The following is a 71,824-nucleotide window of genomic DNA, read 5'->3' on the forward strand; positions in this document are numbered from 1 at the left end:
CTGAATGTTATATGCAGTCTTGTTTACACATTAAACATATTGTATGTTCATCTATGTTTACTAAGCTGACATTTTGTTGTTTGACCAGAAAAAACTTTATAAATCCTTTATTTGGCATGCTTGTTGTCATGTAGGTAAATGGCTTTTCTGTTTGTTCAGGCATGATGGCAGCTCTTGCTGGCAGTTTTGAGATTGCATGCAAAGGAGTGATACAGATTGTATTTGACTAAAAACAGGAACATATTTAGAATTTTTCACCTCTACTTTTCATAATGAAATCCAGTAATAACCACACCTGTGTGAAGGTGTGAAAATACCGCATACAGCACTTGTTTCATGGCATGAGTCAGTCATTACTCAGCCTTCGGGGGTTTCCCCTCTGTGGCTGTCTTAGGCCATCATCAGAAATGACCCCCGCAAAGGAAAATCAGATTTTTTTTTTTTTCTCCATCGATAATGTTTTTATCTGTGAAACAGTTTTGTTATTTTGTGCCTACAGCCTCTGGTATAACCTTGCGACCTTTATTTCCAGTTAACTGTTGCTCCTCGTGATGTTACGGGCATTTGTTGCATATCTTGCTCTGAATTTTTCCATTGGTACCTTTGCTCCTTTTCTTTGTTATTCAGAACCAGGCAGTTTAAAATTTGTAATAGAGTTGAGCATAGTAAGATTGTAATCAAATAAAATAACTATATATTGATTTGTAATTTTATTTCAGTAGGTATAGTAAGAAAATATTAGATTTTTAATGAAGCCCTAATATCATTTCCTCTATTTATACTTTTGCTGTCAAATCTGGCAAAGAGCAAAAGCATTTGTGGAAAGTTATGGCGATAGGGTATTTTGACAGTTTATTACTATGACATTTATTAAAGTCCCAACCCAGGCGATGTCAAACCACAGCTCGTATTTTCAGCATTTCCATCAGCACATACACATCGTTCTGAAACCTGTTCCCATGTAAGAGAAATGTCACTCACAGTTCTATCGAAACGCCAAAGCAGAGACCGCTGCCGAGACACAGAAGCCGAGTTGAGGTAACATGTTCCCAACAGGGACACATCACACTAGACCACATCCGTTATTATTCACATGCTTACTAAGAGGAAACTCTAAATACGAGCCATCATCGGAGTCCCGTCTTCATATTTGTGATCATAGGTGTCAAAGTCCCCACATCTGTGGTGTTAGCAGTGATAACTTTTGTTTTCCCGAGAAGTGGACTGAATATCGCTGATGACTGGCTCACTGCAAGAAGAGCTCAACCTTGGCAGTAAAAACTCAACTATTACAAGTGTTCACACAAAAACGGGACACGAGGAGATATCTTTGTATCAAGTCATTCATTTCTATATTTATTAAATATGTTTTGACATCTACTTAATAACATTAACAAAAAAGAAATATTAAGTTTTGAGTTTTATGTGGGATTTGTTCAGCATTGTTCAACCCTTCATTGTGTTCATACAGTTAATCAATTGACTTTTATTTATATAAATTCACAACAACAATTGGCTCACATCAGTTTATATTGTAAGAAAATTTTTAAGTTTAAAGTTTGCTCTTTTTTTTTTAGTTTTATAAAATAATTCTTTGTAAGGGGGAATAAATAACAGAAAACTCAGTGAAAAGTGTTGGTATCCACCATACCATTGTTATAAACGTAAGCCCGGGATTTGACAGACATTGCAGTCTAATAATTAAGTCACTCACGCAGTAAGGTAGTGCGTTATTTACTTTGCACTCATCCTCTCCCACATGTGAAGTTTTGCACTAGCTTCTCATGGGAGTAGCAGTGGAGTTTAAGATCTGTAGTGAATACTTTTGGGCTTCTGATCCCATCTTTCCTCAGACCTGTCAGTTGTTACCACCATTACTGTGAGATTTCATTATGAGTTAATCCTGGACTGCTGCATAGCAGAGACAAAACCTGATCAAATGAGGGGTCGAACGTCCACACACAGAGGCCCAGATCAAGGATGCTTCATTTTTATTTTTTTATTCTTATCCAAATCAACTAATACTGATTGGATTTTGCATTACATAATGCGTTTTTGGAACAAAGATTCTACAATAATGTACAATAATGAAAAGTTAAGCGAGCTAACAGCAGATTGGAATATTTTAAACATAAATGCAACAAAGGGAAGTCAAGTCATCCACTTTTTTCACTGCCATAATCACTTGTTTTGTTTACACAGATGCAGCAGATGGTGAATTCAGATTCTCGGTTTACCAGCAGCCAACAGCCAATCGAAGCAGCGCTTGGGCCCAAGAGCCAATCGGGCATGAGCCAGCAAAACCAGTTGTCCACCATCAACCAATCCCAGCTGGGACTGAGTGGGAACTCTGCTACCCATAATTCCCCTTCACCTCCTGGAAGTAAATCTGCCACTCCATCTCCCTCCAGTTCAGCACACGAGGACGACAATGATGATGGACTCAGGGTAACAACACACAGACACATGGACGCAGCATCTTCTGTTCAAATGACTCACATCTTGCTGGGCTGTAACACCCAGTTTTCTTTTGTGAGTGCATAGATACTAGAGAGCTATTTTAATAATGTTATGTGTCATCATGGAGGCATTCTCCATGCATATCAACTAGACAGAAATCAGCTCTCTCGTTGTTGGCTGTCTCACACCGCTCCAAACTAACTGCTCATTTTCTGGGGAAATGAAACTATTACTGTGTTGCTGAATAATATTTACCAACTTTGTCACACACTATAGATAGGAAACAGTATAAGCCACTGTGCAGGTAATTTTTTTCTTCAGGAGTGGAAGGGTGGAAAATAAAAGAGCAAAAATGAGTCTGATACTCATACACATCATAACAGGGGCCCCCCTTTATTGAGCCGCATGCAAGCTCAGGAAAACCCAGCGTGCTTATTAGACAATGCAGATTAATTTATCTGGCAGCTTTTACTCACAGATGGTTTAGAGTGCTTTAAGGAAGAAAAATTATTCATAAGAGCAATATTAAAGGCATTAATTTACCATGATAAAGAAAGTGCAGTTGTGGTGCAGCATTACAGGCGAAATATGACCTTCTTCATAATCCAAGTGAAGGATCCTGCATGAGGACACAATTTTCAACCAAAGATTTTGGTTATGCCATTGGCCAGATGGTGATGTTACGTGAATCAGATAACAGCAGGAGGATTTTTTTCCCTATGATGTAAGGCTGCAGACAGATGAATTTGATTAAAGCACATACCGTGCTGATGAAGCAGCTTAGATGAGTTTGTTTTGGTTAAGTGAAAATGTATTTCTCTATAGAAAATCACTGCAACAGCTAGCAGCCATCAAATCATAGAGAAAGCAGCACAACTGATACCACTTTAATATAATTTGTAGACACAATAATGTTGCTCAAGGGTCATTATTGCAGCTTGACCAATCGTATCATTATGATGTCATAACTTTGCACCCTGGGTCCAGTACTTTCCTTCATGACACTGAAGTTTGTGTGTAGTATTATTTTCAGACTTGCTGTTTTCAGTCAAACATTAATTACTTAATTATGTTTGAACGCCCTTTCTCAACATTTCTTTATATCATTTATATTGAGCACTAGTTTTCTAGCTTTCTGAATGTCTTTCAAAGTTATGGTTTGGACATTGGCTGCTTTTTCACTCATTTTCAGAGAATTGTTCACTAAGCCACTTAATAACACTGACCTCAAGTGATGAACTGGTGTTGTGTTTAAACATATTAGATAACATAGCAATGACACAACTCTAAATTGTACCTCTAGGCACATCGTTACTAGCAGCCTGTTGCAAAAACATATGACTACATACTACTTCTTTAGGTAAATCCATGAAAATTGTCAAAGATGACACAATTTTACAGGCATTTTTGCACTAACAAGGTGGTTTCCAAATAGCTATTAGCCAATAACTTGACGCATCTCAGCATGGTATGCAGTGTGCCCTTTAAAAATGTGAGCAAACTGCACATCAGCCCCCTACTTCATGTGCACCTCAAGCACACGTTATTCAAGGATTTCTTTAACAGTATAGAAAATTCTTCTTCCTCAGCTGGGCTTATGATGTTATGACATAAAGTATATGATCCGAACACTGTTAAATGATAATCAGTAATCAGTGAAAGTTTCTCAGAAGAATAACTTAGAACCATATAGACAATAACGTTTGTGCAGATGTGCTGCTTTTGCTGAGGTATTATGGCGACTTCACCCATTTAGCGCAGCAATGACTGTAACCACTCTACTGAGAGGCTCTTCTGCTGGTGGGGACTTTCCCTAAGACCATCTCTGCGGTTCACTTATAGCTTAACATCAAAGATTAGCTGAGGACATGTTTTAAAAACAGTTTTGGTGGGAATTGTTCAAATGCAAACTTGCTAACAGCAGAAAGAAAATCACTCACTCTACAGTTTTGAATGATATATTTAATTTACATTCTAACATTTTATGCTTTACGTGTTATATACAAATTTCTCTTTGTCAGTCTATATCGGGGGTATCCAAGTAAAATTTAGGGAGGTCCAGTTAGAGAAAATATCCTCAAACATTGGTCCAGAAAATCATAAAGTTCCACATAATTATATATATTTAAAATATAATACGTTTTCAAGTAGACTGACAGTTGTAAAAGAAAGTACGATTTAACAGTATATTAAAGTTTGTAATTAATTTTTACAATGGACTGGCAGGTACTCTAACAATAAAATAATAATGAAATGTTCTTTTCTCATTTCAAGTAAAACAGGATTTGGCTTTTTTTTTTTTTAAAAAGGTGTCTTCAAATAAAATGTTTAATTTTGAGAAATGAAAAGGTTTCATTTAAGTTTCCTTTTTTCTTATTTTTCCTTAACTACACTTCACATGCAAACCATCTCGGCGTTAACACTCCTTTTCCCTCTGTCTGTTTCTCTGAATTACTGTTTTCACATGCGCTCTGAAAAAACGATTTGATTGGCTGAGATTGTTCTGTGTTTTTCCTTAATAATTAATTACAATGACAACTGTAAAGACAAAGGAGGTTAAAATAACCTTACCGTTAAACATAAGAAAAGCTGAAAAATAAAAACAGTCTGTCAAAATCTAGTAATAGTCGCAGTCCACCTATTGGTGACCTAGGATCTATATATTCATCCATTCACATTTTCTCTATATACAGTGTTAACCTTTATTCTGTTTCGGCAGGGAGAGAAGAGGCCAGCAGCAGCGGACATCTCCAAGAAACCGAAAACGCCAAAGAAAAAGAAACGAAAGGACCCCAATGAACCAGTGAAGCCAGTGTCTGCCTACGCTTTGTTCTTCAGGGACACCCAGGCTAATATCAAGGCACAGAACCCCAATGCCACCTTTGGGGAGGTGTCAAAAATTGTGGCCTCCATGTGGGATGGTCTGGCAGAAGAAGAGAAACAGGTAAGGAGAGGGAAGGCTGTACTAAAGTAGGAATAAGGGATAATAAATAGGAAAAGACAAATTTCACTGTATCTCAGTAGTTCAGTTTTTTGTGACATCTCCCTTCATATGTGAAACATTTCCAAAAATGTCATTAGCACCACCCCCATGACTCATATTGATTCCGCTGAGTGTCACTGCTTATATTTGGTGGTTTGCTGCACAAAATTGCAACCAAACTGATAGTAATTCTGCAAAGTTCTAGTTAAAACTGATCCTGTGAAGGCAGGCTCTTCACCTTTATAGAGCTCATTTTGAAACAAAATGATTAACACGGCCCAAAGCAAGCACATCAGAAAATCAAATACTGCAAAGAACATAAGCATAACACACACTAAAAATCATTAAGCAGAGAGAGAAAACATATTAAAACAGATCAAAATCAAATCAGAAAAGGCTTACCGATAAGTTAGTCTTCGTTGGTCTGTGAGTGACCGACTTAACCTGAATACTCAGGCAGTTCATCCCACAGCTTAGGGCTCTGACAGCAAATGTCTGCCAGCTGCAGTTTTAACAGATGTCCTCTGTTCAAAGAGCTCAGGCTCTATCGAAGCTCATGTCTGACTAGCAGGTCATATAGAGGACGGATGCCACGAAGATCCTTAAAAATCAGCAGTAGCATTTTAAAAGCTGAGTACCAACAGTGAAATGAAGCTAAAGCAGGTGTACTTGTTTTTTCTGGTACTTGCATAATATACAGAACTGATTCTCATTCCTCTGATCTGTGTTTTGTATTTGGTATCAGTTTACATCCACAATTAGGATGCAAAATTGAGGTTGGGATGATGGCAAATGCTATTTTTATATTTGTGAGAGAATGTCGGCATTAGTGATTTGTTTATATCACCACTGTCTAAATAAATCAAATCACTTTTATTGTCACATCACATGTGCAGGTACACTGGTACAGTACATGCGAGTGAAATTCTTGTGTGCGAGCTTCACAAACAACAGGTGTGCAAAAAAAAAAATACAATAACATAAAACAAGCAAAATATAAGAATGGTTAAATCTGAGAGTAATAAATATATGTACAATATAATAGTATATGCATTACTGGATGTGTATACTAAATATGTTTTTCTACGTGTGTGTGTGTGTGTGTGTGTATACATATTTTACAAATTAAATAAAGTAAACAATAAAATATATAAAATATACAGAGGTTGGTAGTTGAACATGTGCAAAACAAGTGGCATTTATATCCAGTGTGGAGTGCAGATATAGCTTCAGAGAAGCACTAGCATTACTGCACTCTTGCCCTTGAGGCATATCATGCTCATTTTATTCTGTGACATAAAGGAAGCAAATGCAGAGTGCGTGAAAAAGGCGATAAGTGTCAGCATCATGTTTGTGACAGGAATCAACCGTTTATTAGGGGAATGTGAGTCATTAACAGTCATTAATGTGAACCTAACAGTTATACAAGTGGCATGTCAGCTGGACTGATCGCTGCTGGGCTTCAGAGAGTATCGGCACATGCTTTGGGAATTGATAAATTTGGCATTAGCTCAGCGTTAGAGTGATATTATTATTATTATTATTATTATTATTATTGTTCTGATTAAATCCAACCTAATTTTTGTAGTCGTGCCTTTTGTTTATCAAATGCTGTGATGAAGGTTCACACTTTCAGAGTTAAATGTTTGCGTTTCAGGTGTACAAGAAGAAGACTGAGACGGCTAAGAAGGAGTATCTCAAACAGCTGGCTGCCTACAGAGCCAGTCTGGTTTCACAGGTGCGCTACACACACTGATACACGCCAAGTTAAGTTACGGATTATAAGAGTGAAGGGTCAGAAAATTCCTGATTTTCTGTTTTCCTTTTTCTTCTTCTACAGAGTTACAATGACCCATCTGATATGAAGCAACCCCACTCTTCCTCCTCATCTTCCCCCTCTTCTACCTCCATGATTACACCCAAACATTCAGTGTACCCTGGTCACCCAGGCCAGCACCCTTCCTCCAGCCCACTCAGCCACCCTCTCCCTCCTCATCACCATCAAGGCATGTACATGCCCTACCCTCACCCCTCACACCCTTCCCACACCTCGAGCCCTGGCCTCAGCCCCCATCTTCCCCCTCCCCACCCTCAGATACATCCCCAGCTCCAGGCTCTGTCCTCCAGAGGGACGGTGCCACGAGCCAGCGTCCCCCATCAGGGAGCCATGTCCCTTGGCACTGTAGCGGCCGCATCCACCCCTCCTCTCCAGATCAGCCCTCCGCTCCACAGCCAGGCACACCTGGGAGGGCTGCACAATCCACACCATCAGCACCAGCAGCTCAGTGGCCACTCAATGGGAATGGCACACTCCCCTGCTATCACACAGGTCAGTTGCACTTTAAAAATCTTACTATGATGATAATGATACATGCATGTGTAGGGACATGTCTGCAGGGACAAGTCGCTGCCCTGTTTCCATCAGATGTGAGTCATTTATGTGTGTGTTGGACCGTAATGGTGACGCAGCATTTGATTCAGTTTACTAAAAGATTTTGTTCACTTAGAATGATTCCATGTCTTAATTATATGTATCTGTTTTAGCATAAATCTTAAATAAGTGTGGACAACTCCAAGAACCCGCTGAGCAACCGTTGTGTTTGTGCGTTTGATATCGGTTTGATGTGGAAGTAGGAAAAAAGTGCAATGCACCAACCACATTTGCTGCATAATCAGTCATTTTTGCTAGTAATACTTTGAGATGGTGTGAGGACAGCTACAACACACAGATGCTGCTGTTTAACTACATGTAAGAACACGTAGTTACCCATCACTGATGGTGTTGCTGGCAGGTGTTTGAAGTCTTTTGGCACAGATACCATGGCTTTCTCCATCACTGATGTGGATTTGCCTGAATGTTAGTGACTAAATGTCTAAATGGCAGAATGTTGTCACTTTAAGATTAGTTAAACTGACAATGTTACACAGCTGAAAAAGGACTTACCTCGACTGTAACAGAGTCAATCAGTCTGTCAGTCAGCCTCTCTGCCTTTACTGTCAGTGTTAGCTGCTCATTTAGTATTTCTGCGAACAGAGGGGAAAAAGAAAAGATGAACAGCTATGATATGAATTCATGGAAGACTGTCTCCTCCAGAATAGTTAAAATCAGAAGATTACCACTGAGCCTCACTTCCCATTTGATCCCCCTTCCTTTTTATGGTACACTTTTTAATCCCCAACTCCCATAATCCCTTTCTCTCCTCCATTTTGCATATTTTTAGAAAAAGAGAGAACCGAAAACATAGAAAAGTAAAAGAGAAGGCAAAAATGAGAGGACACAGCTACAGAGCGCTAAAAGTTTTATTTTGTTTTTACTGAGTCAAGAGTGAGAACTGATGGGGGAAGGGAGAGAGGGGAGAGAGAGAGACAAAAGAGGCAGATGGGGTCTTTGTGAAGGAGTGAAGGAGAAGAATTTGCTCAACAATAGATGAATAGGTGAGGTAGAGGAGGAGGGGGAGAGGAGAGCGGGGGGAACCAAACCACCTGCTGTCCTCCTCTTTCTCCTCTTTCACTCACAACACTCAGATTAACTTCCCTTTCAGTCCCCCCTCCCCCACATACACACTTTTGTCATTTTACACACTCATTTTTCCATCTCTCCTCCCTCGAGTATCCTATGGTTAGAGACATGCTTGCTGATGTTTTTCCCCTCTTTTCCTCTTCCTCCCAACTTTACATTTTCACTTTTTTCCCCTCCCTCCTCCTGGGAGATAGAATCAGAAAAGCTCTCAAAATTCTGTAATTACTGCTCATGAACCTGCGACCCATCCCTCTCCTTTTCATGTGAGTTTCATTCAGAACTTCATCTCTATCTCTGTTCATCTGAAACCATTCTGCCAAAGATGTGCTAATAGCTGGCTTTCAGAACCCATCAGCTGTCCATGGACTAATTCAGGTTGAAGGAGGAAATAAACAGTATACCATTAAAACTTTCCTTAATGACACTTTAATGCAAGAAAAAAAGATTTTACTTTTTACCTGCTTTTTTCAAGTACTGTGACTAAATTTTCACTAAAGTTATGTTTGGCACAGTGAACCCTCTCAGACTATTCAGGACAACTTCTCCTTTAAACCTTTCATTTTTATTTTCACTTTTATTGCTATTGTCTGAATGCATCTAGTGTAACAAAAGAGAGACCCCAGAATTTATCTTCAATGCTACCATCTCTGTCTCACCATCAACAATGAGCAGCTGTGACATGGACTCGTTCTATGACACAAAGTCTACATAAGGACAAAAACACTTTATTATTATTTTACTATCAGCAATATTAGCAGGCAAGCAAGTCACAGTGCATTTGTGACCTAAGTGGGGAAATAGGTGAAATAAGCAGGAACTGTTTTGTGTTACAGGTTGTTAAAATAATATTTATTTATTTATTTTTTAGGTATTTAATTGTCATCCTATTGTTGTTGCTGTGCATGTTAGGAATCATAAATGCATGGCATCGCTACATAAGTGTAAAAATGTACTGTATGGTTGTCGCACTGGGTCTCGAGCGGTTTGTTAGCACTAGCAGGTAAGCTAACTTTTTGCCAGATAAAAACTAATTTTATCTATGAAATCAAACCATCTCATCAACCAGTATAGAAAGCACCAGTATTGTATTTAACTATCGGTCATCAGCAGGGAATTTGAAACGTGGGGCTTGGGTTTAAGAAGTTTAAGTTTGGGTTTAACACAAACTTTTGGCTGGTGTTAACGCTACCATCTTTGCTAACATGCTAACGGCGGTCTGGCGAGGAAGGCGCGGCTAGTAGGTTCAGCGGGCATGTGGTGTGGAGGTTAGCCTAACTCGGAGGCGAGTCAGTTAAATAGAACAAAAGACCTTTAGTTGGTTATATTAACAGAACAAGACTATACAAGCTAGGTGTCCACGGCTCTACTCTATTCGTGCATGCATGTGCCGGGGGTAGGTAGTCGCCAGCGCCAGCCCATTACAGTGGTACGGTCCCTCTAAACAGATGCTCGGCTGTAATGACTGCCTCTGCACTCACACTAGGAGACTCTCAAACTACTACAATAATAGGACGACACTCCCTAGTGGTGCTATATCATAATAAGGGTTGTTACAATGGACAAACTACAAACAATCTCTTAAAATAAAATTTCATTTAACAGTGCATACTTACGCAGCCCCTCTGATGACATGGTCCAAAAAATAAATAAATTGTGGCCACAAAATATACAAAATGGGTATAACGTGCCCACGAAATACTTATTTGTATTTATAACGTGCGCACGAAATGCTAATTTGTAGCCATGAAACACTTGACCGATAACTGTGATCCTTCCCAGGCCCTTGCAGTTGGTTGACAATAAAATCGATCCCGGCGTCCAGGTCGTACTTACGTCTGTAAAGCAACTGGGCTCTCAATATCCTGTTTAAATGTCTCTCCGTAATAATGGTTCCTTGCATTGCCAGGCTTTTCAAAATGCATTTGTAGCTCATTCCCAGCCTAAAATAAAAATCAATCATACTGTCTCTGTCCATGGTTTATAGGTTTAGCCTACTCTTATGCACATCAATATGATGTGCGCACATTATCTATTTCGTGGCCACAAATGCGTAATTCGTTGCCACGTTATACCCAATTCGCGCCTACAAATTAGCATTTCGTGCGCACGTTATACCTATTTTGTGGTCACAATTTATTTATTTTTTGGACCATGTCATCAGAGAGGCTCCGTACATACTAACCTTCTTGCTAACATTATTGCTTTCATCTAAGTGGAAATACTAGTTGGCTAGCTTGCTAAATTATTTCACCAGCTAATGTGATCTGACACATACATTTATCTCTGGGGCCACAATATGTTGCTGTTTTAGAACCCTCCACTGCGGCGCGCACAAATCCTGTCCTGTTACAAGCTTTGAAAGTGGCCACTCAGAAGAAAGTGGGCTTGTAATTATGATTGCGTTAAAGAATGAATATTTTCAAGGTCTCCTTTTTTGTCAAATGCATATTTGAAATCACCAACTTATTGTTAAAGGTGCTCCCTCTTGAATTTTTTTTTTAAATAACTTATAATCGTTTTGTTTGTTTACACCTTGAGGCAGTTGTTTTTGTTGTGATTTGGCACTATATAAATAGAATTTGAATTTAATTGTTTGGGTTTGTTTGTTTATTTGTTTGTTTGTTTAGGGCTACCTTCCCTCCCTCCAATCTGACTACCAGCCAATAGGTGGAGGTATCATGAACAGTGGAGCAGTGATGTCATCATCAGTGGATTACCACCAGATGGGTCGGCATACCCCGAATCAACACCCCTCTCTGGACTGGAGCACTGATTACCATGGCAACGGGTGTGTACTAACACTGCACTGGATTGCAGGTGTTTAAAAAGAAACCCAAAACTCAACAGACGTGTTGTTGTCTGCAGTGATGTTAGATGATGTGGTTACAGGTGGCAGTGGCCACATCCGATCAAGAAAACATGGTTCATGGAGGGGAAAAAAAGTAACATCAAAGATACATTTCAAGAGCACCAACAACCCCTTTCTGACTACACCTTTCCTGTGTGGAAGTCTGTGACATGTTATTATAATCCTGGATAACAAAACTTTTAAAAGTAACTTGTAACATAGCAGTATTAGTACCATTTAAAAAGTTGGCATGTAACATTATATTCCATACTATAAGAAGAGTGATTGTTAGTCAAAGTTTGCATTTAACTTTCACTTTTGCATTTAGCATCTCTACCACCACATAACCAGCAAAAAGCTTGGTAATTTCTATTGAATTAACAGCTTTAGCCAAAGTAAAAGTTAGCGAACTGTGATTTCAGGGCTGTCCCGCCCAGTGAGCCTAACCACTAGTGTTGTGGAGCTGTAGTTAGCATTAAGGTAACTCTTCCAAATGCAAAGCAGAGCTCCTTAGCAGCTGATAGACACTTATCATTGGCTGACACAAAATAATGCAAATACTTTCACCATGAAACAACCAGCCTGTCTGTCATTGCTGATTCAACTGCACTATTATTAGATGGGTTTCTATCTAGGTGCAGCATATATTTAAACAAAATAACAGAAAGAAAATGTTACCAGTCCAGATGGTGCTGCTAAACTGTTAAAGGATAAGAGAATACAGTGAGACGATGTCAATGAAAGACAAAGGAAAGATAGTGTTGAAAACATGATGGGAATGTGGTTTTTCTATTAGTCTTTCATATGTAATAATGTGAGGAACATTTACCCACTGCTCTTGATAGCCATCCAGTGGAGCAGAAGCTTTTCTATCTTAGCTAAATATAAAAACCTTTTAGCAGTAGTTCTCAGTTTCCATATGAATGCAGAAAAAGGCCTAAAAGCAGATGCGTGGGATTACACCTATTAAAATGAAATACAACTGCATTACCTGTAATATTAACCAATGTGTACTCTGCAGTCTACATTAATCACTTTAAATGCATATCACCTCGGCATACAAAAGATTTGGATTAACGTAAATTAATCTAGAGTAGAAATGACCAAAACCAGTTCATATAATCTTATAACAGACTTGATTTTTCTTGAGGCTCGTTAGGAAACTAAAGGGGAAAAACTCGTGGTCATCATTGAAACAATGAAGCGTGTCAAACATGTCCTTATTGATTCTCCTCTCTGCTTCCAGGGCTCTCCAGAGAGACAAACCTCTGTATCTGAGCTAATCTCAGGACCAAATGGCATCAACCTTCTGCCAAGCCCTTCTACTGCCACACCACAGAACCTCCAGCTTGTTCTCTCCATCCTTAAACACAGCGAGAGCCAAAAATCAGACTCACAGTGGATCGTCTAAATCCGGAATAAATTAGTTTATCTCTTAAAATAATAGTTCCAGCAACAGAAGAATCAAACATTTCTCGAGAATGCTGACAAAACATCTGCATTTGGCGCTTTCTACTGTCTATTTACTGCATTGTACGACCATTGAACTGAAAATGTGTACACCAGCATGGAGAGGTATATTGGTGTATATACTCCAACCTTTGTCTGATTTCCCATCTGCCCCAGTTCCTCTTTTGCAAGGATGGTGTTTACAATTAGTTGCTGTAAATTGCTGTAACATAATCTTTTCAGTTGTCCATATAAGGACAATTACTCGTTTCTTTTTTCTTTAACTCATACTTGCGGTCTCCTTCTATAGCCAAAGTCAGAGGAACGGCAAAAAAAACAAAATGTTATTAACCAAATACGACACAAATTGTGTTTGATAACTGGTTCTTTAATCACATGAACGTTAGCCCTCAGTTTGATGCCATCTGGTCTGAAGTCCCACTCGGTGTCTGCAGAGACAGAGAACATATGGTTACTGTGAGTGTGGAACACTGCGATAATGACTGAAATCTCACCGCTTCGTTCGGCTCAAGACAAATTGGAAAAAGATCTGGAAGAGCACCTGAAGCTGTTTGTTTAACCAGGCACCGACTGTGAATAATTGTGTACGATTAAAGAACGTTTGTTGTGCTCTTGATGAAATCCACTGTATTTTAGTCCATGAAATAATAAAATGTCAAACAATTGTCTGCTGAAAAAAAACATCCCTTTGTATGATGACAGCTCCTCCTCCTGGCATATGTCTGTTGATAATATTGATTTGGATCCAAACTGTGTGAGTGTGTGAAGTGTTAATGAGAACGCACAAGTGGGTTGCATGGTCGCCTTTGTCATCTCTATCTCTCTGTTCACAGAGGCTATTTAAGAAACTTTAACTGTTGCTGGGTTGGCTGTGTTTAAATTTGTTTTTGTTTTGTTTTTTAAATCAGCTTTTGTTCTAGTGTTAATGATAATGAGACATATCGCTCTCGTTCTGTATCTCTTTGTATTAATGTGTTTTTTGTTTGGTTTTGTTGGCAGATGAAAGCACTCTGGGCAACAGCACCCATTATGGTTTCCTTATTTTTAGATTCTAATAATGTGTTTGAGAATAAAGTCAACGCTGCATTGACATGCAGTCATTACTCCAAACCTGCCTCTTTCATGTTATTTCTGAGTGCTTTGTGACAGCTGTTTTAATTAACTGCACATAATAGCACACCCCTTTACAACTCCTTTGACACAATACACCTTTGTCTGTATCCTGCCCCTTCATTTATTTAAAGTAGTTTGCAAGTGCAAAACAAATACCTTTGAAGTCTCGCAAAATAAGTATTTTTTACCTTTATTAGGTCAAACAGAAAATCCTACTTTAGTGTTTCTTTTCTTTTGTAGCCACACAGCTTTGGTTTCTTAGATGGAGACGTCAGTGAAAATGGTCATTTTTTGTAAATGGTCTAATACGTTGGCTTGTTACATTGTGTTTAGTATTGAATTTAGTATTGAATTGCATTGAATTGAATTTGGATGGCATTAATATATGATTTATAGGGTTAAAAATAAAACCAGCACTGATGAGCCAAAAACTAATGGACTCTTGAGGCTGATTCCAAAAGCCACCCCATACAGAGTCTATATGTGAAAGATGGACATATCCACTATGATGTCACCAATTAGTTTTCAAGTCCAGCATGTTGTTGGTGGTGTTTGGAGCCAAGAATTGTTCACGGTGGTGCACCAGAATGAAGGGCTAAGTGCAAGCGTGTTTAGCAAACTGTATGAGAGCAAATTCATAATTAGCATAAACATGGATAAGTGCAATTAGTGCTCATCAAAACTGAAGTATAAAAGCTTTTTTTTTTTGTTCTGTAGGAATCCAGTTATTTGACTTTAATTGAGGTGTGGGCTTTAACATTAAGCCACAGGAAAATCTACATTTTAACCCTAAAGCACATTTTGTACCAGGTTGTAAACAGGCTTTTTAATGCTATAAAGTTATGGGAGTATGACTCACACATGGTGCCAGCCTCATGTGGCCAGATGAGGAACTGCAGTTTTTGGCACTTCATGGTGTCCTGGTTTCTACATCCATCTTTTTCTATCTACTCTTTAATGATAAAGCTAAAATAGATGTAGAGGAAAGATTTAAACCATGCAAAGTGGAGGCTGATTGGCTTAAAAAAGGCAGGTGAGAAAATGATTGGACTAGAGCAGGGGTCTGCAACCTTTAACACCCAAAGAGCCACTTGGACCCGGTTTCCACGCACAAGAAAACACTGGGAGCCGCAAATACTTTTTGAAATCTAAAATGAAGATAACACTGTATATATTGTTTTTTACTTTTATGCTTTGTGTGAACAACTAAAGTAAGTAAGTAAAGTTTATTTATTAAGCGCTTTTCACAGACAGGCAGTCACAAAGCGCTGTACATAAATATTAAAATAAACAATACAATCAATAGACATACACAATGTAAAAGATCAAATGTAAATAATGTAAAGAATATAAAATACGTAGATCAACAAAAGGCTTGTTTGAACAGAAAAGTTTGTAACTGCTTTTTAAAAGAATCCAGAGAGCAACTAAGGTGTGTTGCTTATGAAATCCATGAAGTGCTACAGAGAAAATTACATTTTATTTATGTAATTAACACATTTTGAACTCTTAAAGAAATATAACAAAAGGAAAGACACCCAGCTGAACTAAAATGATCCAGCGAACAAAAACTGTTGTGAGCTGCCCCCCTTATATCGCCTTTGGGCTTTTGGAGCCTTGACCTGACTTTTAAAAAGTAATTGGAAAAAAGCGCTATGCTGCTGAAAAAAAAAAATAGATATTTGCACAATTCTGCCTAAATATGTATTTTACCTGGTTAATGTGTGTGGCGGGGCGTGGTCTGCAGTGCCGCTGCAGGGAGGCGGACGCACCTGAGCGGCACCTGCAATCACGCCTCGCCACCTTAAAGTCTGTGCAAACATCTCTGCTGTTGTGTTGGTGTGTGTCGGGCTGTGAGCTGAAAAGCTACAGCCGGCTGTATGCGTACAGCAACCGTGTGTGAAAAGTGGTCAGTAAAGAGATGCTGAAAAGCGTGTTCATGCAAACATCGTCGGGTCTGCCGTGATATGTTTACAATAAGACGTATGGTCCCTAACCTCTGCGCACAGCGTCTGCAGATCGGGGCTTTCATCTTTACGCAGGACTGTAAGCTGTCATCTGTGAGGCGTGAGCGGTGTTTGTTTTAACATAGTTCACAGTGGAGAACAGCTGCTGACATAATGTGGATCCGAAGATCCATAACTGGCCTACCTGGGGTTGAAAGTCTCGATAAATGCACGGCGTTTCTGCGGGTATACCGGCTTCCGCGAGTGTGACGCTTATTTTGAGCAATGAAAAAATAATAGAATATAATTTTATTTTTATATTTCAATATCACAATAATCTTCCAATTTAGAACAAGTTAAAAAAAGAACTAAACACAAATAAAATACACTTCAGCTAAATACTTCTAATTTATTTTCCCAAACCACCCGGAGCCGCAGTATAAGGACAAAAGAGCCGCATGCGGCTCCAGAGCCGCAGGTTGCCGACCCCTGGACTAGAGTTATGATGTCAGCATTGAGATGAACAGTGTGGTAAAGCAGTAGTCATGTAAAGAACAGGAAAGCAGGAAGATGAGTGATTGCAGATCTTTCTTACTGAACTTACCATAAGCTTCATATTTTATTTATTTTGTGCTATTTTTGTTAAACTATTTCTATACATGTCCATTTTTCAGAAGAAAAAACATCTATCATGGGCGTGGGAAGAGTCAGAGCCATAACAGAGCCCACTAGACATTACTTCTCTTGCATTCAACATTTGCATTTCATGTAGATGCTTGCAGACACAGTTACATTTGTACCAAGGTGTACAAGGTGGCAGCACAGGGTGAAGTTACTGCACTAGTCTTATCTTACTCTTTTTGGATTGCTCATATGTAATAAGAATATTACGGTTTTCTTGTCCGTCTGCATTGACATACCTTTTCTACCTATTTCTCCACCATCTGCTTTCTTTCCTTCTCCTCTGTTGGTGTGGGTGCGGATGAGTTTGGTGTTACTCTGTGTGTTTCAGAGGTGAGGTCTTGCTAGCTCGCCTTCCTTCCTTGTTGGCGCACCTGCAAACAGTTTGGTAGTTACCCACCTATGTGCAATCTAATCAATAATTACCTGCTACTTAAGGCTAAAATAAAATCCCTTGTTGTTGCTAAATTGTTGGACTGATGTTCAGGTTCCTTGGCTCCTGATTAGAGCTGTTTTTGCTGTGGACTTGTTTTTGTCATGACCTGGATCTGACTGTGGTTTTGAGCCTTTTAGGTTGTATTCTTTTTTTAGTGTTCATAATTTTATTATATTCATGTTACTAAATATTTGGAGTCCTTAATTCCTGTTATAATTTAGTCACACTTCTAGAGTTTGTCTTGTTCCCTCAGTATTTTTGACACATTCTTTTGTGTCAACATTTTTATATTCATTTATGTGTCTGCATTTAGTTATGGTTCTCACTTCCTGTTTTATTTTGATATATTCTTGTCTTTAATGTCTTAAGATTAGTTTTATTTCTTCGCCTGTCTCATTGTCTTTTTTTTTTTTAAATTATTATCGCTTGCATCCAGTTTCCCTGCTCTGCCTACCTCCCCCAAGTGCCTGTCCATATGTATGTCTGCAGCACCGTCACCAGGCTTTGTTGTAGGTTGTCTCAACAAAAATATCTCTTCTGTCACCTAAAGTCTTCCCTAGTGGACAAATATCTAGACATTCTCACCTAAAGCTGTCTTGTGTCTAGATTCAATTCAATTCAATTCAATTCAATTCAATTCAATTCAATTCAATTCATATAGCTCCAAATCACAACAAAAGTCGCCTCAAGGCGCTTCATAGATACAGAGAAAAACCCAACAATCATATGACCCCCTATGAGCAAGCACTTTGGCGACAGTGGGAAGGAAAAACTCCCTTTTAACAGGAAGAAACCTCCGGCAGAACCAGGCTCAGGGAGGGGCGGGGCCATCTGCTGCGACCGGTTGGGGAGAGAGAAGGAAGACAGGATAAAAGACATGCTGTGGAAGAGAGACAGAGATTAATAACAGATATATCATTCAATACAGAGAGGTCTATTAATACATAGTGAGTGAGAAAGGTGACTGGAAAGGAAAAACTCAGTGCATCATGGGAATCCCCCGGCAGCCTACGTCTATTGCAGCATAACTAAGGGAGGATTCAGGGTCACCTGGTCCAGCCCTAACTATATGCTTTAGCAAAAAGGAAAGTTTTAAGCCTAATCTTAAAAGTAGAGATAGTGTCTGTCTCCCGAATCCAAACTGGAAGCTGGTTCCACAGAAGAGGGGCCTGAAAACTGAAGGCTCGGCCTCCCATTCTACTTTTAAATACTCTAGGAACAACAAGTAGGCCTGCAGAGCGAGAGCGAAGTGCTCTAATAGGGTGATATGGTACTACAAGGTCATTAAGATAAGATGGGGCCTGGTTATTTAAGACCTTGTATGTGAGGAGCAGGATTGTTAAATTCAATTCTGGATTTAACAGGAAGCCAATGAAGGGAAGCCAACACAGGAGAAATATGCTCTCTCTTTCTAGTCCCTGTCAGTACTCTTGCTGCAGCATTTTGGATTAACTGAAGGCTTTTCAGCGAGTTTGATGTACATCCTGATAATAATGAATTGCAGTAGTCCAGCCTGGAAGTAATAAATGCATGAACTAGTTTTTCAGCGTCACTCTGAGACAGGATATTTCTAATTTTAGAGATGTTGCGCAAATGGAAGAACGCAGTCTTACATATTTGTTTAATATGTGCGTTGAAGGACATATCCTGGTCAAAAATGACTCCAAGGTTCCTCACAGTGTTACTGGAGGCCAAGGTAATGCCGTCCAGAGTAAGAATCTGCTTAGATACCATATTTCTAAGCTTTTCAGCGCCGAGTACAATGACCTCAGTTTTATCTGAGTTAAGAAGCAGAAAGTTAGTGGCCATCCAAGTCTTTATGTCTTTAAGACATTCCTGCAGTTTAACTAATTGGTGTGTGTTATCTGGCTTCATGGACAGATAGAGCTGGGTGTCATCTGCATAGCAGTGAAAATGTATGCTATGTCTTCTAATGATGCTGCCTAGGGGAAGCATGTATAATGTAAACAGAATTGGTCCTAGCACTGAACCCTGTGGAACTCCATAATTAACCTCAGTGTGTGAAGAGGACTCTCCATTTACATGCACAAATTGGAGTCTATTAGATAGATATGATACAAACCACTGCAGTGCAATACCTGTAATACCTACAGCATGTTCTAATCGCTCTAATAGGATATTATGGTCAACAGTATCGAACGCTGCACTGAGGTCTAGCAGGACAAGCACAGAGATGAGTCCACTGTCAGAGGCCATAAGAAGATCATTTGTAACCTTCACTAAAGCTGTTTCTGTGCTGTGATGAACTCTGAAACCTGACTGAAACTCTTCAAATAAACCATTCCTCTGCAGATGATCTGTTAGCTGTTTGACAACTACTCTTTCAAGGATTTTTGATATGAAAGGAAGGTTGGAGATTGGCCTATAATTAGCTAAGACTGCTGGGTCTAGAGATGGCTTTTTGAGTAAAGGTTTAACTGCAGCCACCTTGAAGGCCTGTGGTACATAGCCGATTATTAGAGATAGGTTGATCATATATAAGATCGAAGAATTAATCAATGGCAGGACTTTGAGCAGTTTTGTAGGAATGGGGTCTAAAAGACACGTTGATGGTTTGGAGGAAGTAATTATTGAAGTTAACTCAGAAAGATCGATTGGAGAAAAAGAGTCTAACTTAACATCAATGGTACTAAGAGTAGCTGTAGATAATATTACATCTGTGGGATGATTATTGGTAATTTTTTCTCTAATGATAAAAATTTTATTTGTGAAGAAGTTCATGAAGTCATTACTAGTTAACGTTAAAGGGATGGTTGGCTCAAAAGAGCTCTGACTTTTTGTCAGCCTGGCTACAGTTATTGTTATTGTTATTGTTACATTATTGTTTCGGTGAAATTAATTTCTACAATACTGTTACTGTTAATTGTTCTCTCTGCAGTGTTTAAATGCTTACATATACACACACAGTTACTGTCCCTCCACACATATGACTCGGTTCTGCTTCTATGCCCCAGCTTTGTTTACTATTTCCCACCGAGGCTTCTAGACTTCTGATTGGCCAACACGGTTAGGAATATAGCACCACCTGCTGCTTTGGCATGTTCCTAGCAGTGTTTTCCTTCATTTCTACCTTTACGTGTGGACGGGATTATTTTTTAAAACGAAAACGGAAAATCTCCGTTTTCAAAAATACCCGTGTACGTGTGGACATAGCCACAGTCTCTATGGAGATGGGGGGTTTTTTTTGGGGGGGGGGGGTAGCAGATGGATCCATTGTACTCAGATGGGTATTGCCAAACATCACTCACTCAACTAAATCATTGATTTCAGGTGTTCCAATCATTTCATGACCACAGGTGTATAAAAATCAAGCACCTAGCATGCAAATTGACTCTACAAAATTTTGTGAAAGAATGAGTCGCTCTCAGGAGCTCAGTGAATTCCACTGTGGTCTCGTGACAGGATGACAACAAAACAAGTCCAGTCCTGAAACTTCCTCACTACCAAATATTCCACAGTCAACTGTTTGTGGCCTACCAACAAAGTGGTAAGTCTTCCAAACTTCACGTGGCCTTCAGATTAGCTCAAGAACCGTGCATAGAGAGCTTTATGGAATGAGTTTCCATGGCGGAGCAGCTGCATCACAAAGCAGCAGCCTTATATCACCATGCGCAATGCAAAGCGTAGATAAAGTGGTGTAAAGCACACTGCCAGTGGTCTAGAGCAGTGCAGATGTGTTCTCTGGTGTGAAAAATCACACTTCTTCGTCTGGCAATCCGATGGTTTGGTTTTTGCCAGGGGAACAGCACTACTCTGACTGCATTGTGCCAACTGTAAAGTTTGTTGGAGGGGTGAGGTGTGTGGGACTGTTTTTCAGGAGTCGTTGTAGGAGTTCCATATTTCCAATGAAGGGACTCTTAATGTTTCAGCATACCATATTATTTTGGATAATTTCATGCTCTGAAATTTGTGGGAACACTTTAGGGATGGCCCCTTCCTGTGCCAACATGACTCTGAACGAGTGCATGAAACAAAGTCCATAAAGACATGGATGAGTGAGTTTGGTGTAGAAGCACCTCACTGGCCTGAGTCCTGACCTCAATCCACCTCAGTTCTTCTTGTCCAACATCAGTGTCTGACCTCACAAATGTGCTTCTGGAAGAATGGTCAAAAATTCCCAGAAACCCATAAAAATTACTTCCTAAACCTTGTGAAAAGCCTTCCCAGAAGTGTTGAAGCTGCAAAAGGTTGGCCAACATCATATCAAACCCTATGGATTAAAATGGGATGTCACTGAAGTTCATATGCTCATGTGAAGGCAGACGAGCAAATACTTTTGGCAATAATTATATTGCCAAAAGTATTTGCCAAAAGTATACCAGTTTATAGATTTTTAATGCTCCTGGTAGGCTGCTTGTTCTGAGTCACACTTGGCTGAAAGGTTGTGACCCCCCAAAATTAACTGGGATTCAAATAAGATTATTGGGTCGAGCCCTCATTGCCATGAATTTTGTCTACAGTCTGCTTCCCCTCCAGGTTTGAGTGTGCTGCATCCTCCAGCACAGATTCTACATATCTTTCAATCAATCCTGCAGAATATCATGATTTGGAGAAAGTTTTCCTTAAAGATTTGGTAAACTGCTCCCCACGAATTATCACCACAGCCTCATCACACCAGGACATGATGTAATAGGAAAATATATCCATTACTCCCTGGCTGCTGGTATCATCTGGCCTTCAAGACAAAACTCTTCTTCTGTATCAATCCAAGACTGAATCAACTGTATCAACTTGACAAGACTCTTCTTCTGCATTAATTTCCAAGGTCTGAACCAGATCGCTGTTAAAAGAAAAATCTCTTTTACCTTTTCCAACTGTTATAAAATATTGCAAAGAGCCACTGTCTTTCCAAGGTTAGACTTCCTACCACCTGGTCCACGTCAAGGAAGGAAAATACTGGAAGACAGCATTTAACTCATTTGGGTCACTTCAAGGACCATCGGATTTACCAATGCTCCAGCTGTTATCCAGGTGTTGGTGAATAATGTGCCTTGAGAGTTCCTCAACCGCTCCATACTAATCTGTCTGGATAATATTCCCATCTTGTCTCACACTATTTTGGACCATTAACGCCATGTTTATCAGGTACTCCAAAGATTACTTGAGAGCAGACACTATGTTAAGGGTAAAAAATTCAAGTTTCATGTTGAAGGTCAAGGTATACCCAGCCAAGGTTCAAGCAGTGATGGAGTGGCCAGACCCCACAAGTCAAACAGTTGCAACACTTCATAGGGTTTCCTAACTTACTGGAAGTTCAGAGATTTCGGTAGACTTGCCCTACCTCTCACGAGTCATGGAATGCTGCAGCCCATCAAAAGCATTTAACACTCTCAAAGGACGGTTTTCCCCAACTTCAGTTTTGATTGGGCCAAGAGTTGCCCTCTCACAGCAACTGAACAACAAAATATATCCCTGTGCCTTTATCTTCTGCCAGCTCATCCAGCAAAGTGTAACTATGTTACGTGTGCTGAGAACTACTTAGTGTCAGACTTTCTTTAGATGAGTGGAGGTACTGGCTGGAGGGGGCAGAGCAACCTTTTGGCTTGTGGACTGACCATAAGAATTTGCCATACCTCCAGAAGCCCAATGCCTGAACTCCTATCAGGTAGTCCCTAATCAATGCTAGATTTTACTTAGCTATGACCTATCAACCAAACTGTCTCGATGTGAAACCAGACCCCTTTTTTGGCACCACTCCACTTTTGATTCCACCTCCAAGTCAGAACCCACCCTGCCTTTTTCCTGTGTTCCCTTACCTTGGAGATTGAATCGCTGGTGTGTACCAACCAACAGAACAGACCAAAACATAGAAGCAAACTACCTAATTGGCTTTATAAGCCTTCTGAAGTTTGAATCGGGTAATTCATCTAGTTCACTTATATGGCCACTGGTTTCTCTTCATTTGAGGCATCACTTAGTTACCAACCACCATTGTGTCCATCTCAGGAAGGTGAGGTCATTGTTCCTTCAGTCTAACACTATATTCAATGTTGTCATTGCCTCTGGAGAGCAACCCAAACTGCCCTGCTGAAAACAACAAATGTCTGCCTGATTGTCAATCCGGTCTTTAAGTCTGACGTCATTAGCCGTGCCTGGGCCCAAACTCGGCTGCAGGTCCCTAAGTCACACAATCACAGCTGCGGCATCACTGAGAGAAAAAACTGTCTAAATTCTTTCATCTGTAATAAAATTATCAGTGTGGCTGCTCTACCAGGTGTAACAATCAAGTTTAACATCCAGGCATCAATGAAATTTAATGGAGTTAGAAATTAGCAGGGAGTTAGCTCGCTAGTTTCCATCTAAATATAATATACCATGTTCTGACTGAGGGATTTTCAAAACATATTAAGACGTATAGCTCTGCTATCACTTTCAACATAAATGAAGACAGTAAAGTAAACAGCAGTGACATTTGTAGGGTTACTGAAGTTAGGCTAGCTAGTACGTGATCGCTAGTGACACAGCTATGTTAGCATAATTAAAACAGTGAAGCTTGAGGATGAACACTAACTTTTTCCCACCCGATAAAAGTTAACGTGAGGGTTCCCGATGGTTACGAACAAATGCAATCGCATCACAGAATGCTGTAAACGGACCGAACGAGAACAACTGAGATAATCCATCCACAATACGAGGTTAGTCATTAATATACTGCTGCATGGGCTGGGCTGTAGTTACATCATAAGGTTTTAAAAACTGAGCTTTAAAATAAATAGAGGTAATGGTAAATGGACTGGTTCTTATATAGCGCTTTTCTACTCATCTGAGCACTCAAAGCGCTTTACACAACTTGTGCATTCACCCATTCAGACCCATTCGCACAAGCACATCTTTCTAAGTGCTTTATAGCTAACATTCACACACATTTATACTCCGATGGATGCATCGGAGAGCAATTTGGGGTTAGTATCTTGCCCAAGGATATTTGGCATGCAGACTAGAGGAAGCCAGGAATCGAACCACCGACCTTCCGAGCAGTAGATGACCTGCTCTACCACCTGAGCTACAGCCACCCCGAGAGATAATAATATAATATAATAAAAACCGAGAGAGGCCGACAGTGATCACTGACTGTGATCACTGTTGAGATTAAATAGAACAAGATACAACACATTAAAACATAATGTCAATTCTAGACTTCTGATTGGCCAACACGGTTAGGAATATAGCACCACCTGCTGCTTTGGCATGTTCCTAGCAGTGTTTTCCTTCATTTCTACCTTTACGTGTGGACGGGATTATTTTTTAAAACGAAAACGGAAAATCTCCGTTTTCAAAAATACCCGTGTACGTGTGGACATAGCCACAGTCTCTATGGAGATGGGGGGTTTTTTTTGGGGGGGGGGGGGTAGCAGATGGATCCATTGTACTCAGATGGGTATTGCCAAACATCACTCACTCAACTAAATCATTGATTTCAGGTGTTCCAATCATTTCATGACCACAGGTGTATAAAAATCAAGCACCTAGCATGCAAATTGACTCTACAAAATTTTGTGAAAGAATGAGTCGCTCTCAGGAGCTCAGTGAATTCCACTGTGGTCTCGTGACAGGATGACAACAAAACAAGTCCAGTCCTGAAACTTCCTCACTACCAAATATTCCACAGTCAACTGTTTGTGGCCTACCAACAAAGTGGTAAGTCTTCCAAACTTCACGTGGCCTTCAGATTAGCTCAAGAACCGTGCATAGAGAGCTTTATGGAATGAGTTTCCATGGCGGAGCAGCTGCATCACAAAGCAGCAGCCTTATATCACCATGCGCAATGCAAAGCGTAGATAAAGTGGTGTAAAGCACACTGCCAGTGGTCTAGAGCAGTGCAGATGTGTTCTCTGGTGTGAAAAATCACACTTCTTCGTCTGGCAATCCGATGGTTTGGTTTTTGCCAGGGGAACAGCACTACTCTGACTGCATTGTGCCAACTGTAAAGTTTGTTGGAGGGGTGAGGTGTGTGGGACTGTTTTTCAGGAGTCGTTGTAGGAGTTCCATATTTCCAATGAAGGGACTCTTAATGTTTCAGCATACCATATTATTTTGGATAATTTCATGCTCTGAAATTTGTGGGAACACTTTAGGGATGGCCCCTTCCTGTGCCAACATGACTCTGAACGAGTGCATGAAACAAAGTCCATAAAGACATGGATGAGTGAGTTTGGTGTAGAAGCACCTCACTGGCCTGAGTCCTGACCTCAATCCACCTCAGTTCTTCTTGTCCAACATCAGTGTCTGACCTCACAAATGTGCTTCTGGAAGAATGGTCAAAAATTCCCAGAAACCCATAAAAATTACTTCCTAAACCTTGTGAAAAGCCTTCCCAGAAGTGTTGAAGCTGCAAAAGGTTGGCCAACATCATATCAAACCCTATGGATTAAAATGGGATGTCACTGAAGTTCATATGCTCATGTGAAGGCAGACGAGCAAATACTTTTGGCAATAATTATATTGCCAAAAGTATTTGCCAAAAGTATACCAGTTTATAGATTTTTAATGCTCCTGGTAGGCTGCTTGTTCTGAGTCACACTTGGCTGAAAGGTTGTGACCCCCCAAAATTAACTGGGATTCAAATAAGATTATTGGGTCGAGCCCTCATTGCCATGAATTTTGTCTACAGTCTGCTTCCCCTCCAGGTTTGAGTGTGCTGCATCCTCCAGCACAGATTCTACATATCTTTCAATCAATCCTGCAGAATATCATGATTTGGAGAAAGTTTTCCTTAAAGATTTGGTAAACTGCTCCCCACGAATTATCACCACAGCCTCATCACACCAGGACATGATGTAATAGGAAAATATATCCATTACTCCCTGGCTGCTGGTATCATCTGGCCTTCAAGACAAAACTCTTCTTCTGTATCAATCCAAGACTGAATCAACTGTATCAACTTGACAAGACTCTTCTTCTGCATTAATTTCCAAGGTCTGAACCAGATCGCTGTTAAAAGAAAAATCTCTTTTACCTTTTCCAACTGTTATAAAATATTGCAAAGAGCCACTGTCTTTCCAAGGTTAGACTTCCTACCACCTGGTCCACGTCAAGGAAGGAAAATACTGGAAGACAGCATTTAACTCATTTGGGTCACTTCAAGGACCATCGGATTTACCAATGCTCCAGCTGTTATCCAGGTGTTGGTGAATAATGTGCCTTGAGAGTTCCTCAACCGCTCCATACTAATCTGTCTGGATAATATTCCCATCTTGTCTCACACTATTTTGGACCATTAACGCCATGTTTATCAGGTACTCCAAAGATTACTTGAGAGCAGACACTATGTTAAGGGTAAAAAATTCAAGTTTCATGTTGAAGGTCAAGGTATACCCAGCCAAGGTTCAAGCAGTGATGGAGTGGCCAGACCCCACAAGTCAAACAGTTGCAACACTTCATAGGGTTTCCTAACTTACTGGAAGTTCAGAGATTTCGGTAGACTTGCCCTACCTCTCACGAGTCATGGAATGCTGCAGCCCATCAAAAGCATTTAACACTCTCAAAGGACGGTTTTCCCCAACTTCAGTTTTGATTGGGCCAAGAGTTGCCCTCTCACAGCAACTGAACAACAAAATATATCCCTGTGCCTTTATCTTCTGCCAGCTCATCCAGCAAAGTGTAACTATGTTACGTGTGCTGAGAACTACTTAGTGTCAGACTTTCTTTAGATGAGTGGAGGTACTGGCTGGAGGGGGCAGAGCAACCTTTTGGCTTGTGGACTGACCATAAGAATTTGCCATACCTCCAGAAGCCCAATGCCTGAACTCCTATCAGGTAGTCCCTAATCAATGCTAGATTTTACTTAGCTATGACCTATCAACCAAACTGTCTCGATGTGAAACCAGACCCCTTTTTTGGCACCACTCCACTTTTGATTCCACCTCCAAGTCAGAACCCACCCTGCCTTTTTCCTGTGTTCCCTTACCTTGGAGATTGAATCGCTGGTGTGTACCAACCAACAGAACAGACCAAAACATAGAAGCAAACTACCTAATTGGCTTTATAAGCCTTCTGAAGTTTGAATCGGGTAATTCATCTAGTTCACTTATATGGCCACTGGTTTCTCTTCATTTGAGGCATCACTTAGTTACCAACCACCATTGTGTCCATCTCAGGAAGGTGAGGTCATTGTTCCTTCAGTCTAACACTATATTCAATGTTGTCATTGCCTCTGGAGAGCAACCCAAACTGCCCTGCTGAAAACAACAAATGTCTGCCTGATTGTCAATCCGGTCTTTAAGTCTGACGTCATTAGCCGTGCCTGGGCCCAAACTCGGCTGCAGGTCCCTAAGTCACACAATCACAGCTGCGGCATCACTGAGAGAAAAAACTGTCTAAATTCTTTCATCTGTAATAAAATTATCAGTGTGGCTGCTCTACCAGGTGTAACAATCAAGTTTAACATCCAGGCATCAATGAAATTTAATGGAGTTAGAAATTAGCAGGGAGTTAGCTCGCTAGTTTCCATCTAAATATAATATACCATGTTCTGACTGAGGGATTTTCAAAACATATTAAGACGTATAGCTCTGCTATCACTTTCAACATAAATGAAGACAGTAAAGTAAACAGCAGTGACATTTGTAGGGTTACTGAAGTTAGGCTAGCTAGTACGTGATCGCTAGTGACACAGCTATGTTAGCATAATTAAAACAGTGAAGCTTGAGGATGAACACTAACTTTTTCCCACCCGATAAAAGTTAACGTGAGGGTTCCCGATGGTTACGAACAAATGCAATCGCATCACAGAATGCTGTAAACGGACCGAACGAGAACAACTGAGATAATCCATCCACAATACGAGGTTAGTCATTAATATACTGCTGCATGGGCTGGGCTGTAGTTACATCATAAGGTTTTAAAAACTGAGCTTTAAAATAAATAGAGGTAATGGTAAATGGACTGGTTCTTATATAGCGCTTTTCTACTCATCTGAGCACTCAAAGCGCTTTACACAACTTGTGCATTCACCCATTCAGACCCATTCGCACAAGCACATCTTTCTAAGTGCTTTATAGCTAACATTCACACACATTTATACTCCGATGGATGCATCGGAGAGCAATTTGGGGTTAGTATCTTGCCCAAGGATATTTGGCATGCAGACTAGAGGAAGCCAGGAATCGAACCACCGACCTTCCGAGCAGTAGATGACCTGCTCTACCACCTGAGCTACAGCCACCCCGAGAGATAATAATATAATATAATAAAAACCGAGAGAGGCCGACAGTGATCACTGACTGTGATCACTGTTGAGATTAAATAGAACAAGATACAACACATTAAAACATATTAAAAACACAAAGGCCTTATTAAACGCAGGGTAGTTTGGGCCCGGAAGCGGGATTTGTCATGGCATCACTTAAAGACCGGATAGTTGATGGGAAAGGTTATCTGCCAGAGGAGAGGACTTTGGTTCCACAGCCTCCTTGGTTAGAGATTTTCATTGTAGGCATTCCAACAAGCCAGGTTAGGTCACCAGGAGCCTCTTATTGTTGAGGGGTGGGGTAGGGGGTACGTCATGGTCTCCTTGTCCTCCTGTGTTTACCATCATTTTCTACCATTTCTCCACCTTATGCTCGAACGTTCCTCTCCTCTGTGGTGTGCATGTGTGTTTGTTGTAACTCTGCTTGTTTGTTTCAGCGGCAAGGTCTTGCTGGCTCTCCTACCTTCCTTGTTGATGCACCTGAAAACAGTTAAGTAATTATCTACCTGTGTGCAATTTGATTACTCTCCTGCTACTAGGTCCTCAGTTGTTGCTAGATCATTGCACTTACTGTAAATGGTAAATGGCCTGTATTTGTATAGCGCTTTACTGTGGTAGTGTTCTGGGTTTTTGATTTGCTCTGGACTTATTCTGTACTCTACGGCGAAGCCATCATGGTTTCTAAAGAGAGAAAGTGGTGAAGAGAAAGGTATCTGGAGTCCAGTCCAGATCTGGTTTGGTACCTTGAAAAAGAATAATCTTTGCCCACAAAACCATCTTTGGTCTATTATAAGTGTTAAACCTTTATACTGAGGGAAACCTCCCCCTCCACAGAATATAAACCTGTGTACATTTGACATTTTGATATTTTAGAAGATCATATCAAATGTTAAATGGTTTCATTCTCTCCTGTCAGCCTTTGTCTTTTTGGTAAAATAATGAGTTCAAATTCAACACTCAGGCCCCCAACTCTATCAAGCAAATTAGGTATTTTTCCCTCTGTTATAATTATGTCTCCAAAGTGCCAGATCTGAGTCATAAATGAAAAGTGCAGCTGCTGAAAAAGAAGGGTGCCTCCGTTGGTGTGTGCAGGTACACACTGCCCCCTAACAACCACAGGCAAGGACTGCAACCACTTCTTATATGTCACACATTTCCTGGTGTTATTACACTACCCCTAAATCCATCATCGTCACGTCTTATAAGCTGATTTTGTTGGAAAAGCACCAGATTTAGCTGTGAAGCAATGGAGTGAATAAAATGGTGTGCATACAACTAGAAAAATGTTGAATGGTAGGATTTTTTTTGGGGGGGGCTGCAGCGTGTTACTCTACTTTTGAAAAGTAAAAGAGTTACATGGGATGTAATGGGAAACAGACCAATGTAAGAAAAGACATGATTTTTTGAAGAAAAAAAATCTATTGATGCATAGCTTCATGTTACTTATACATTATATAGTTATATGCTGCAACATCCTGGCAACCTGTCCAGGGTGTATCCCTAAGGGGGAACCCTGAAATCAGCTGTTGTGGTGCAGCTGGGAGAGAAGAAATGCATAGAAAGACGTTTCATGAGTTGTTTTGTGACTTTCAGTCAATTTTCCTTTGTGTAAAGCTGCAATCAGCTGGCCTGTGCTGCTACTCTGATATTCACTGTGTTTTGAGGATCAACCCCACTGAATTCAACAACATATAAGCAGATGTTTCACAAGCTCTATGGCTGATTTCCATCCCCTAGACACTAAGGAAACTAGTATGAAAGGGAGTCTGTGAGTGAATCTAATCAGCATTATGACCTCAAATATACATTTTTTACTCTTGATATAATGATTAAATTAAACACCACAGCATGCTATGTATCAGCCCACCATAGTGCATCACTGCAAACTACACTGCTACTGCCAGCTAACCAGTTTAGCCTGTACAAAACCATACCAAACTTTGTAGTATGTTTTTATGCAATATATATAATTCAGCAACACATCATATATCAATCCAATATCAGTTTTGAAAGCTCTACAAAGAATTAGGACATTAAAATAGGCTTTAAATGGCCTGTTTATAAAGTTTGCTTGCTGAAAAGTCCTTACCTTTGTAAAAATCTTTCTCCATCTAGGTGTGTTACAAATTAACAAGCTGCTCCTAAATTCAGATCAAACTGAGGTATTTGTACTCAGCCCTAAAACTCTTAGAAACCAAATACTTACTCTGGGTGGCATTACTTGGCCTCCAGTAACACTGTGAGAAATCTTTGAGGTTTTTGTCTTTCAATACCTTTGAATTAAGCAAATATGTAGGATTGCTTTCTTGCATTTTGCAATATCTCTAAAATTACAAACACATTACAAACAACAGATGCTAAAATGCTACTTATTGTATTTATTACTTCTAAGCTGGACTACTCTAGTTCATTATTATCAGGGTGTCCTATAAACTCCCAGAAAAGCTTTCAATTGACCCAAAGTGCTACAACAAGTGTACTGACAGGGACTAGAAAGATAGTTGTCCCGTGATAACTTCTCTTCATTGGCTCCGTGTTAATCTAATAATCAGGCCCCATCTTATCTTAAAGACCTCATAGGACCATATCACCCCACTTTGCTAACAGACTACAGGCTTACTTGTGGTTCCTGCTCTGGGTTTTTAAAAGTATAATGGGAAGCAGCGCTTCCCATTATACTGTATTAGGTAACCCTGAATCTTCCCTTACTTAAACTGCACTAGGTCTAGGCTTTCTTCACTCACTTTGTTTTCATTCATTGTGTGTTTATTCACCACTCTGCATTTAATCATTAGATATTTTTCCACAGTATGTCTTTTGCCCTGTCTTCTTTTCCTCGCCCAAAGCTGGTCACAGCAGATGGCTGTCCCTCCCTGAGTCTGATTTCTTCCTTTTAAAAAGGAGTTTTTTTCTCCCCGCTATCACCAAGTGTTCGCTCAGAGGGGGTTGTTTGATTGTTGCCATTTTTCTCTTTGGTACTATATAAATAAAACTGAAGTGAAATGAATTTTTTGTGACCACAATTTTAAGGTTGGAGCTCCAAAACTTTGGAACAGCCCTCCTCTGCCTCATCAGGTCAGCTCAATGTTTGGTTTGTATTAAAAAAGTGTTTTTATAAGTTAACTTTACCCTCATCTTTAATTTTTGGCTCTCATTCTTCTTATATGCGTGTTGAAGTGTGCATGCAGCAGTTAATGTAAGTATTTGTGTGTTTAAATGTACACTTATTATTAACACGTGCTTCTATCCAATCTGTGAAGCACTTTTTTTTTTAACTGTGTGTTTTAAAAACAGATATACAAATAAAGTTATTATTCTTAGAAATGCAATGCCATCTAAGAATCAGGACCACAGACACCTTCTCTGTGATCATATCCATGAACAACATTAACAAGACAGTGACGTTCGACAGTATAATATATCACAGTGACTCACGGGAGGAAGAAAGCTCAGACAGTAAATGGACCCCTGTGTAGGCAGCATGTAGAGCTCTGCAGTGTGACCAGGAAACCTAATCCTCTGCAAACAGCCATCCTAGCGCCAAAACTGAAACCCAATCCTGCATGCACACCAAAACCCCAGAAACCTGCTGCAATCTGCATAGAGGTCAAAGTTACAGTGTTTTAGTCCTCAGATCACTGAAAGATGTTGTCTTTATTTCACTACTGTATTTACTGTAGAACTTACTGTACTACTCGAACAATTATAACCTCAAATGTGTAAATGGCTGTAAGTTAGCAGCTGAACTAAGCAAAAGCTCCGCCTTACATGAAACTGTGCTTCATGTCCACGAATAAATGTCATTTTTAACTATACTGTCACAACACACCAGGAAATACCATCTGTAGATGAAGATCGTGAGGAACGACAGAAAGCTGCAGCAAAGCCGCTAAATGGTTTTCATGTGATGTAATTTTATTCAAATGCTGCTTCAAAGGCCATGAATGATTTTAAAATGCAAAAATACTAATTGATAAAAAATAAACAATATGAAATCCTCTAAATCTCAAAATGATTCAGTAGTAACATTATCTCCTTTTACTCAGATAAAAAGTCGTTTAAATACTGAGTTAGCTTCTAACGTATTTTCCTCTCCAGAGCAGTGAGAGGACGGCTGGATGTCTTCTCAGGAAGCACCAGTCTCAGCTTCCTCCTGAGGGAGGGCGAGCCTCCTTCCTCAGGCAGGTACTCTTGCTGCAGCAGAGCAGCTGCTGTGGAGGATTCACTCTCTGTGGATATACCGGGCACACCTGATACGCCTGCCTCCTGCATGCTGGCTCCAGACCTTTCCACTGCAGGCACCTCAGTTTGAGCCACACCCCCTACTGATATATCAACTATTGTACCAACAGGTACATTCCCAGTCTCTGCCTGACTGTTACTAACTGATATATTCTCCACTGTGCTCGCTGGTTCGAGTCTTTTGGGGGCATCCTCAGACATACAATCCTGCAAGGCAGGGAGGTTCTCTTTGGTCATGGATGCTTGAGGTTCAACAGATAGCTCATGCAGTCCTGCATTCTGAATGACTTGTCCCTGTGCTAGTTCAGGTTTTGGCTTGGCTACAAGAGGAGCACTGTCAGGAAGCATTTGGCTCTGAGAGAGGGACTGGACAACTGCAGGATTAACACCTGGGTTTGCTGCTAAGTTCAAGGGAGCTCCTCTGGTCTGAGGTGTTGCACTTGCATGGAAAGGGTTAGCAGCAGACAGAACTCCTCCTGCAGCTTGTCTGATAAGCATGTCTGGAGCACTGCTTGGAGCCACGTTAGGCCCACTGAATGCCATACTAGGAGCTGGACCTCTGGGGAACAGCAAATTTGATCCTGAGGCCGAGGTGCTGAGCAGAAAGTTCCCCCCTTGAAGAGAGAGGCTGCTGCCACTTAGCTGTGAGCCAGCTGAGCCAAGCAGTGAGAGGTTGGTAGACGAATGCTGAGCACTACCCAGAGTCAGGCCAGTTCCTTGATACTTATTACCCAGCAGACTTTGCCCATGTCCACTAACAATAGTGGACCTTGATTGGTCAGCAGTACTGCTGCTTTGCACAGACTGGTTGTTCTCTGGGTATCTACTCTCTTCTGTACTTTTCTGGTCACTGTTATCACTTTTGGAAGTTGTTTTTTCAGAGGGTGTTTGGCTTTTCTGTCCTTCCTCTCGTCCGACCTCTTCCTTGATTCCATCCTCAGCCGATGTCTCAATCTTGGAGGATTTTCTAATTTTTTTCTTGCTAGACTTTCCTTTTTCTTCCTTCTCCTCACGTTCTTTTCCATCCTTTCTTTTTTCTTTGCTTTTCTTGGAGCTGCTTTTCTCCAAAGGACCCTGCTCATTTTTCTTCCTTGGATGGACTTTGCTTTTTCTTAGTGGATTCAAGTTTAGTTTGACCTTCACCAACCGGCTGGACTGAACTTTCTGCCTCTTTTCTCTTCTCTTTCTTTTGTCTCTTATTACGTCCTCCTCTCTCTTGTCCTCAATTTGACTGTTTCCTTCCTCCAGGGTTCTTGAACTCTGCAGATCAAACGACACATTTCTGATTACTTTTCTCAACTCTGTGTTCTTCATCATGTCAGAGTGGTTATGAGCATTCCTCCCGCTTTCATTCAGCCTGTACTGAGAAGAGAAGCCATTAGGCAGAGCAAAGTCTCCTGGATTGGTCCCAATCTTCCGTTGTCTCATGTCCTGCTCTGCTCTGTATGTCCTGTGACAACTTTCACAGCGTAAACTCTCATATCCTTTCATCTTTACTTCTGCGTGTGTCCTGTGATTGTTCACATTTCTGCCGTTCTTGCGGGCTGGCAGGATCTCTGCTCTCTGATTAAAAGCTTCACTCTGTGGATAAGAAGATGAATTTGTATTTTCTTGAAAAACAAACTTGTCCCTGTTCAGGATTCTATGCTGAACTTCTGTCCTTTTCCCCTCCTCATCAGGTATCCTTCTTATTTTTCTCCTTTCTCTGTCCACCTCTGCCTCAATCCCTCCATTCATCCTGTTTTCTCTTCTCATTGGGTTCAGCTGTGGTGCATCACTGCTGCAGTCAGCACAGCTGAAACCGCCACCGTTCTCATCAGTTCTAAATCTAAACTGGTCTCTGGGTTCATTCGCCCATGTGTCCAAAGTCATGGCGTCCTTGTTCCACTGCTGCCTGCTGTTTTCTTGCAAGAAAACATCCCTCCTCCTCTCTCTAACATCGAGGTGATTAACACGGTGGTTAGCTGTGCTGCTGCTTCCTCCTTCTTGCTCTTTCAGTCTTTTACTTTCTTTCATTTTTTTCTTTCGAGACACTTGATAGTAAATCAGAACTATCAGCAGAGTCCAGCCAACGCCACCTGAAGCACAGGAGAATGAGTATGATTGGGTATTAAAGGTTCTGCAGTGTATTTTTCTCCTGTTTTTATTTTCAAATGTTGATCATTTAGAACTGTGTTGTTTCATCTGGGTGTTCTGTGCTTGTGATTCTCCATCTAATACTCTAATTCTCTTTTCTTATTCTTTCATTAATGTCTAAGAGTTAAATCATTGTTCTTTTATCCTGTGTTGTTTATCATTCTCACCAATAAAGCAGATGACTGCAGTGATGGCTAGATCTCGAGCATACAACTGAGGCGTTACGCTGGCTCTTGGCTCTATATGCACTGTGATGTTCTGATTGGACGGGACACAATTGGCATCGGTCAGCTCCAGCACTGTGGTTACAGCTGGGTTGTCGGCGCTCGCACAAACCATCCTACGGCCATTGTAGAGGATCTGAGATCAGCACAAATAGAAAGAGAAAAGATTTAAGTCAGTTCAGGTTGTACTGGTGAGTGGACGTAGGTTTAGTGGGGGGAGTTCCTGTACCTTGTCAGGCTGTTGGATGAAGGTGGACAGGAAGTCGGCGAGCTCCAGCAGCTGACAGGAGCAGTTCCATGAGTTGAGGTCCAGGTTGAGATTTGTCAGCCAGGTGAGGTAAGCAAAAGCATCCGCAGGAGCAGAACTCAGGCGGTTTCTGGAAAGATCCAGAGTCGTCAGGCTCACCAAGCCACGGAAACTAAGACACAGAGGGTTATATATATATATATTACATTAGGTTTGGTGAAGGTCCTTTATTTCTTTTAAAGAAAGGAAAAAATAAACATAGTAATATTAACTACTTACCTGTTTCTGTCCACATGTTCAATCAGATTATCTGACAGATCCAGATTCCTCAGTTCTCTGAGGTCATTTAGAGGGAAGGAACGAGAATCTAAGCTGGTGAGCAGGTTTCCCTCCAGTGTAAGACTCTGCAGAGCCTTGGCACCTTTAAACCAGCCACCCTGGATCTGCACGGTAACACAGAGTTGATTCTTACTTCATTTATTTAGTCCCAAAACTTAAAATGCTGTATGTTCTTTAAATGCACAAGAAACGTTGTGGAAGACGATAAACATCTACGACCATCTGCACATAATATTTGGTTTTACTGTCTATGTTTTATATAAAGGTTATCTTCTTTCTAAATGCCAGCAGGTAGAAAAAGGTTCAGCTTACCCCAGATTACCCTGGGCAGCCTTGCTCTATTACCTCAGTAAACACTTTACTCATCATTTGTGACTTCTATCTCTGGTTTTAATTTTTGCTGAATACAATATGATGCTCATTTTGCTCATTACTGTCACCATAGGTGTCCAGAAGGAGAAAAGGAGGATATGCTTCACCATATATGATGAGTTAGTCACATCAGGTCTTCAAAAAACTAAGATGGCTAAAAATGTTCAGCTCGAACCTTCAGCTGGTAAAGTGACAACGGCTACATCCATCTTTTCCATGACTTACTATCCACGATTAACGAAGTACTCACTTAACTGCAAAATCTCTCAACTGAAAATGCTACTGTTGCAAATAGTAGCATTTTCCCCAGCAAAGGTACCTACCGTGCTAATGATATTATGGCCCAAGGTGAGGACCTGTAGCTGGGTTAGATTCATCAGAGCTCCACCCTGTAGAGACTCACTGTTCAAGAGGTTGTGGTCCAGCAGTAATGTGCGAAGGAAGGGCAGATTTCTGAAGGACTCTTTACCAAGTTCTGAGATGTTGTTATGACTCAAACCTGGATGATCAGCAGGGAGAAATACATTTGAACACTATAAAACCGGGAGTCTAAATGTTTTAATGCATCTAAAAAGTGAAAGATGTCCTGTTGCCTGGCTATGCTATTGTTTCTAAAAAAAAAAGAGTCTGGAAAAAGAAACAATTTTCCTTCTTTTGTTCTTTTTCTGTCTGTCATCTGCCATTGCTTTGCAGTATTTTTATGGTGCAGTTTAGTGGGTCAAAGTTTTAAAAGTAACTCTATTTCATCTAGCAAAGGGGTTTGGCACACTGACCTCTATGGATCAAAAGTTAAAGGCTGTACTAAGAGGGAACATGTAACACAAGCAAGACTAATTGCCTTGCTTGTGTGTAGTTAGTCTTGAGTCTTTATTTTTTGTAAATTTGAGAGGCAAAATTTATCATAGAATGAATATGAAAAGCTGCATTAGAAGCTTTTTCTTGCTACCTTCAAATACCCCTCTTGACCATTGTGGCTGCTTTTTGATTCACTATTTAAACTAACTTTGGTTTACTTTGAAGGACCCGTCCCATCCTTCAATAAACTTCTATCCCCAAGCCATCCAGGTCCTAAATCAGAACATGCCCCCCGTGAACAGAATCAACTTGTCCTACCACTATTGTTGCTGTTTTGCAATTCTCAGAACTCACCAGTTTACTCACCAATGACTGTAATGTTGCTCAGCTCAGACAGTGAGGCAGGCTGAACTGTAGAAATTGAGCCTTCTGTTAGCAGCAGAGCCTGTGTGGTATTCGGAGCAACTGGTCAAGGCATACAAAAACACACAACATCATCAGCATATTAGTGCTTTTCGGTTACATACGTGAGAAGTAAATTTACCACATTAAAGTGGTAAATTTTGCATTATGCTACATCAAATCATAGTTTTGGGGAATTTCACTTGTCAATAAGCTAATCTGGAAAGAATTCAAAACAAAATGAATTACAGTAAAAATGTTTCTAGGTTTTATTAATTATATAAGCTTATTAAAAAAGTGTAATATATGACAGTTTTTAGTGATGTCAAATTCTGTTGGTTTTCTTTAGTTTATGTTTTGCAATACTGGCTTTTGTGTTTCTTTGCGCTTTAAGGATTGACTTTATTATTGTTACATTTTGTCATTTTATAATGCATTGTGCAATAAAATATGTATTAGTGAATCCATTTGCAAATTAGTATTACGAATTGCGGAAGGTAACACGAAAGTAGCATGTAACATTAGCATCACTCCAGGTAGGCCTACCCTTGTAGACTTGTGTTAGTTTGTGATATGGGGGTACTAGCTAGCTACTGTTAAGAAATAAATATATATTCTTAATGCTTATTTGCTGATTATATGGTTTTATGTATTTTAGTAATGACGGCTTGTAAACCAAGGCCACTTTCGACTCACAAACTAAGTGCTCAGCCAGACTGAAAAACAGGAAGTCCGTGTGCAGCTGTACAAGCTAGATAGAGGAAGCTAGGCAGAAAAAGAGGAAGCTACTGACATATAAGGAGTTGTTTGTATTGAAACTGTGTGACGTGTGAAGTACCAAAATAACACCATATGAGACACAGGCTGAGCTTCTGATGTTAGAGATTCTGCAGCTGGCTATGGGCTGTGCAGGGCTCCCTCTTCCAGAAGATGATTGAATAAAGAATTATAAATGTTTTGACCACTCTGAGTCGGGTTTTCTCTGTTCTATCATGGGGATCAAAGAATCGGGTTTAATACTACCGTTTTTGGTAAGCTAATGTCTGCTTTCACAAATAAACTTGGAAACTAATCAAACTGCTGGAACAAGCACTGAGTCCTGTGATTGGTAACTGAGTTACTGTCTGTAAACACAGTCTCATCAGTTACCACATAGCTTTTTGATACTTAAAGAGTTAAAAAAAACCCAAAAACATTCCTTGTGTTTTTGTCCATTAAATTACCATATAATGGATATTAAAAAAAAGCAAATTATTTTATTAATTTACAATTGATTATTAAAGCTTAGGATTATTATTTGCTTAGGCTGCTGCCCCCGCAACCCGGCCTCGGATAAAGCGGATGAAGATGGATGGATGATTATTAAAGCATGAAATGCTTTATTTCAGTGTAACGTAACTCTCCCAGTCCTCCATATCCCAGTACCCTCTTATTCAATTGTTAATCCTTCATGTCTGTGTTCAGTGTTTACCTGTTTAGCTACTATCTCCTTTATTTTGCTAGTTCCCTTTCTCTCGTGTTTTGCTGTCTTCAGCTCTGAATACTCACAAAAAATGTTTTTCATATGACTACCGTACAGTAGGACTATGCACTTATTTAGGCTCAGCTTTCAGTTATAGAAGGGGAATGGCATATTTTTTTTACCTATAATTTTAGTCAGTCTTTGGCAGATGACAGCATCCTCAGAACAAACCATACAGGAAGCAGGACACAACGGGACTTGGGACATGCGCTGGGCGCTGATGACTAGCAGCAACAACATCAGCAAAATATCTGAAAAGAAATTTGCATAATCTTAACTGCCTGCAGTGGGCCTCTGCGATGCAAGGAAACCATGTGTACTACTCACTGTACATGTTGTGTTACAGTGCAGCAATGATGAGGCCTCTCTTCCACAGGGTCGTAACCTGATACAGCTTTATCCGTATCGCCATTATCATCCGTTTGTCCTACAAAAAGACGTAATTGTATCACTGTAAAAACACCATAATCACCCATCTTGTGTAGTCAGACCTGCGTGGCTGAGTGTGGACCTTAGCCTGCAGCATCCTGAAAACACACAAGTACTGCAGACGAATGAGTGACATCATGAATAAAACACAGATGTCTTCATTGGTGTTTTCACAGACTGAAAGTAATTCTTACCGCCAACACCATCACCAAGTACACGTTTGCTCTCTGTTGCTAAGCAAACAAATAAAGCTAAATGGTAATGCATCACCATGTGTATTTGTGTGCTAGGCAGCACTGGGGAGATAGAGTTTGTCCCCAGAGGAGGCTGACTGATGGATAACAGCTCGACATTGTAGCCAAATGAGGCCTATCATGTTTCTGCTAAAGCTCTTTTACTAATGGACTTTTCTCTGGTGATAAACAAATGTAAGCTACTCCACAATAACCATAAAGTAGAATGGCTCATCAGATTGACCAGCAAGACAACACATTCATTACAGAGTGCAATTATATTTCAACCTGGCAGACTTTTATCTCCGATACAAGAAACGCATTTTGCAGTTTATTCCTAGCGCAAACAGCACTGCTGATTGAAACAATAACGTCTAAGCACCACTTAAACCTGATTTAAGAGCTATTTAAGTATTATGTTTTATTAACACTGAACTCAATGTGCAGCTTCCATCTTCACTAAGCTCTTTTTTCACTGTTGTAAATGTACAGCTGCACTCTGATCTCGTGCATTTTTACATAGTGATTTTGAATTTCTTGGTAGTTGTTTTGTGTCTGTTTTCATCACATCAAGTCTCTTTGTTGTCATTTCATGCATCTTTGTGTGTCACGTTAATCTCTTTTGTCTGTCATGTTGCCCCATTTTTATGAGTCTCGACAATGTTAATCTTTTGCATAGCTTTCTTTTGTAGGGAACTGTTTTAACTGACATTATAGTTTGTCTTAATAATAATAATAATAATAATAATAATGGATTGCATTTATATAGCGCTTTTCGGGACCCCTCAAAGCACTTTACAATTCCACTATTCATTCACTCTCACATTCACACACTGGTGGAGGCAGCTACAGTTGTAGCCACAGCTGCCCTGGGGCAGACTGACAGAAGCGAGGCTGCCATATTGCGCCATCGGCCCCTCTGGCCATCACATAATACTACTGAAGAGACAGTAGACACCTGGGAGACAGGTGTAACAGTGAAGCTCCTAGGAATAGAGGTAGCGAGGGTAGACAACTTTAAATATCTGGGGTCAACTATCCAAAGCAACAGACAGTACACAAGAGGTGAAGAAGAGAGTGTAGGCAGAGTGGAGTAGGTGGAGATGGTGTCAGGGGGATTTGTGACAAAAGGATAGCAGCAAGAAAGGGAAGGTTTACAAGACAGTAGTGAGACCTTTATGATGCAGGGTTTGGAGGCAGTAGCTCTAAGAAAAAGACAAGAGGCTGACATGCAAGTGACAGAGTGACCAGGATGGACATCATCAGAGGGACAGCTCAGGTTGAGCAGTTTGGGGACAGAGTTAGAAACTCGAGGTGGAAGTGGATATATTAGACAAAGGATGTTGAAGATGGAAATGCCAGGCAGGAGGAAACGAGGAAGACCTCTGAAAACGTTTATGGATGTAGTGAAGGGGAACAGAAATTGTTGGTGTGATAGAGGAGGAGGTCAAGGATAGGGTTAGATGGAGGCAGATGATCGGCTGTGACAACACTTAAAGGGAGCAGCCAAGTTGTTTTGTGGTGCATCTCTTTTTTGTGTACTGTATTTCTTTAAAGCTGTTTTGTGTCTCTTTGTTGTCTCTTGACAAGACACATGTGGATGAGACAGAAAACAAAGAACTCAGACCGAACACAATAACAGTAAAGCAATCTACACTTGTAGCCAAAATTTCATAGAAACTAAACAGCCAACAGACCTCACACAATACAACAAGAACTGACGCTCAGAATTAACAGTATGATAGAAAGTCAATCATCAGACAGTAATCTAAATCTTCAGGCACAGAATAACAGTAATAATAATAACTCTAAAGTAAACGCAAGAACCTAGGACCAGGACAAATATACATTTCTTAGTGGAACAGAATAGAACAGCGCTTTATTGTTCTGAAATTGTGGATGCTCCACATCTACTGTGCAGGAACAAAATATAAATAATAAGACATCAGAAATACACACAGTAGAAGAGCTTGCTCTACACTGAGGAACAGTAGCAGCAGCAGCTTCTGGTCCATGTTATTCTTCCTCAGGAGCCAGAGGAAGTGTAGCTGCTGCTGCACTTGATCAGCGGAGATGTGATCGCCCTGAAACCTGAAGGTGGAGACAGATTCCACTCATTCTCCATTTATAATGAGAGGGCAGTGAGCCTGTCTGTGCCTCCTGAAGTCCACGATGTGTTATTTTGTTTTAAGGCTGTTCAGCTTCTAGTATATCTGCTTTAGAGATTTTCTGCCTGCTGTTAGTAAAACATCACTGAGCAATGTCACATCGTAGTGGTTTATACACAGTGTTGGGAAGGTTACTTTTAAAATGTATTCCATTACAGAATACAGAACACATGCCCCAAAATGTATTCTGTAACGTATTCCGTTACGTTACTCAATGAGAGTAACATATTCTGAATACCTTGGATTACTTAATATATTATCATGCTGTTTACAACTACGTGAATGTACTATTGCTGTGATTTATTACTGTTACTGAAGGTCCGCGGCTCTGAACCGTAGTAAAGGGACCTCTGGCTAATACGTCGGGTTCTGTGTCGGCTCGTAGCTGAAAAATAGCTTTACTTTGTTGTCTGGGTCAACTTTGCTTGCGAGAGACAGAGAGAGGCGTTGAAAGGCTGCTCCAACAGAACTTATTTTTTCGGAGGAAAACACAAACACAGCGTACAGTCGAAATTTACAACTGGGCTCGTCAGGCACTCTTCTTGGCTGCAGTGGTTATTATTATATTTACATGCTTCCAGCTCCCGTTTCTGCTCGATGACAGCTCCTACTTTTCCTTTTTCTCCCTCCCTCGCTCACAGACACATAACGGGTATGGCAGTCCATTCTCCCTGCAGCACGGACTACACTGCCTATGATGCTACATTCTTTAGAGCTATACCTGTAGCATTCTGCCTATTAGCTTAGCACAACAACAAAAAGGCGCTCTCTCACCCAGGAAACACGCAGAGAGAGAGCGTCACCCTGTAACCATGGCAACCGTAACGCTGCCGCCTGGAACAACAGAACGTAGCTGTCAAACAAAACCCAAACAGTCCTGACCCGCCACAATATGAAACAGGGAAGTACCGCCGTGTAATCCATTTATTTCAACAAAGTAACTGTATTCTAAATACCACCTTTTTAAACAGTAACTGTAACGGAATACAGTTACTCATATTTTGTATTTTAAATACGTAACAGCGGTACATGTATTCCGTTACTCCCCAACACTGTTTATACATTCACAAAACAGTCTGAAGGTCCCTCAGTTCAATCCCGAGGACACACACAGATCTCTTTGGGTTTGTGTGAGGAACAAAAATCAGCCAAGTCAAAACAGATGCAGCTACCTGCTGTGGTGGCTCCTTATGATTAAAGGGAGCAGCCAAACATAGCTTCAGTGGTAATACTGAATGGATTCGTTCTTATGTGGCACTTTTCTAGTCTATGTCTCATTCACCCATTCATACAAGCACTGTTTACCATCTTTCTATCCAACAGTCACACTTCAACAAACACAATTTCGGGTTTAGTATCTTATCCAGGATATTTGACCATGCAGACTGAAACAATCAGGGATCAAACCACTGACCTTTGGATTAGTTAGCACATGATTAGGAAGTCACAATTAGTACGTGACTTGCTCTACCTCCTGAGGTAAAGCCACCCTCATGCTGGTTTAAGTCAAAAATGGCATTACCAGCTGGTAATATAGCCTAGATTTCCTGATGAACTGCACTGGTTAATGAAGTGCTGCGAAGAAACTACGAACTTGCCTGGAAAATACATTAGTGAGACTTTCACTGAAGCACGCCAGGCTTCATGATAGTGTGATGGTCAGGGTACACACATGTTAACCATAGGATATTAGGTTTCAGTCCAGTTCAAACTTTTCCCATCTTATTAGTTGACTGACTCCTCGGATAAGTTTGACCCATCATCGTCACAGCAACTCACTAGACAGTTACAACATTTGGAAAATATGCTTTTAACAGAGCTTGTTAGTGACCCAATTACAATTTGGTATTTACCAAATTTGGTATTTACAAAATTGTGCACTTTTATTTCAGTGTCATCTACTACAGCTTGGTTTCTTATTCTGAACATCTAAATATTAATTTTTAAAAAAGATAATTGTCAGATCGTCATCATAGAAATCCATTAAAACATTAGCAGGTTCCTTACCTGTTCCTAACCAAGTGTTTTAACCCTGCTGCAGATATGGTGCACTCCACTCACATGATCCATCAGAATGACCTGTAGTGCTTGTCTGCTGCAGAGCCATCATTTACTGGTTGCTGTAGTGCTGCAACACGTACCGTGTATATGAGTGGGTCTAGCTCAGGTTACCTGGCCGTCTCTGAAGCATGCTCAGTAGAGCTGGCTGTTACCTGAGAGGAACAGATGTCATGTCTGACTTGGAAACAGAGCCTTAAACTTTGTCTTAGTTTTTTCGTTGTTTGTTTTGTTTATCTTAATTCTAAGTATCACTGATGTCTAGAGTGACTGCAACTGAAAAGATGCATTTTTTACACAATAATTACTATTTGCTTTCAAAGTGAGGATTTTCTATTTATGTTTAACCATTTTTTTGTGTGTGTGGCCACTTATGGTCTTTATTTGTACTATATGCACCTTCTTCCTGTCATTCTGCATTTCTGTTGGTTGCCCGAATGAATGTCACAAATTTGACCATGGCAAGCAAAAGAGCTCCATGATCAGCACACTTTCACCACGCAGGACTCAGCACATTGTAACTGCTACATCTGAATCAAAGCCAGTCTTGAGATTCTGGTTCTCTCTGCTATGTATATGCTACATTATACTGCATTTAAAGATGCTCTAATTTCCATTTAGGAACTAAAGACCAACTTTAAGCTGGAGGACATTCACTGATGTCAGGAAGTGATGCCAGTAAAAATATAGATTTTTTTTTTCTTTAAATAACGCTAAGCAGCAAACAAATTAGTTACCAGGAGGTAAAAATGGTGCATTTTTCAAAATGAGCAATCGGCTAATTAAATTGAGAAAACATGCTATTTTAAGAAAGAAAATAAGGTGATTTTGAATTTGATGGCAATGACATGTTTTAAAAAAGTTTGGACAGGAAGAGTATGTAAACATCTGGGAGCTGAAGACACCAGCTGCTGGGAGAGGACTGTTGTCCCATTCTTGTTTGATATTGGATTCAAGTCCTGAGTCTGCCATATAATATTTGCCATATTTTACATTCATGACAAATAGAATGTTTTGAACTGGTGAAGGATCCAAACTGTAGGCAGACTAGTTCAGCACCGGATCCTCCTACTACAAAGCTGTGCTATTGGAATAGATGCAGCTGATCTCGTTTATTTACATTAAAAAGATGTCATCTGCATGCATATGTTGGTGTTGGTCATAATTAGGGATGCCGTGCCAAACCGGTACTTTTAAAGTGGTGCCAGTGCTTAAACGGTGCTTAAACGGTGCTTAAAGAATGGAGAACACAAAATTGGTCCAAAAACCTCTCATGTTCAGCTGTTTTTTTTTTTTAAAAAGATAACAATGTTAGCCTTTTCTGCAGCTATAGGGCATATATAGTATCATTCTTAGCTGGAAGCAGTGCTTAAACAATGGAAAAAACACAAACTTTGTCCAAAAACCTCTCATGTTTAACTGTTTTCCACTTTTTCTTTGGTCATTTTAGCCTTTTTGGCCAGGGTGAAGGGAGTATCTGCCATCAAACAAGAAAACAGCCGCATGTAGCTATGATGATGTTTGCTAGTTCACCTTACATGCATTAATGTAATGTTAGCCTACTCAACATAAATTACACACGAACAACATTAAGCTACTCACGCAGAGAAGAACGGCTGCTGCTGCATCATCATCCTCATCATTTCTGCTACACTGGCAGGGCTAGGGACCAGGACTCTCCTCTTCGGGTTTTTGGGGGATGTTGCTAACTCCAGTCCGATAACAGGCAACCCACCCGCAGTAGATGTGCTCGATGTGAGGTCTCGCAGCAAGCTATCAAATACGGCGCATTTCTCGGCTTTAAAAAAACCCGCTATGCGTCGCCAGGTGTTTCATCGGATTTGAGGTGTTACCTCCTTTGACAGTATCACAGTATCACCTTAAAGCACTTGTTGCAGGCTGCTGAGTTTGCATCTTTTGCTGTGAAGTACAGCCAGACTTTTGACCGTTTCGCCTTGGGCATTTTTAATCTGCAGCTCTGCTCTAAAAGAACACGTACCTGGGCCCGCCTACTATCCTCGGAAACGTAAAATGATTGGCTAGAATCTAAAGTGTATCATTCCATACCAGTTGGTGGCGCTAATGCACCTTTCAGTTGTTTGCCAACGCCAATACAAATGTAAGGAAGAAGAAAGTGTATCACAGCTCAGGAAAATAAAGCACCGAAATGTGCGCTGCTTTTTAGTCTGGTTACTACCGTTTATGTCAGAACCGGTGCCATCATGGCACCGGATACCGGTACCCATCCCTAGTCATAATTATAGGATGTCTGATCCTTAGCAGTCTGCAAAGACTCTATGTGCCTTCCAGAGCATTCTGGCATGCACACACATCTTAAGGTCATGAGAGAGGTCATACCTTCTCTTACTGATTTATACTATAGGAAACCTACTCTATATCTGTTTTAGTATAAGTCCCTTTTGTTTAGATGAACTGCTGGACTTCCAGGCACACACACACCTACACTACGCACAAACTGGTACTCTTTGTTTACATGTACGCCTATGTAAGATGTCATATGTTAATGAACCTACGCATATTCATGTAACCTCAATAAAGAGCAGTGTTACGAGGGAGCAGACGAGAGCAACTGGGGTCAAGTGAAGGAACGGCGCTCGTCCAGTTCTCTCCCTCATGCACGAGTAACACAAAGAACTTTGGTGACTTGTGTCTTGCTTTGCTGTGTAGCAGAATTGTCTTGAACGTTTCAGCAAATAGGTTTATGCTAGACAAACCCATCAACATGCATATACCTTCCAGCACTGATGGTGCCTTTCCAGATGAGCAAGCTGTCGGTTCTGCAGGCATTAGAGATTCAGGCTTTTGAACTGAGGGCTTAAAAAAGAAGCGTTTTCCACTTTGTCACAGGCTATTTTAAATCCAGAGAAGGCAGTGGCTTTTTTGGTGGATGGCTTCTTTTTGCACAACAGAGCTTTAACCTGCATTTGTGGAAGGCACGGTGAACTGTGTTCACAGACAATGATTTCAGGAAGTGTTCCTGAGGGTAGGACAGAATCATGCAAGGGGCCCAAACATTACAGATATACAATACTTATTTTTGGCCTTATCCCTTGCACACAGAGATTTCTCCAGATTTTCTGTCTATCTTATGATGATGTTATGAACCGTAGATGACAAAAGCTGGCATATTTTGACACAGTGTGTAGTGTGTTCTTAAAACAATGTGAGGAAACTGAACAAGTGAAGGACAAAAGAAAAGTGGGAGGCTTAAAAAAACTATCTACAGCAGATGAGCAGTCATGTTCTTAAGAAAAAGGGTGAAAAACACCAGAATAGACGTGACACAGGACATGATATATGCATGGGGTCCTTCAGTTTATTCATCTACTGTTTAATGAAGCCTCATCACAAATGCTCTCAGGCGAAGGCTGGCTGTCAAGATGCCCTTCTTAAGGAAGGCTAACAAGGAGAAGAGAGTGAGATGTGCCAAATTACACAAGAACTAAACCTAAAATCAGTGACAACAGATTTTATGGAGAGATCTGCAAAAACACTCTGATCATTCTGGAAAAAAAACTATTAAATTCGGCTTTAGAAATACAAAAGTATATTAACACGAACTAAAGAAATAACTTCACAACAGTAAGGTTTCATCCAATTGGCAAATCGCACCATCATGGTACAGTAAAAACAAATCCAGCCTAAAGATTTTTTGCATTATTTTCTGTGATCTAGCAAACTGATTTTTGCCATAGAAGCAACAAACAACAACATTAACCGTTCCTGAAAAATTTTATTAAAGTATCACCCATTTAAAAACAGCCTGAACTGTAAAAACTGTAAAGGTGACCTGTGACCCATTACATGGTCGTGTCATCACATAGTCAGGACCATCTTCCCAGCAGCCCCGGGAGACTCGATGATATCATGGTGGGCCTGGGCAGCTTTTTCAAGCGGATACTGGGAACTGACGACCGGACGCAACCAACCAGCTTCCATCCCTGCATACAGTAGAGCTCCACACTCCTTCAACTCCTCCTGAGAGGAGCAGGGGGAGAAGAAAGATGTCCAAATCACCAAGTGGGGCACGGAATAAGAATTCTGTACATATTTATCATGTATCATGTATGGAGTCATAGCCAAAGATTTTGGCAGTAGCATTACCAATGTGCATGATTTTGCTTACTTGGAAAACTAAATAAAATAAAAAATAATAACAATAATAGCACGGAACACTAACCTTAACAAACTAAACATATAATAACAATCAAACCTACTCTGGAAAATATGCTTAACTGAATTAAAAACAAAATTTTAAAATGAAATAAAAAAATTTGTGATGCTGTTGTTTTGTACCGGTGTTGCAAAGAAAAGGGCCACTCCCACTATGCTGCTCTCTTTAACCATGGTGTCTCTGGGATTGATCTCTATAGATCCTCTGGAGCCAACAACCTAAAGAAAAAGAGCAAAGTAGAGGTATGATTAATGAGTAGGGATGGGTTTATGTCAGAACCGGTGCCATGATGGCACCGGTTCTGACATAAACGGTAGTAACCAGACCGAAAAGCTGCGCACATTTCGGTGCTTTATTTCGGTGCTTTTTTTTCTGAGCTGTGATACACTTTAGATTCTAGCCAATCATTTTACGTTTCCGAGGATAGTAACTAACACTTCACAGCAAAATATGCAAACTCAGCAGCTGCAACAAGTGCTTTAAGGTGATGCTGTGATACTGTCAAAGGAGGTAACACCTCAAATCTGATGAAACACCTGGCGACGCAAAGCGGGGGTATTTTTAAAGCCGAGAAATGCGCCGTATTTGATAGCTTGCTGCGAGACCTCACACCGAGCACATCTACTGCGGGTGTGGTGCCTGTTATCGGACTGCAGTTAGCAACATCCCGCAAAAACCCGAAGAGGAGAGTCCTGGCCCCTAGCCCTGCCAGTGTAGCAGAAATGATGACGGATGATGATGGCAGCAGCAGCCGTTCTTCTCTGCGTGAGTAGCTTAATGTTGTTTGTGTGTAATTTACGTTGAGTAAGCTAACATTACATTAATGCATGTAAGGTGAACTAGCAAACATCATCATAGTTACATGCGGCTGTCTTCTTGTTTGATGGCAGATACTCCCTTCACCCTGGCCAAAAAGGCTAAAATGACCAAAGAAAAAGTGGAAAACAGCTAAACATGAGAGGTTTTTGGACAAAGTTTGTGTTTTTTCCATTGTTTAAGCACTGCTTCCAGCCAAGAGTGATGCTATATATGCCCCATAGCTGCAGAAAAGGCTAACATTGTTATCTTTTTACAAAAAAACAGCTGAACATGAGAGGTTTTTGAACCAATTTTGTGTTCTCCATTCTTTAAGCACCGGTTTGAGCACCGTTTAAGCACCGGCACCGTTTCAAAAGTACCGGTTTGGCACCGGTATCGGATAAAACCTAAACGATACCCATCCCTATTAATGAGTATTTGTAAACTACTGTATATAACTGTATATCAGAACATTTCTGGTAGATATGAATCCCAGCACAATGATGTACTGTTCCAAACCTGACAACATAACATTAGAAATACTACTACGCATTTTCATCACTGTTCTCCTGCTACACCTGTTGTTATGTCCTACAGTTAACTAGTTCGCTATGCTTTTATGCCGCAACAGGTCTGTCAGAATACACAGAACAACTGGGTGTTTTTAAAGTTTTCTAACAAAGCTGAGCTAAAGAAGACCTAAACACATTTTATAAAGAGCTGCACTGTTTGAGTTTGGAGCTAGCTGGGAATGACAGACAACCTCCTGTTACTGCTGCACACCATGTCATTCATAGTTTTTATTCATACTACCTGTTCTTCAATAACAGTGAACACTGCTGCTTTGTCCGTTATTTGCTTCTCACCTCTTGCTTTGTAGTTGATTGTTGCTAGAGAACATTTCAGCCTGGGGAACCCTCTGATGTATTTATCACACCCTGATATGTCAACAACAGCTGACTACTTCCTGTGTGGAGTGAAGTGTGTTTCCTTATAGCTGTCCTGTTTTTAATATTGTACTATAATTATTATTAGTCCACCACAGCTGGATTGTTAACAACACATTTCTGAGGAGTAGTAAACTGATAAACCAGTCAAAGATCCCACGACTATACTATAAAAAAAGAAAAACTGTAGTCCTACCATCACTCGCCCTCCATAGGCCAGCATCTGGAGGTCCTTACTGAGGTTGACATTTGACAGCATCTCCACTATCACATCTACACCTTGGCCCTTTGTGGCTTCCTGGAATACATAAACACACAGAGCATTTTTCAGAAGGTCAGAACGAGTTTTTCCTGCCACTTGACTTCTATGTGAGTGAATACCATGATTTTGTCTGTGTATCCTTCATCTCTGTGATTAAAGGCCAGGTGAGCTCCATTGTTAAGGACCAACTTCATCCCCTCTGGTGTCCCTGCTGTCCCAAAAACCTGAAGACCCAGAGCACGGGACAACTGACAGGCTGCAATGCCCACCTATTGGATGAAGAAAGTATTTGATTGTAGCTAAATTTCATTTTAGCACACATTTCTAGTCACTTTTATTTAAAGCTGATGAGCCACGGTAGTACAAGTAATGCAAGAATATACAGTGGCTTGCAAAAGTATTCGGCCCCCTTGAACTTTTCCACATTTTGTCACATTACAGCCACAAACATGAATCCATTTTATTGGAATTCCACGTGAAAGACCAACACAAAGTGGTGAATACGTGAGAAGTGGAACGAAAATCATACATGATTCCAAACATTTTTTACAAATAAATAACTGCAAAGTGGGGTGTGCATAATTATTCAGCCCCCTGAGTAAATACTTTGTAGAACCACCTTTTGCTGCAATTCCAGCTGCCAGTCTTTTAGGGTCTGTCTCTACCAGCTTTGTACATTTAGAGATTGAAATCTTTGCTCATTCTTCTTTGCAAAACAGCTCCAGCTCAGTCAGATTAGATGGACAGCGTTTGTGAACAGCAGTTTTCAGATCTTGCCACAGATTCTCGGTTGAATTTAGATCTGGACTTTGACTGGGCCATTCTAACACATGGATATTTGTTTTAAACCATCCCATTGTTGCCCTGGCTTTATGTTTAGGGTCGTTGTCCTGCTGGAAGGTGAACCTCCACCCCAGTCTCAAGTCTTTTGCAGACTCCAAGAGGTTTTCTTCCAAGATTGCCCTGTATTTGGCTCCATCCATCTTCCCATCAACTCTGACCAGCTTCCCTGTCCCTGCTGAAGAGAAGCACCCCCAGAGCATGATGCTGCCACCACCATATTTGACAGTGGGGATGGTGTGTTCAGAGTCATGTGCAGTGTTAATTTTCCGCCACACATAGCGTTTTGCATTTTGGCCAAAAAGTTCCATTTTGGTCTCATCTGACCAGAGCACCTTCTTCCACATGTTTGCTGTGTCCCCCACATGGCTTGTGGCAAACTTCAAACGGGACTTCTTATGGTTTTCTGTTAACAATGGCTTTCTTCTTGCCACTCTTCCATAAAGGCCAACTTTGTGCAGTGCACGACTAATAGTTGTCCTATGGACAGATTCCCCCACCTGAGCTGTAGATCTCTGCAGCTCGTCCAGAGTCACCATGGGCCTCTTGGCTGCATTTCTGATCAGCGCTCTCCTTGTTCGGCCTGTGAGTTTAGGTGGACGGCCTTGTCTTGGTAGGTTTACAGTTGTGTCATACTCCTTCCATTTCTGAATGATTGCTTGAACAGTGCTCCGTGGGAAGTTCAAGGCTTGGGAAATCTTTTTGTAGCCTAAGCCTGCTTTAAATTTCTCAATAACTTTATCCCTGACCTGTCTGGTGTCTAAATCCAATCGAGAATCTGTGGCAAGATCTGAAAACTGCTGTTCACAAACGCTGTCCATCTAATCTGACTGAGCTGGAGCTGTTTTGCAAAGAAGAATGGGCAAGGATTTCAGTCTCTAGATGTGCAAAGCTGGTAGAGACAGACCCTAAAAGACTGGCAGCTGTAATTGCACCAAAGGTGGTCCTACAAAGTAGGACTTTGAGTATCGAGTCTAATTATGCACACCCCACTTTGCAGTTATTTATTTGTAAAAAATGTTGTTTGCAAGCTTCAAATACGGTGCATTTCTCGGCTTTTTAAAAAACGCTATGCGTCGCCAGGTGTTTCATCAGATTCGAGGAGTTACCTCCTTTGTACAGTATCACCTTAAAGCACTTGTTGCAGGCTGCTGACTTTGCATCTTTTGCTGTGAAGTACAGCCAGACTTTTGACCGCTTCACCTTGGGCGTTTTTACTCTGTAGCTCTGCTCTAAAAAAACGTACGTACCTGGGCCCGCCTACTATCCTCGGAAAGGTAAAATGATTGGCTGGAATCCAAAGTGTATGACATCTCAGAAAAAAAAAGCACCAAAATAAAGCACCGAAATGTGCGCTGCTTTTCGGTCTGGTTACTACCGTTTATGTCAGAACCGCTGCCATAATGGCACCGGATACCGGTACCCATCCCTAGTCATAACACTTAGACTTTTGAAGGGAAAGAAAGGCAAAACAAGTTTTAGCGTGACCTACAGATCAGGAAAGCACTGCTGAAAGTGACTGAAAGTGTTCAAAATCTTTTTCGGGCTTTAAAAACAGATTAATACAACAGCTGCTCCTAAAATATGTTTAGATGTATCGGATTGGTGTCACTATACTTTGGCATCCTTGCAGGATATTTTAGGGATCTAGGTCAGCCTAATGATGATTTGTTAGAAATTGGAGCTATATTTCCTAGAGCTGAAGAACAGTCTCACCCCTCCACTGGCTCCATGGATAAGAACGGTCTCTCCAGCCTTGGCGTGCGCTCTGCACAACACAAAAAACCCACAGAGTAGGTGAAAGTTAACAGTATGGTGCTGCATTACTAATTAACCACCCCCTCTATTAAAAACATTGATCTTCCCTTTGTAACATGATGTATGTTCAGAGTTGGGATATGCATATATCTGGACTTGTCAGTGCGGAAGGAAGAAGATCAAGGTTTTGGCCACCAGAGGGCAGTATAAGTACCACGCAGCTGTGTAGACTTGGTCATATGCAGGAAGAGATACATGTATTTCTTGTTGTTATAATATATTTTAGCTGACATTACTTTTTCAGCACTTTCTGTTTTTATATAAGCCCACTAAAAGATTTTTACTGGACCTTGTAATTTGAATTAGAAATATTAAATTGAATATTATATTGAATTTCATTGCTTTGCTCTTTAAGATCTGCAGCTGGTGGAATCCTGCTACAGCTCGCCCTGATTAGAACAGGTGTGTCTTACTTGTGGATCAGAGCTCTGTAGGCGGTGAAGTACGGGATCCCGATGGCTGCTCCCTGTGTGAAGTCTAAAGCATCAGGCAGCTTGTAAACAGAGTCGCCAGCTGCTACAGTGTACTCTGCATAGCCTCCAGTCTCTGTAGCTGTGGTGAACACACGATCCCCTGCCTGGAAAACAAACACACCTCCTGTATCTCCTTATTTAAGAGTTCCTTCTTACATTGTCTCTGTGTATTTTCTACAGGATGAACTTGAACTTGGATTTACACAAGTTTTAAGTGATGCTAAGCAGAAGATGGAGGACTGATCCCGATATGATCATATAACTGCACTGACATGTAGCTGCTATCACATCCATACAGTCGTCTGTACTCTAACCTTCACTGCAGTCACTCCTTCTCCAACTGATTCCACCACTCCTGCTACATCAGAGCCAGGTGTGTAAGGCAGGGTGGGTTTCCTTGCATACGTCCCAGCTCGGATGTAAGTTTCCACAGGGTTCACTCCACAGGCATGGACATGGATCAACACCTATATGAGAGAGAGAGACTTCAGATGGACTATGCCATGTGGGCTGAGAGATTAGGAGATTTTAAACACTTCATTTCATTTAAATGACTTAAACTTGAATAATAATCACAGGTTACAAACACTGGCTGTTTTGGGGTGGCTGTAGCTCAAGCGGTAGAGCAGGTCATCTACTGATCGGAAGGTTGATGGTTTGATTCCTGGTTTCCCTAGTCTGCATGCCAAATATCCTTGTGCAAGATACTAACCCCAAATTGCATCCATATGAGTATGAGTGTATGTGTGACTGTTAGTTAGAAAGCATTCACACAAGCACAAAAAAAATGTGCTTGGGTGAATGCACAAGTTGTGTAACGCACTTTGAGTGCTCAGAAAACGCTATATAAGAACCAGTCCATTTTCCATTTAAACAACAAAAGTTTGTCCACCTCGGGCCATTAATTCTAATCTCAGCTACTTCAATCTTTAAAATTTCTAAATGTTTCAATTTGACCGTCATTTCTGGATACATTTATCAGATTTTACCCTTGATTTATTTGCTATTTACTATAACAGAATCAGATTTCTGACTTTTCAGCTTTTTTATGTCAAGTAAAAAAATGTAATTGCAATGACACTTGATACATGTTCTGACGCAAGTGGGGGTTTACCTTTTTGCCACTTTGATAGTACTGTACAGACATTTAACACTCATTCAGTGCCAATTTATTCCTGTGTGATTCAGTACATTTCTTTGAGAACTGGATAACCAGTCCATCCAGGATCTGTGATCAGAACAAGTGTTACTTGTACTACTGTTTGCTAATAATTAAATTAGATTTGACTTCTACATTCACATGTAGAATTCAATATTAACATCATTCAGAAAAAGGCAAGTATATTTGTTTTGTCAACAGTCAATTTAAAAAATGACTTTATTGGCTTTATTAACTGAAAGGAAGCAGGAGATAAATTTGCACTTGTTTTGTAGCAGTGCTGTCAGGTCATTGTTGGTACACGTTCCTTTTCCACCCCTCCCTAATGGTCATACCTTTCTGTTCTATTATGCTTGCAGCTAGTGCTCTGCGACACTGCAGAATCTGGTATCAATCTGATACCAAGTATCAGTGCCAGTTCAGAGTTTTGAGACAAATTGTCTCAGTTTTAGTTTTTCATGTGTTTTGAAACTTTGTTTTTGAAGACCTGCAATGTAAATGTAATGGTGTCTAAAACACTTGGGTGAACCTCTGTTATTTAAATGTGCTGTAGGGTATAAATAAAATACATGTGACAGTCAACACAAAAAGGTTCAAACATTTTTATGTCTTTCACGTTAGGAGGCATATTTTTCATTAATATTTAACACAGTTCAGTGGGCTACATACTACAATGTATCGATCAGATACCAATACCAGCGTTGGTATCAATACTATCGATATTTGGCTCGATCCACCATTTCCAGTTGTAGCACGGATATTGTTCACATGTGGTTACTTGGCTATGATTAAAGAGACAGCTTTACATCTCAATGTTAGTGTAGTATTCTTAACATCTGACTTCCACAAATATTCAGTTCAATTCAATTTTATTTGTGCAGCGCCAAATCACAACAACAGTCGTCTCAAGGTGCTTTATATTGTAAGGTAGACCCTACATACATACAGAGAAAAACCCAACAATCATGTGACCCCCTATGAGCAAGGTGACAGTGGGAAGGAAAAACTCCCTTTTAACAGGAAAAAACCTCCAACAGAACCAGGCTCAGGGAGGGGCGGGGCCATCTGCTGTGATTGGTTGGGGTGAGAGAAGGAAGACAGAATAAAGACATGCTGTGGAACAGCCAGAGATTAATAACAAGTAGGGGTGGGGGAAAAAATCAATACTGTGTAGTATGGTGATATTTTGTTTGCTAATAATGTATCGATACAGGGACAGCAAAAATCGATATTTTGTTACAAAAAAAGTTTTTGTGGACTGGAACATGCTCTGACTTCAGAGCATGTTGATCCTTTTTCTGAGCAAGAATCCTGACATTCCTTCACTGTCCAAATGTGTTTAACTTTTTTTTTGGCAGCAATAAACATGACAGTTTACTTAATTAAAATAAAACATGTCTTAAATTAAAATAAGTTTAAAACTTTTTTATTTAATGTAAAATTATATTTTGTTTTAATTTACTTTCAAATTGTTCAGTTGCTGAAGGGGCTGCATAGTTTTCATAAACTGCATAGTTCAGAATAGCTATAATTGTACCAGATGGTTGCGTTCAGTTAAGTTGGACTAGACTGTAATACAAACCATTCAGTTTGTCAACAATAAAACTGAAATGAGAGAAAGACTGAGTGTGAGACTTTGTTATTAGATAAAATGAATATTGATAAAGTTTACCTTTATGTACAGAATCTGAATATCGCAAAATATTTTTATAAAATTGCAATAGTATCGTATCGTGGGATGTATGGTGATTCCCACCTCTAATAACAAGTATGATTCAGTGCAGAGAGGTCTATTAACACATAGTGAGTGAGAAAGGTGACTGAAGAAGAAATACTCCCAGCAGCCTACGTCTATTGCAGCATAACTAAGGGAGGATTCAGGGTCATCTGGTCCAGCCCTAACTATATGCTTTAGCAAAAAGGAAAGTTTGAAGCCTAATCTTAAAAGTAGAGATAGTGTCTGTCTCCTGGGCGATCGTGGCTCAAGAGTTGGGAGTTCGCCTTGTAATCGGAAGGTTGCCGGTTGGACAGTCTCGGTCGTTGTGTCCTTGAGCAAGACACTTCACCCGTTGCCTACTGGTGGTGGTCAGAGGGCCCGGTGGCGCCAGTGTCCGCCAGCCTCGCTTCTGTCAGTGCGCCCCAGGGTGGCTGTGGCTACAATATAGTTTGCCATCACCAGTGTGTGAATGGGTGGATGACTGGATATGTAAAGCGCTTTGGGGTCCTTAGGGACTAGTAAAGCACTATATAAATACAGGCCATTTACCATTTCCTGAATCCAAACTGGAAGCTGGAAGTCATTAAGATAAGATGGGGCCTGATTATTTAAGACCTTGTATGTGAGGAGCAGGATTTTGAATTCAATTCTGGATTTAACAGGAAGCCAATGAAGGGAAGCCAAAACAGGAGAAATATGCTCTCTCTTTCTAGTCCCTGTCAGGCTTTTCAGGGAGTTTTTAGGACTTCCTGATAATAATGAATGACTACTTTTAGAGCTATTGCGCAAATGGAAGAAAGCAGTCTTACATATTTGTTTAATATGTGCATTGAAGGACATATCGTGGTGATAAATGACCTTGGCCTCACAGTGTTACTGGAGGCCAAGGTAAAGCCATCCAGAGTAAGAATCTGGTTAGATACCATATTTTTAAGATTTTCAGGGCCGAGTACAATAACCTCAGTTTTAACTGAATTAAGAAGCAGAAAATTAGTGGTCATCCAGGTCTTTCTGTCTTTAAGACATTCCTGCAGTTTAACTAATTGGTGTGTGTTATCTGGCTTCATGGACAGATAAATTTGTGAAGCCAGATGAAACACAAGTTGGGTGTCATCTGCTTAGCAGTAGCAGGGCTTTCTTATAAAGCAGCAAACTATTTCTGCAGGCTAAATGATGATCTTCTAAATGTGTGATACACCACTTCCTCTCCAGCTTACGACTTATTTGCTTTAGGCTACGTGTTTGAGAATTATACCAGGGAGTCAAGTACTTCTGATTTGAGGCCTACAGGATTTAAATGTTATCAGGAAATGATCAGACAATAAGTATTGCAGAAGGCCAAGCACCAAAATCAAACACACCGTAATGCAAGTTTATGATTTCATGAAACTCTATACGCAGATCATAAGCATTAGCAGTGAGTGTGATTTTACTGTGACGTGCAGCTGCTGCTGTGTGCCCTTTGCACGGAGTAGTCCAGCTGCGTGGGTCTCACCTGTGTGCGCCCGGGCTGAGGGACAGTCACGTCAGAGCGCAGTCTGAGGACTGACGGAGCTCCGAACTCACTCACTCTAATGGCTCTCATCAACCTGCTGCCTGACATGCCCGCACATGCGCTCAGATAAATCAACCTTGAAAGTCGGACGTCGTACTCTTCTGGACTTCCACACTGCGTCAAATTGCGCTGCTTCTTCTACGTTTTGAGGCGTTTGTTGAAGGTTTTCTGTATTGTCGCCCTCTCCTGTGCGGCTGGGGAAGTGCTCCGTCGACTACATCTGCAGTCCAGGCCAACACTGAGCGCACACGGCGTTTACTTTGTAATTCTGTTGCACAAGTATTATGCGTTACATTTAGCAGTACCTTTTTTTTTAAAAATACCACACAATATTTACACATCACACTGGAATTATTATGCAAAGTCTGTCTGATACTCGACACTGATCACAGTTGCTGGATCCTTTTCCACTAATTTCAGTGCACGTCAGCACAGTAAATCCAGTTCTTAATGTGGCATTAATCTGTGTTGTATGTGTGTCAGGAAAATTTACTCTGCTCATTTTCAAATCTGACATTTTCGGATTTGAAACTGTAAAAGTGGAGCACTGTCAGAGGAACATACTGGGCGGTATTGCCCGACATCAGCCAGCGCATTTTGGAGATGACATGGGCATCGATCGGTTTTCTATCGCCCATTTGCTGGGAGTAAGGGCGCCCTCCGTTTGCGAGGTGCGGAGGAGAGGGCGGGGCGGCGAGGGATTCTCTGGCTGGCTGGAGCAGCATCTAATAACCAACTCGCAAAATAAAACAAAATATAAACAAACCAACAAACACGAAAACACCAGACATCATGATACAGACTTATAATTTGCACCAATGTTTTTTCGAAATTCTATACGCGAAAAGTGAGCGCGAGAGCCCTCGGTGCGCCTGCTCGCTGCTGAAGTCAAAGTAAACTTTATTGTCATCTCTGCTACATACAGTCCAGTATATAGAGAGAGGAGGCTCCAGTTACGGCAGTACCGACTGCTTGAACTAATCAGTAAAATGAGTTACAGATGCAGACAGACCAAAGATCCAGCTTAAAATGTTTATTCAGATTAGCAGATCAGAAACATTTCCAGAAGTCAGACAGCTTACAAGCAGAGCCATAACCTCATAACATCCATCCCTCCATGTGACATTTCACACAAAAACACCACAACATACAAGAACTGATGCCACCTTTAAGTCAGGAAATCAGGAAAGAAATCGTTCTCAGTGAAACAGGTGGAGCAGAAGTGAGTTTACTTCAAAGCCTGTGTTGTTATAATTTTGACTCCAGGCTCACTTCTAGGTCTCAGTATTTAGCTCTGGTCACCCAGAGTTTGCTTGTCAAACAGGTACTCTGCCATCTTGTTTGTGTGGTCATCCATGCAGGTGAGGTTAGTGATGTGGTCACCCAGCTTCTTGATGGACTTCACCTGCTCATCCAGGTAGTGGCTCTCCAGGAAGTCACACAGCTGGGAAAACACACACATTATAGTTAACATTTGATGATTTGTCAAACATACACTGCATGAACTAGTTCAGTCTTTAACCCCAAACTCTTCCCTCCTACTCCCACTTACATGAGGGTCATTATGCTGAGAAGCCAGCTTGTGCAGGTCCAGCAGAGCCTGGTTGACTTTCTTCTCCAGCTGCAGAGCACACTGCATGGCCTCCAGCCCGCTGCCCCACTCGTCACGCTCTGGTTTCTGCCCAACAAACAATTCTGTTATAGACTGAACACTTTTAAGCTTTGTGTACACACTAATGCAACAACAAGAGAAGAAGTGTCATAACACTGCTCATTAATCCCAGTTTCTGTGTTAGAGACTCAGTCAGGTATGTCACAGCAGGACTAGTTCAGTTTGTACACACCTTGATGTCCTGGAGTAAGATGCAACCTCCTCTCTTGTTCTGGAAGGACAGCAGCTTGTCAGCGTGCTCCCTCTCCTCATGGCTGTTCTCCTTGAAGTAGTGAGAGAAGCCTGGAAGGGCCACATCATCACGGTCAAAGTAGAAGGCCTGAGAAATCAGACACAGGTTATTAGTACACAGCACCAATTATTCTGCAAATAAAGCATCGTGGCAAACAGTTATGGAGACAGACATGATTCACCACCAATAGTTTAGTCGGTGTAGACTGAGATAACTGCTGAAATACAGACTAAGACCCCAGTAAGAATGTCACGTACACTTAATATTGCTGTTAGTTATTGGTGGACGAACAATTCACATTGTGACCTTTAAACTTTCACTCTAGGTCCCAACTGAGTCAATATCTAATACTGTTGAAAAATAAGCTGCCAATTCTTAAAAAGCTGCATTAACACAATACATCTTAGTGTGCCACAATTACATCCCTGTTCCAGCTGTGCCATTTAACCTTAATGTTCATTACAAAATGATTTCAAATTTAAACAGCACACAGTGCCGTCATTTAAAAATAGTAAACATTCCTCTGCATTAGATTCCTCAGAAAAGAGTCTTTGATGATGGATTATTTCTGTGTTCTCACCAAAGAAGTGTAGGTGTAAGACGCAAACAGCTCCATGTTCACCATCTGATTGATTTCGGCCTCGCAGTCGCGGTGGTAGTTCTGACGCACTTGGGACTCCATTTCAGCTGATTTCTTGTGGTTTTGATTAACAAAAAAAAATGGTACAAAAATAAAGAATTACGTCGAATTTATCTGTAGTTGAAATGTAAAGCGGGACGCAGACAAGAAGTTCCGTTCAAACACTGTTGAAGCAAGAACTCCTCAAAGATTTCTCCCCTGGTTTGAAAAAGCACGCTCGCTGGTCCCTGTATTTACAGTGGGGCAAAAAAGTATTTAGTCAGCCACCGATTGTGCAAGTTCCCCCACTTAAAATGATGACAGAGGTCAGTAATTTGCACCAGAGGTACACTTCAACTGTGAGAGACAGAATGTGAAAAAAAAATCCATGAATTCACATGGTAGGATTTGTAAAGAATTTATTCGTAAATCAGGGTGGAAAATAAGTATTTGGTCAATAACAAAAATACAACTCAATACTTTGTAACATAACCTTTGTTGGCAATAACAGAGGTCAAACGTTTACTATAGGTCTTTACCAGGTTTGCACACACAGTAGCTGGTATTTTGGCCCATTCCTCCATGCAGATCTTCTCAAGATCTTCTTGACCTCATCATCTGTATAAAAGACACCTGTCCACAGCCTCAACCAGTCAGACTCCAAACTCCGCCATGGCCAAGACCAAAGAGCTTTCGAAGGACACCAGGAAAAGAATTGTAGACCTGCACCAGACTGGGAAGAGTGAATCTACAATAGGCAAGCAGCTTGGTGTGAAAAAATCAACTGTGGGAGCAATCATCAGAAAATGGAAGACATACAAGACCACTGATAATCTCCCTCGATCTGGGGCTCCACGCAAGATCTCATCCCGTGGGGTCAAAATGATCATGAGAACGGTGAGCAAAGATCCCAGAACCACACGGGGGGACCTGGTGAATGACCTGCAGAGAGCTGGGACCAAAGTAACAAAGGTCACCATCAGTAACACACTACAACGGCAGGGAATCAAATCCCGCAGTGCCAGACGTGTTCCGCTGCTGAAGCCAGTGCATGTCCAGGCCCGTCTGAAGTTTGCCAGAGAGCACATGGATGATACAGCAGAGGATTGGGAGAATGTCATGTGGTCAGATGAAACCAAAGTAGAACTTTTTGGTATAAACTCAACTCGTCGTGTTTGGAGGAAGAAGAATACTGAGTTGCATCCCAAGAACACCATACCTACTGTGAAGCATGGGGGTGGAAACATCATGCTATGGGGCTGTTTTTCTGCCAAGGGGACAGGACGACTGATCCGTGTTAAGGACAGAATGAATGGGGCCAAGTATCGTGAGATTTTGAGCCAAAACCTCCTTCCATCAGTGAGAACTTTGAAGATGAAACGAGGCTGGGTCTTCCAACATGACAATGATCCAAAACACACCGCCCGGGCAACAAAGGAGTGGCTCCGTAAGAAGCATTTGAAAGTCCTGGAGTGGCCTAGCCAGTCTCCAGACCTCAACCCCATAGAAAATCTGTGGCGGGAGTTGAAAGTCCGTGTTGCTCGGCGACAGCCCCAAAACATCACTGCTCTTGAGAAGATCTGCATGGAGGAATGGGCCAAAATACCAGCTACTGTGTGTGCAAACCTGGTAAAGACCTATAGTAAATGTTTGACCTCTGTTATTGCCAACAAAGGTTATGTTACAAAGTATTGAGTTGTATTTTTGTTATTGACCAAATACTTATTTTCCACCCTGATTTACGAATAAATTCTTTACAAATCCTACCATGTGAATTCATGGATTTTTTTTTTTCACATTCTGTCTCTCACAGTTGAAGTGTACCTCTGGTGCAAATTACTGACCTCTGTCATCATTTTAAGTGGGGGAACTTGCACAATCGGTGGCTGACTAAATACTTTTTTGCCCCACTGTATACTCTACGGCAGAGCTCGCGACAGATATGACGTCTGTTTCCACCAATCACTGAGCACAGGTGAAACAACAGCGACACAGAGGATGAAGTTGCATTTTTTCAACTCCTGATTCGTAGAAAACTCATCATTAACTTTAATGTTTAATGTAACCTGCTGGGAGATAGTCACGTGCAATGAAAAAAACATTTTCATATTTCAACAGGAAACAAGCAAATATTAAATATAACAGCTGCTGGCTATGCTTCTAATTTTTGGTTGATATTGTAGTATTTTATTACACTGGATGTCCAAATTGAGTGAGACGACTTTAGGTTTGAATAGGAGTTACAAGTTCAATTTGAGCCCATCTGATTTATAAAGCACCAATTCACAATAATAGCTGGTAGATATAATAGATAAAAGACCTTAAAATAATAGAGACAAAACCCCAACAATCAAATAATCCCCTATGTATTCTTTATCACTCCTAAGCTCACAGCTCGGCAAACAGGCTCACAGAGCCAGGGCCTATGTTGGAGAAGTTGTGGTACCCCCATGGCAAACCATTTTCATGTCTTCTGGGCCTGCCCAAGGATCCAGCCATATTGGGGGGAGGTGGCCATTGAGATAAACAAAATAATCGGGATAAAATTAGACTATTCATTTGATACGTTGTATCTTGGCAATTTACCTAAGGCACTTCCACATAAAGATAATTATTTATTGAAAATACGTTTGACTAGCAGCAGAAAGGCCATAACCCGAAGATGGCTAAAGGCAGACCCTCCAACTCGGGCCCAGTGGCATGGGATAGTGGAAGAAACTTTTGGAATGGAAAGACTTACCTTTGTCCTTAGACTTGAGCTTGAGAAATTCAAAAGCTCTGGGAAAAATGGATTGTGTACTCCCTTTGTACTGAACAATTGAATAGTACCATGATGTAAGTAGATACTAATGTTGGGAATGTGTATGTCTTCCATGCTGACCTAAAGTTTGTATTCTCATACTGTAAATTAATAAATAAAAAGTTATATAAAAAAAAATAATAATCCCCTATGAGCAAGCACTTGGGGATGGTAGAAGTTTGATACCATCATGGGGAGGCTCGCGGCTCTCCAATGGGAGATCGAGAGACCAGCATCAGAGTGTTAAGATCAGCTTGAAAATTCTCGTGAGCTGCTCGTTTGGAAAGAAAATCAACAAATTCGGGATCAAAATGCAGACACCACCACGGCGCCAGCTGTTTAGGCCCAAGGCTGAAGCCGGACAAACACTCCCTGATAACGACTGTGTGATGACTATTCTCCCCATCCCATGCAAGGCCACCTGGATTGGCTGGAGGACTGTTTACTTAGCCTGATAGGGCGAAGGACACTGACTCAGCTGAACTATGGACACGCACACACACACACTTACACTGATAAGCACTCACTCATCTCCCCCCCCCCTTTCCAACGCCTTCGATGCTTGTTGTCCCCTGGGAACACGAGGCGGGTCTGGGCCCGCGCTGTAAAAGAGACGGCGCTGTGGAAGGATTGCTGCTGTGTTGCCTGGGATTACTCCTCATCCCCTACCCAACCCTGTGGCTTGTTATGTCTTAATAATGTTGTGACGTGGACATTCATGTGCTTTTTTGTGCAGAGGAGTTTTTTTGTTTCCTGTTCTCGTGCTGTCCTACCATGGAAGCACAGCATGAGTGGAGGTCTCTTTTTTTCCTCTTGTACCTTCCCGTTGTGTGGACATTTCGGTGTTTTTCTGTAACGCTACCAATCTCCGACTTGTAACCCCATGTAATGTTTGTGTCTTGTGTGTAAGGTTGGGGGGGGGGGGGGGGGTCCCCATTTCGCAGCAGGGCAACCTGTGTGTGACAAATAAAGGCTTTCATTCATTCATTCATTAATTCATGGTGTGACGGAAAAACTCTCTTTTAAGAAACCTTCAGCAGAATGTGGCTCAAGGATGGGCAAAGGGTTTAAGATGAAAGAAAAGACACAATAAGAAAGAAAATCAAGAGCATAAGAGGACAGGACAAAACACATGATGGGAGGAAGAGAACCAACGTTACTGACATGCAGTAGTGATAAATGAACACAATGAGAGTAAAAGACAGAAGTGGGGCAGAAGTGCTCAGTGCATGATGGGAAGTTCATCAGCAGTTGTGGCCTATAGGAGCATTACTAAAGGATGGGTCAGGGTCAGCTGATCCAGCTGTAGCTATACGATTGATCAAAAAGAAAAGTTATGAATTTAGTTTTTAAAAGAACAGAGCATGTCTGGTTACACAGGAGAGGGACAGGAAAGCTGAAGGCTCAGCCTCCCATTTTTTTTTAGAAGCTCAAAGAATCACCAGAGTCAACAACTTTCTCTGATGCCACACAGCTCATAACTTTTATTCACTCCATGTCCTGATACTTCTATATCATCTACTATAAACAATGACTATTATTGCAATCTAGACTACAGCTCAAAAGTTTTACTAAATCAATCAGAAGTATGAAGAAATATAAAAGATTAATGGTAACATTTATCACAAATCACAAATTAGATTTAGTGAAATATCTACATAGGTGTACTGTTATGAAAACAACAGAATGATCATGAGACACTGTGGTACAGTTTCACAGGTTTATTTGCAGATAGTTATGAATACAGGATAAACAGTGTGGGCTCCAGGAGATGGGGCAGAGGCACTGCAGGCTGTCTGAAGGCACACTTGGACACTGTCACAGAAGATGGCAGGGATCCAAACAAGCTGAAAGGTCTGCACAGAAACAGAGAGTGAGCAAAGACAAGAACTGATGGAAACTGTGACATGACTGTGGCCTGATACGTTACCTTGGTGGTGCAATGACCTGGTTGTTGAGAAGCCAGCATGGACACCTCACGAGGAGCAGGGGAGCAATCAGCTGATTGTTGACAAGTGACTGAACGACAGGAAGGAGGAGGGGCATCCCCTGAAACAGACAAGCACAACAGAACGAGCAAACACAGAAAGAGTGGAGAGAGAAAAAAGGAGCTCAAGAAAAGAGGGCTCAGGGACCATGACAGCAATAATAACTGTTATGTTTCAGTGCTAAATTGTGTTACCAGATGTCAGTTTATCCGGTTAACTCCCAGCTTTTCAGGCAAGACAACTTTTTCCAAGACATCAGCACAAACCAAAATCATTGTGCAGATTAACAACAGTAAATTTGCGAGGTTTGTGATGGATCATCCCATTTTTGCTTTATAATCGCCTTAAATCAAATTTGCACCTGGTTTATAACCATGTGATCTGTCCATACAGGAGTGATTGATATTAAAATGGGCCCATGTATAACTGTGAAGACATTTCCTAACACATCCCGAGTGATTAAACATGTTTGATTCATTAAAAACACATCTGTGAAAACATTACTGCAAACTTCATGTAATATTACGTTAAAGCAAATGTAAATTTATTATTAAAACAAGAATGTTTCATTCTGACCACAAACTTTTGAGCAGTAGTGTGTATTGTGTACGTGTCTGTATCTGATCAGGATTATTTTAGTTGTGTCTGTCATCAAAAATTGAGTTGAAGTGTTTTAATTACATTCACAAACTCTGCCTAACAAGTCCACTTTATTGCGTGCCGGAGCGAACATTGCAAATCTCCTGCAAAATGCAGCACAGGAATGGGGGATTGCCGACAAAAATCTGGTGGTTGTCACCGACAAGGCTTCTAATATGACAATTGCCACTCAGCTAGCGGGATACCTGCATGTGAAGTGTTTCGCCCATACGCTCAATCTGGCATCACAACGAGCCTTAAACCTGCCTGCAGTAGCCAGGATCTTGGGGAGAGTGCGGCGCATAACTGGGTTTTTCAATAGAAGCACAGTGGCAAACCACGCTCTGGAGCAAAAACAGAAAATGTTACAGCTCCCGACTCACAAGCTCAAGACTGACGTCTGCACGAGATGGAACAGTGCTTATGACATGCTCCAGCGTTTCCTTGAACAACAACCTGCGATTTGTGCAGCGCTGCTGTCTCCCGAAGTCAGAAAGAGTAGCACAGATATCTTTACTCTAAATGACACGGATATTGGGAACACTGAAGAAATTGTCCGGACCTTGAAGTCAATGCAAGTCGCGACTACTGTGATGTCTGAGGAAAAGAATCCTACTCTGTCTCTCGTAGCACCGCTGCTAGTACAGCTGTTGCACGACACCCAAGACAACACTGGTGACACAGCGCTGGTCAGAAACATCAAGCAAAGTATCAGTCAAGACCTTAAGAAGAGATATGCCAGCACAGTCGAGAGGAACACCCTCTACACACCATCAGCTCTCGACCCACGCTTTAAAACCCTGCCGTTCCTGTCACTGGAGGAAAGTCAGGAAACCTATGCCAGAGTGGTTGCTGAGGCTATAACCCTTCAGGTAAGCAAACATTCTGCTGTTATAATTTAAATAACTTACTTACAATATTAGTAGATCGGTGATATTTTTGTCATATTGGTAATATTCTATTTAACAATTAAATACATTAATTATAATTTGCTAACATATTACTGCATACTAAAAGATATAAAATATTTATTTTCTCCCTCTCTCTGTATGTGTGTGGGTTTTCCACAGGAAGAAAAGAGGCAGCAGCCCATCTGTGAGCCAGAAGCCCATGAACATCATGAGAAACCTGACGAGACTGAACAAAATCCCCTCTCATACAAGCCAAGATGAGGAAGTCTTGTGGGTTAACAGACTTGCTTGGTCAGACTTATGGTGATGTTGGAGCCTCACCAAAATCATTATCTCCCACAGCTGAGGAGGAGGTGAAAAAATACCAGGAGGTCACGTCACTGGCACTCACAGAAGACCCACTAAGCTGGTGGAAATCCCATGAGGAAGTCTATCCTTTCCTAGCCACGCTGGCAAAAAGATACCTTTGTATCCCAGGTACTAGTGTCTCGGCTGAAAGAGTCTCCCCAACCGCTGGAGACATCGTCACAGCAAAACGGAGCACTCTGACTTCAGAGCATGTTGATCAGCTCCTTTTTCTGAGCAAGAATGCTGACATTGCTTCACTGTCCAAATGTGTTTAACTTTTTAGGGCAGCAACAAACAGGACAGTTTACTTATTTTAATTTAAGAAATGTTTTATTTTATTTAAATTTAAAACTTTTTTATTTAATGTAAAATTATATTTTGTTTTAAGTTATAATTGTACCAGATAGTTACGTTCAGTTAAGTTGGTTACTAGACTGTTATACAAACCGTTCACTTTGTCCTTTGTCAGCAATAAAACTGACTGACATGAGAGAAAGACTGAGTGTGAGACTTTATTATTAGATAAAATGGATATTAATAAAGTTTACCTTTATGGACAAAATCTGCAGTAGAAAAAATATGTGATAAATCACAAAATATCGTATTGCAATACTCAGAATATTGCAAAAATATATATATATAAAAAAAATCGCAATAATATCGTATCGTGAGTTAAGTATTGTGATAATATCGTGGGGTGTATGGTGATTCCCACCTCTAGTGTATAGATGCCCATCTATAGTCATTATAGCTACTGTGTACATTATATTACCCAGCCTCAGTTTATCCTGTTAAATCTCAACTTATTAGTAACCAAAACCTTTTTCAAAGACATCAGCACAAACCAAAATCATTGTGCAGATTAACAACAGTAAATTTGCGAGGTTTGTAATGGATCATCCCATTTTTGCTTTATAATCGCCTTAAATCAAATTTGCACCTGGTTTATAACCATGTGATCTGTCCATACAGGAGTGATTGATACTAAAAATGGGCCCATGTATAACTGTGAAGACATTTTCTAACACATCATGAGTGATTAAACATGTTTGATTCATTAAAAACACATCTGTGAAAACATTACTGGCAAACTTCATGTAATATTACGTTAAAGCAAATGTAAATTTATAATTATTTCAAGAATGTTTCAATCTGACCACAAACTTTTGAGCAGTAGTGTGCATTGTGTACATGTGTCTGTATCTGATCAGAATTATTTTAGTTGTGTCTGTCATCAAAAATTGAGTTGAAGTGTTTTAAGTCTGATGGCAAACTCTGCCTAACAAGTCCACTTTATTGCGTGCTCATTTTCTCCTATTACTGGCTCATAGGTGTCTGACTTTATGCATGCTTCCTAATCTGTCACGCTCATCAGTGGCTCATGGTTGCTTAAGGCCTATGTCTGTACTTGACCACAGAGGCAGAGCATCATTCAATCCTGCCAGCTGCCTATCTAGGGAGCATTTCAAGGATGACAGACTCCACTTTCTCTGCAGCAAGACAGCTCATAACGTTTTAACAGTGTCTCCCTGTCCTCATACTTCTACATCATCTTCTATAATAGATAACTATCATTGCAATCTACACTACAGCTCAGAAGTTTGAAGTCAATTAGAAACATCTTTTTTTGAAAAAAAACAAATACTCAAATTCTTTTTCATTTTTTGTAAATTAGTCAGAAATATGAAGAAATTTCAATGTTTAAAACTCACATTGATCACAAATTGTGATTGATGTTGGATAAAATATCTACAGGTGTACAGATGCCCATTTATAGCCATTATAGCTACTGTGTACATTATATTAAGGCTAAAGCTAACACCACACTGGCTGCCTTTACCCAGTATTTTCCTCGCCAATGTCCGTTCTCTGGCAAACAAAATGGATGAGATATGGCTCTCCATCACTAACAACAGACGGATTATGGATTCAAATGTCATGTTTTTCACCGAAACATGGTTGAACAACAGCTGTCCGGACAATGCTATCGAGTTAGCAGGACGCCACACACACCGAGCCGACAGGCTAGCAGATGACTCCGGCAAGACCAGAGGTGGAGGTTTGTGCATTTATATTAACAATGCTTGGTGCATGAACTCCACTACTACTAAGAGTCACTGCTCACCTAATGCGGAGTTTTTAATGGTCAAATGCAGACCTTATTATCTCCCCAGAGAACTCACTTTGATCATACTCATTGCAGTGTATATCCCCCCGGACGCTAATGCTAGGTTGGCCATGAAAGAACTTTCTACAGCCATTAACAAACACCAGAATAAACACCCCGAGGCTGCTTTTATTGTTGCTGCCGACTTCAACCACACCAACTTAAAGACAGTCCTCCTCAGATTCCACCAACATGTCTTCTGCCACACCAGAGGAGACAAGACATTAGACCATGTGTATTCCAACCTGGCTGGAGCCTACAAAGCAACACCCCTCCCCCACATTGGACAATCGGGCCATCTCTCCCTGTTCCTCTCACCTAGGTATTCACCACTCATCCAACGTGTGAAACCTGCTGTGAGGACAATTAAAGTGTGGCCAGAGGGGACAGACGCAGTGCTCCAGGACAGATTTAAAAACACAGACTGGAATATGTTCACCCACACAGACCTGGACCAGTACGCCTCATCTGTACTGGATTACATCTCCGAAACCACAGACAGTGTCACCACCCAGAAACGGATCACCATGTACCCCAACCAGAAGCCTTGGATGAACCAGGATGTTCGTCTCCTCCTGAAGGCCCGCAACATTGCCTTTAGGTCAGGAGATGCACACGCCTACAGTACAGCCAGGGCTAATCTAAAGAAGGGCATCAAAAAAGCCAAACACCATTACAAAAAGAAGGTAGAAGAACACTTCTCCAACTCCAACCCCCGACGCATGTGGCAAGGACTCCAGACCATTACAGACTACAGGACCACCAAACCCTCCCCCGCATCCTCTGATGTCTCCTTCCTCAACGAGCTCAACAACTTTTATGCTCGTTTTGAGCGAGGGAACCCCACAACCACAACCAAAACAGACATGACGCCAGACCACCAACCTCTGACTCTCTCACCCACCGATGTAGGAGCGGTGCTGAGCAGGATCAATGTCTACAAGGCTGCAGGTCCTGATGGCATCCCTGGGCGTGTTCTCAGACTGTGTTCTGGGGAGCTTGCAGGAGTGCTCACAGACATATTCAATCTGTCCTTGGCCCACGCTGTGGTACCGGCCCGCTTCAAATCCACCTCCATCGTCCCGATACCCAAAAACTCCAACCCATCTAGCCTCAATGACTACCGCCCAGTAGCACTCACCCCCATCATCACTAAGTGCTTAGAGCAGCTGGTCCTAGCACACTTCAAATCCTGTCTCCCCCCCCACCCTGGACCCCCACCAATTCGCATACCGCCAGAACAGGAGCACAGAGGATGCAGTCTCCATCGCACTGCACTCTGTCCTCTCACACCTGGACAACAACAACACCTACGCCAGAATGCTGTTTATAGACTTCAGTTCAGCATTCAATACAATCCACCCCTCACAACTCATCAGAAAACTGACAGACCTGGGCATCAGTTCCCTCATCTGCAAATGGTTACTGCACTTCCTGACCAACCGCCCCCAACATGTCCGGCTGGATAACCGCTGCTCATCTACAATCACAATGAACACCGGTGTACCACAAGGCTGTGTGATGAGCCCTTTCCTCTACTCCCTCTTCACCCACGACTGCAGACCTGCTGATGGTTCTAACACCATCATTAAGTTTGCAGATGACACCACGGTGATTGGCCTCATCAGTGACAATGATGAGGCTGCCTACAGGGAGGAGGTGGATCGTCTGGCTGAGTGGTGCAACAGAAACAACCTGCTGATTAACACTGAGAACACCAAGGAGCTCATCGTGGACTACAGGAGGAATGCTGACACATTCACCCATCCACATTAAGGGGACGGCTGTGGAGCGTGTGAGCAGCTTCAAGTTCCTGGGAGTCCACATCTCCAAGGATCTCATCTGGACGACCAACTGCTCCAAGCTGGTCAAGAAGGCTCACCAGCGCCTCTTCTTCTTGAGGACACTGAGGAAGAACCACCTTTCCTCAGACATCCTGGTGAACTTCTAATGCTGCACCATCGAGAGCATCCTGACCAACTGTATAACAGTCTGGTATGGGAACTGCTCTGCCTCGGACCGGAAGGCGTTGCAGAGGGTCGTGAAAACTGCCCAGCGCATCGCCGGAGCACCACTTCCTGCCATAAAGGACATCTACAGGAAGCGGTGTCTGAAAAGGGCTGGGAAAATCATCAAAGACCCCAGTCACCCATCACATGGACTCTTCACCCTCCTGCCCTCTGGGAGGCGCTACAGAAGCCTCCGGACTAAGACTACCAGGTACCGGAACAGCTTCTTCCCCACAGCTGTCAGACTCCTGAACTCTGCCTCCTGACATCTGACCCACACTAAACTCATGGACTGGACATACACACACCCACAACCACCTACACACACACACACACACAATGGACAACCGTACCCTCAAACACACAATAATAACATGGACTGAACCACCACTCACAATCACTAGCACTTTATATAGCCTCTGTAGAAATTATCCACATATCTCACTGATCTTAACTGCACTACTGCATAGTTCTGTGTAAATAATCATTCTGTACATACAATAATTTTCAATCCTACAACTGTTTATAACTTGCATAGTTCACATTTCTGTATAACTGTATATCTCAGATTTCTGTATAGTTTTTCATATTTATATCCTGTTCATAGCCTGTACATAGCTTGTACTCACTACAGCCTGTACATACTTATAGTTATAGAATATTGATAACATACTTCATACCGTGTACATTATAACATACCATAGTAGACCCATTTCTGTAATATACTTACATATCTATATTATTGCTAATATATATTGTAATATATCTATATCAGGGCTAAAGCACTTCTGGATGGATGCAAACTGCATTTCGTTGCCCTGTACCTGTGCATGTGCAATGAC

The 71,824-nt window shown here is 41.1% G+C and overlaps 4 protein-coding genes across 5 annotated transcripts in view; 1 reads left to right on the top strand and 3 right to left on the bottom strand.

The window, feature by feature from the left end:
* Positions 1 to 15,855, top strand: part of tox (thymocyte selection-associated high mobility group box) — a 56,781-nt gene extending 40,926 nt beyond the window's left edge. The window contains exons 5-11 of one of the 2 annotated variants that reach the window (XR_014870580.1): positions 2,203 to 2,448; positions 5,180 to 5,404; positions 7,101 to 7,181; positions 7,284 to 7,772; positions 11,591 to 11,751; positions 13,058 to 15,605; positions 15,827 to 15,855. Coding sequence is in view for 1 of the 2 variants with exons in the window: in XM_085140309.1 (XP_084996435.1) it covers positions 2,203 to 2,448; positions 5,180 to 5,404; positions 7,101 to 7,181; positions 7,284 to 7,772; positions 11,591 to 11,751; positions 13,058 to 13,094 (1,239 nt within the window). In the remaining variant the exon portion in view is untranslated. Of the gene's footprint in view, positions 1 to 2,202; positions 2,449 to 5,179; positions 5,405 to 7,100; positions 7,182 to 7,283; positions 7,773 to 11,590; positions 11,752 to 13,057 lie in introns of both variants that reach the window. The other variant, XM_085140309.1, reaches the window with a different exon arrangement.
* A 12,820-nt stretch (positions 15,856 to 28,675) lies between these two features.
* Positions 28,676 to 47,027, bottom strand: lrrc53 (leucine rich repeat containing 53). Its single transcript, XM_085141529.1, has 9 exons — positions 45,436 to 47,027; positions 39,273 to 39,372; positions 39,068 to 39,196; positions 37,388 to 37,486; positions 36,550 to 36,725; positions 35,795 to 35,958; positions 35,498 to 35,687; positions 35,212 to 35,404; positions 28,676 to 34,986 (listed from the first exon to the last, which is right to left on the bottom strand). Exons 2-9 carry the CDS (start codon positions 39,277 to 39,279, stop codon positions 32,744 to 32,746), a joined length of 3,201 nt encoding a protein of 1,066 aa, XP_084997655.1. The 5' UTR covers positions 39,280 to 39,372; positions 45,436 to 47,027; the 3' UTR covers positions 28,676 to 32,743.
* A 123-nt stretch (positions 47,028 to 47,150) lies between these two features.
* cryz (crystallin, zeta (quinone reductase)) lies at positions 47,151 to 57,757 on the bottom strand. Its single transcript, XM_085141530.1, has 8 exons — positions 57,538 to 57,757; positions 53,481 to 53,633; positions 53,107 to 53,270; positions 52,592 to 52,643; positions 50,155 to 50,304; positions 49,970 to 50,071; positions 48,151 to 48,246; positions 47,151 to 47,832 (listed from the first exon to the last, which is right to left on the bottom strand). Exons 1-8 carry the CDS (start codon positions 57,643 to 57,645, stop codon positions 47,671 to 47,673), a joined length of 987 nt encoding a protein of 328 aa, XP_084997656.1. The 5' UTR covers positions 57,646 to 57,757; the 3' UTR covers positions 47,151 to 47,670.
* Positions 57,758 to 58,615: 858 nt separating this feature from the next.
* On the bottom strand, positions 58,616 to 60,361 carry LOC146498390 (ferritin, middle subunit-like). The gene is made up of 4 exons (XM_085141994.1): positions 60,082 to 60,361; positions 59,442 to 59,588; positions 59,150 to 59,275; positions 58,616 to 59,041 (listed from the first exon to the last, which is right to left on the bottom strand). Exons 1-4 carry the CDS (start codon positions 60,181 to 60,183, stop codon positions 58,886 to 58,888), a joined length of 531 nt encoding a protein of 176 aa, XP_084998120.1. The 5' UTR covers positions 60,184 to 60,361; the 3' UTR covers positions 58,616 to 58,885.
* Between the last annotated feature and the right edge of the window lie 11,463 nt (positions 60,362 to 71,824).

This window comes from Neolamprologus multifasciatus, chromosome 18 (assembly GCF_963576455.1).
Source record: "Neolamprologus multifasciatus chromosome 18, fNeoMul1.2, whole genome shotgun sequence".
Taxonomy (NCBI): Eukaryota; Metazoa; Chordata; class Actinopteri; order Cichliformes; family Cichlidae; genus Neolamprologus; species Neolamprologus multifasciatus.

Excerpts from the sequence above, each read along its gene's own strand:
- lrrc53 (XM_085141529.1), bottom strand. Across the intron at positions 37,487-39,067 it reads AAGACTGACTAAAATTATAG|TTGCTCCGAATACCACACAG; the intron begins GTAAAAAAAATA and ends TGCCTTGACCAG. Across the intron at positions 36,726-37,387 it reads GAGCAACATTACAGTCATTG|GTTTGAGTCATAACAACATC; the intron begins GTGAGTAAACTG and ends CTGATCATCCAG.
- cryz (XM_085141530.1), bottom strand. The coding sequence starts at position 57,645 with ATGTCAGGCAGCAGGTTGATGAGAGCCATTAGAGTGAGTGAGTTCGGA. Across the intron at positions 48,247-49,969 it reads CCTATGGAGGGCGAGTGATG|GTTGTTGGCTCCAGAGGATC; the intron begins GTAGGACTACAG and ends CTTTTTCTTTAG. Across the intron at positions 47,833-48,150 it reads CCCTTTTCTTTGCAACACCG|GAGGAGTTGAAGGAGTGTGG; the intron begins GTACAAAACAAC and ends TGCTCCTCTCAG.
- LOC146498390 (XM_085141994.1), bottom strand. The coding sequence starts at position 60,183 with ATGGAGTCCCAAGTGCGTCAGAACTACCACCGCGACTGCGAGGCCGAA. Across the intron at positions 59,589-60,081 it reads CTTACACCTACACTTCTTTG|GCCTTCTACTTTGACCGTGA; the intron begins GTGAGAACACAG and ends CTGATTTCTCAG. Across the intron at positions 59,276-59,441 it reads TCTTACTCCAGGACATCAAG|AAACCAGAGCGTGACGAGTG; the intron begins GTGTGTACAAAC and ends TTTGTTGGGCAG.